General features: G+C 37.8%; 3 protein-coding genes and 1 non-coding gene across 6 annotated transcripts; 2 read left to right on the forward strand and 2 right to left on the reverse strand.

The window, feature by feature from the left end:
* Positions 1 to 9,799: 9,799 nt before the first annotated feature.
* Positions 9,800 to 9,915, reverse strand: LOC122049777. The gene has a single exon (XR_006131034.1). It is a non-coding gene; the product is annotated as a U5 spliceosomal RNA (small nuclear RNA).
* A 503-nt stretch (positions 9,916 to 10,418) lies between these two features.
* LOC122046320 (nodulin homeobox-like) lies at positions 10,419 to 25,945 on the reverse strand. 3 transcript variants are annotated; one of them, XM_042606950.1, is made up of 18 exons: positions 25,649 to 25,945; positions 22,007 to 22,132; positions 21,760 to 21,915; positions 20,200 to 20,283; positions 19,982 to 20,107; positions 18,901 to 19,125; positions 18,407 to 18,538; positions 18,219 to 18,314; positions 17,966 to 18,127; positions 17,573 to 17,888; positions 17,360 to 17,482; positions 17,195 to 17,264; positions 12,590 to 12,650; positions 12,346 to 12,462; positions 11,968 to 12,253; positions 11,699 to 11,871; positions 11,580 to 11,614; positions 10,419 to 11,172 (listed from the first exon to the last, which is right to left on the reverse strand). In XM_042606950.1, exons 2-18 carry the CDS (start codon positions 22,130 to 22,132, stop codon positions 10,599 to 10,601), a joined length of 2,862 nt encoding a protein of 953 aa, XP_042462884.1. In that variant the 5' UTR covers positions 25,649 to 25,945; the 3' UTR covers positions 10,419 to 10,598. The 3 variants fall into 3 exon arrangements, with proteins under 3 accessions (XP_042462884.1, XP_042462882.1, XP_042462883.1); XM_042606948.1 differs by having other exon boundaries at positions 11,699 to 12,253; positions 25,649 to 25,943; XM_042606949.1 differs by having other exon boundaries at positions 11,699 to 12,250; positions 25,649 to 25,941.
* A 5,594-nt stretch (positions 25,946 to 31,539) lies between these two features.
* On the forward strand, positions 31,540 to 32,463 carry LOC122048444 (uncharacterized protein At2g29880-like). Its single transcript, XM_042610009.1, has 2 exons — positions 31,540 to 31,866; positions 31,951 to 32,463. The coding sequence occupies exons 1-2, from the start codon at positions 31,540 to 31,542 to the stop codon at positions 32,461 to 32,463; spliced, it is 840 nt and encodes a 279-aa protein (XP_042465943.1).
* A 796-nt stretch (positions 32,464 to 33,259) lies between these two features.
* LOC122048446 lies at positions 33,260 to 35,932 on the forward strand. The gene is made up of 4 exons (XM_042610010.1): positions 33,260 to 33,338; positions 33,413 to 33,638; positions 34,067 to 34,195; positions 35,904 to 35,932. Exons 1-4 carry the CDS (start codon positions 33,267 to 33,269, stop codon positions 35,930 to 35,932), a joined length of 456 nt encoding a protein of 151 aa, XP_042465944.1. The 5' UTR covers positions 33,260 to 33,266.
* Positions 35,933 to 72,089: the final 36,157 nt, after the last annotated feature.

Genomic DNA, 72,089 nt, shown 5'->3' on the forward strand with positions numbered 1-72,089 from the left:
CCATCTAAGACATGAAGATGGAAGACATTGGACAACTTACAACAATGACACTAACCCAATAAGAGCTAGAGATACTAATAAATGTCCGAGCTGCAAAGATGGTACAGCAGCAACAAGAGATGGCAGTCGACTGCCGAGCGCCGAACGACCTAGCTATATTGGCGACAGGCCAACGAGCTGACCAAAGAGCTCAAGCAGAAGACCCTACTAGCCACAAACTGAACCACCAATAAGCACCGAACACGTCGATCCTGTACTGTAGGGCATTATTCTACACACCCTCGAAAGAGCATGACCAAGCTGAAAGGACGCAGGGGTCATCTTCTGAGAATGCACTCGTTCAGAACACACTAAAAGGCAAAGCACCTCGACTTGACGACTCTCCCGAGCGAATCAACATGCAGTTCTCTCAAGAAATCCTCGACGATTAGTTGTCACCTCACTTTAGGCCTCTAATGATCGGAGAGTACACAGGGTCGATTGACCCTGAAGGCCATCTGCTCAAATTTGATAACATAGTTATACTCCACCAATACATCGACGGAATTAAGTACCGAGTGTTCCTCACCACAATCTCTGAATCTGTGCAGAGGTGGTTCAAGCGCTTGCCAATCGACTCCATCTGCAACTTCAAGGACTTCCGAGCGCCTTTTCTACAGAACTTTGCTAACAGTTGCCGCGACCAAAAGATAAGAGTGAACCTGTTTGCAATTAAACAAGGGCCCAAGGAAGCATTACGGGTCCACATTAAGAGATTCAATCAAGTGGCTATGGGCATACCATCAGCCACCCAGGACATCTTGGTAAGTGCCTTCTCCTAAGGACTTACGAATAACGATTTCTTTTGTTCACTCATCAGGAAGCCTTCGAGAGACTTTGATCATCTTCTCAGATGAGCCACAAAGTACATCAACATTAAAGAGGCCCAGTCAGCTAAAAAAAAAGAAGTGATTCCCGAGTCGATGACTGTCCCATAGCGCTGAGTGGCCCAAATCCATCAACCGCTAAAAGGGCCCCAAGCGGGCACAACGCAGCAACATCAAGAGCCCCGAGCCCATGTAATCGAGCATGTGGAGGTCGAGCGGGCAAAATTCACCGAGCTCTGACAGTGGACCTTGCTCTTCTATTCTTATCACTGCTAGACAACTTATAATATGAAGGATTGTTACCATCTCAACCTAAAGCCGCACTGCGTTTGGCAAGAAGCCCAGCTAAGTCGACGGACTGACCAGATAGTTGGCACGAAGTCCAGATGGGTCGAAGGGCTGACCGGGCGTCTGGCAGGTGGGTGAAGGTAAGTCACTGGAGTTAGTGACTGTGAGGACGTATTCCCGGGAAGGGAACTTAGGCGTCGATATGACTTAGAGCCATTTTGGAACTCTAAGTCGAGATCTTGACTAGATTCCGGTCTTGGTGAAACGGAATCTAATTACTATTCTTTTTTCTGTTCTAACTCTGTTTTACAGGAAACTAACATTTTTATGCAGGGTTAGAACTGACCGGGATCGGTCGACCAAACCCCCAAGCAGCGGCAGGTTAAAGCTCCAGCGGATGGACCGGGTTCGACCAGGGGATCGGTCGACCGGACCTTGGTATCAGTCGACCGAACTAAGGATGATCATCGACTGGAGTGCACCGAGATGATCGAGTCAGAGAAGACTGATCGGTCGACCGAACTTGTTTATCGGTCGACCGAACCTTGGATAGGATTTGACCAGAGCGGAGCGAAGCAAGCGGATCAGATGAGGTGGAGATCATCTGATCGGTCGACCAAACCGGGGATCGGTCGACCAAACCGGGGATCGGTCAACCGATTCGCTTTGGGTCAAAGTTGATCGCGAGGATCAAGGATCTGGATCAGTCTCACAGTTGCTATAAAAGGGACCTCGGGGAGCAGCCTTATTCAATCAATTCGAACAGAACACCTATGCTCTTGTACGTTGCTCCGAACACATCAATTACGCCCAGCTTCTCCGACAACTAACAACTTGTTCTCTTCATCCTTTTTGTATTGTCAATATTTTATTTCACTATTCAACACTTGTACTTTAGAATTGTAATAGATTTTCGGATTGATAGTGATTGCCCACCGAAAGTGGTCAACGACCACGAGCCTTGGAGTAGGAGTCGACCTAGGTTCCGAACCAAGTAAAAATCTTGGTGTCTTTGTCCTTTTTTATTTTCGTTGTTTTAATTTCCGCTGCGTACTCTACGAAAATTTATAAATCGCTATTCACCCCCCTCTAGCGAACACATCGATCCAACAGTACTAACAGTTTCTACCAAAAATATTTTGATAGTTGGTATTCATTAAGCATTGTCCTAGTGGCTTCTTGGAGGGTTCTATTTTTTATTTCTACTATTCTATTTTGTTGAGGTGTATTAAGACACGAGAATTCTTGATGATACTCATTTTCTAAGCAGAATTTAGTAAACCTATGATTTTTAAATTCCCCCGCCATTATCACTCCTAATTCTTTTGATTTGTAAGTCTTTTTTGTTTTCAGTTTGTTTACAAAAATCACTAAATATTTCAAATATTTCATCTTTATTTTTTAAAAAAATTTTACCCAAGTGAATTTTGAGTAATCATCAATTATTACTAAATAGTATAAATTTTCATTAATAGATTTAATCTTATGTGAGTCAAATAAATATAAGTATAATAATTCAAGTGTTGAATTGGTTTAAGCTTGATTAGTTGGTTTGTCGGTTGATTTGGTATGTTTTCCTTATTTACAAGCATTATAAATTGTTGAGTCTAAGTTGGGTAGTTTTGGTAGTCCTCTAATTAGGTCATTTAATTTGGTGAGGTTTCTAAAGTAAGTGTGGGATAGTCTTCTATATCATAGCTAAGTGTCCTCATTTTATGTCAAGTGGCACTTAAGTGAGGAGTTGGCTAGGTTAATTATGTAAATATTATTATTTCTAAATCTTTTTAATTTAATTATGGAGTCTTTCATATGTTTAATTAAATATTCAGTGGATGTAAACCTAACCTTATACTCTGAATCATACAATTGACTAATACTGAGTAAGTTGAATTTAAAATTTTTAATAAGTAGTACTTTATGAATAATGAAATTAGATTCTAGTTCAATGTTACCTATTCCAATTACCTTAAGTTTATCGTTATTTCCAAAGGTAAATATTCCTAGTCTTTTGAATGTTAATTTTGTGAACATTATTTGATCCTCGGTCATGTGTCGGGAGCAACCACTGTCCAATATCCATTTAAATTCCTACAAAAGAGAAGGAGTAACAAGTTTAGCTCAAGTGTTAACTTTGTTTAAGTTGTTTTATTTTGGTTTTAATTTTAACTTAAGTTAAATTTTAATTTGATCTTAATTTTTACGTTAATTTTAGATTTAGGTTTAATTTTAAATTTAATTTAATTTATTTTAGTTTAGTTTAATTTAATTTAATCATTATTCATCTCACTCGATCTATATTTTCAATTAAGGGAATCCTATAATTTTGTGAGATGTATTAAGTTGGATTTGTAGGGGTTGATTTAACTTGCGTTAAATTCTAGTTTAGCCTTGGGTTAATCAAGTAGGCATTCTTTGAATAAATTTCTAGGGTAATCATGTGTTTCGAGATTTTTCAAATAATCCTGCCCAAAGAACTTAGTATAAAACTTTGGTCTAACCAGCTAAGATTAGTAAGGGGTAGCTTCAGTTAGTTCCACTAAGTCAAATGCACCAGGTCAAAGTTATATCTTCTTAGACATGCATAGACAGAGCTTCCCTAACTTACAATCATCCCAAACTTCTCTTGTACTATTTGTTAAGTTAAATTTTGTCTCTAATCGTTCTAGTCCTAATACCCTTAATAGGTAAGGTTTATGTTTTTTAAGTGCCAACTAATTTGGAGTCTCCCTCTCAATCATTGATTTTCCTTTTAAGTTTTTGTTTAGGTTTATAATTATAGTAAACTTGATTATAGTTTTGTTTGTGAATTTTGTAATTTTGATTGGATTTATGTTTTGATTTTGTAAATTTTCTTGATTGATTGAAATTATTTTTGGGGTTTATTTTTAATAATATGAATTTTATCTTTACGTACATAATATTGATTCTGTCCTATATTGTTGGTTAAATAAGTTTTAGGAACTCAAGCTTTAGTTAATTTTTTATTTTCAGTTAGGGTTAGAAATGATTTAAGGGTAGAGTTAGACTTGTATCCGAGTTCGGATTCATTGTACACAGCTCTGTGGAATCCAAGTATCATGTTTAGATACTTGGTTCCCGAGGTAAACATTTTCAACTGATCTTTTAGTTCTTTGACTTGTCTTTTCAAGACAGAGTTTTTTTCCTTAAGTCTTGTAACTTGAGTTGAATTTCTGTCTTGAACTTGATCAATTAAAGAGGTTAAGTTCAATTGTTCCTTAAGGGTGTTATTTTCCTTAAGGAGGAGTTTAGCATGTTCCTCAATTTTTGTTAACTTTTTGTCCAAGAAAGAAATTATTTTGAAAAACTTTGCAGTATAATTAAAATGTACCCCATTTTGTTCGTCTAAATCAAATGTGGATCCGTTGCTTGACTCATATTTGGACTTGTCTTCTTGATATGATTCGCCTTCGATTACCATCAGCGCGAGATAACTTCCTTGCTTTGGTTCATCGACTTCCAATCCGTCCGAGGAGGACTAGTCCCACGTCACTTGAAGCACCTTCTTCTGCTTTGTCTTCTTTGTCTTGTCTTCATTCAAGCATTCATATTTAAAGTGTCCCTTGTTGTAACTATAGCACGTGACGTTCGCCTTTGGGTTGTTGGATGTGGACTTGGACATCTTCTTCATGTCATGCTTGGAGAAGTTTCTCTTGTGTCTAGTGAACATTTTTCTTACCATATTCACTAGCTACTCTTCTTTGTCAGACTCCAAGTCATACTCCGTCTCTGACTCAAGTTTGGCTCGGGTTCGTTCTTTGGCTTCCTTTAAAGTACCTGCAAGAAAAACGATCCCTTTCTCGACCTTTGTGGTGTTAATTTGTTTGTGCAGTTCCAATTCACAAAATAACTTGTGTAACTTTAACTTTGAAAGGTTTCTCGAAACTTTATAGGCATCCAAAATTGATGCCCACAGTGCATTTTGAGAAAACAAATTCAGAACATACCTGATAACGTCTCAGTTCTCAAGTTGATGTCTGATCATGTGTAGGCCGTTGAGGATATCCTTGATCCTCGCGTGTAGTTATCTTGCGATTTCTTCATCCTGTATTTTGATATTAAATAAAGAATTTAGAAGTAGGTCTCGTTTCGTTACCCTTGAGTCAGTCGTTCCCCCGTGTAGTTCGACCAGTTTGTTCCACAACTCCTTTGCATTGTTGAACAGTCTGGCTTGATTCAGCTCTTCCTTGGTCAGCCCACATTGGAGGGTATTTAGCACCTTGTTGTCAATCTGGACCTTCTTCTTCATTTTCGGATTCTAGTCCTCCATGTTGATAGGTGTTTTGGTTGCTTTGTCAATCGATGTCTGGTACCCGTGTCGATTGAGAACCACTGCTCGATGTCAGTCTTCAAGTAGACCTCCAGTCTCTTTTTCTAATATGAAAAATCATTTCCGTTGAAGAGAGGAGGGCGAGCAGTACTGTATCCTTTGATTTGTGCCATTTGAATTATCTAGCAAAAAAAGATTAAAAAAATGTCCCAATATTAGGTTTTGGATTAGTAGAGTTTGAAGAAAAAAATATTGACGACTCGAGTGGTGTCGCACCAACTCGAGAAAAAAAATGAATGAGAAAGAGTTATTTGAAGAGGTAAATTTTACCAATTTAAATAAAATACAAAAAACTAAAATCTAAAAAAATAAAATAATTTTCCTAATTTGATTGTCGATTGCACCAATTCAAAGCAGAACCAAGCTACGATGCCACTTATTGAATCGAGACGCATGTGAGAGAGGGAGGGGTGAATCACGGTGTTTTAAAAAACTTATCTTTTGAAATCAAAAGTAAGCAGTGGAAAACACAGAAATAAAAGCAAAAACACAAGTATGCGAACTTGGTCGGTTTTACTTACTTTGGAGCCTTCGACGACTCCTACTTCAAAACTCAGGTCCCAAGGACCTCTCAACTAATCCACTAAAGACCCGCCGGAAGAGGGGATTGAGTACAATAAAGAATAGGAAAAGTGTAACAAACTACACTTTCCTTTATGTAACAATTAAGTATAAAAATGAAACTTCATTACCCAACACTTGTAATTTTAATGAATTGATCTCGGTATTGGACGGCTTCTCAGCAACAATCGAGCGTAGTAGTGTCATAGCAGAGCAGCATCACAATGTTGGAGCAGTCGGAGCGTCGCATGATTGTGTAAAATCTTGTAAATGAGGTGTGTATTGAGGGCTGGTCGAGATACTCTTTTATTGAATGTTGAAGGCGCCTTCCATAGCACTAAAGGCGCCTTCAACCCCAAAGTTTATCCCGACAAAGCTGCTCCTCATTGTCGATGAAGCCTTCTACTTTATCTGACCGAAGGCGCCTTCCAAGCTTCCGAAGGCGCCTTCCATCTCTCAGCTCAAGGCGCCTTCTGTCGCATAGAAGACCCTCAAGTACTATTCACCCGAGGCAATTTGTGCTCCTTTCACCCTACAAAAAGTGTTAGTCCAACAAAACAAAATATACCCTGCAAGATAAAGTTAATGTAATAAAAATAATATTAATTAGATCATACTCTTTAGACCCGGATCTAGTCATGGTCTCAGTTTAGATTTTCTAAATGGACCTAAACTGAACTGACGCCTACTGTCCCTTCAAAAAAGATACATCTTCACTGAGTCTCTCTCCTCTAGTGACTTCCATCCACTTACCAAATGTCAAGATACCTCCTTAACGTCCAATCTGACCCACCAGGTCTTCCTGTCGGAATCACATATCTGGACTTCGCCAATTGAGAATCAAACATCCTGACCTCCTGTTAGAATCGCACATCCGGACTTCAATCTATCGGGAATCGAACATCCGACCTCCTGCTAGAATCTCACATCTGGACTTTACCAATCAAGAATCACACATCTTGATTGGACTTCCTGCTTGGTGTCTTATCCTCTTGACCAGTCAAGTTGGTCAACCCTGCGCACTCGGTAACAAGGTTAGATCAACAACACATCTAAGTTTAATCCACTTGTCATTCATCAAAACTCAGGTTTGATCATTGGTGTGAAATGCACCAACATCATCAATTGCCCTTTTCAATGTCCAATATCTCCCGACTCGGACATAGCCGTGGATCTTGCTCATATATCCTCCGATCTCAGACTAACAGAATTCATCAACAATTTCTCATTTTAGAGTTCAATCTCTCCTGACTCTAACATAATCGTAGATCGAGCTCATATATCCCCTGGTCTCAGAGTAGCAACGCCCATCATCCCTTTTTAGGATTCAATCTCTCTCAACTCGAACATAATCGTAGATCGAGTTCATATATCACCATGGTCTCAGACTAGTGATATTCATCAGTAATTATCTTTTTCAAGGTCAAATATCTTTCGACTTAAACATAATCGTCAATCAAGCTCGTATATACCCCATCTCAGGCTAGTGGCATCCATCAGCAATTGGCCTTTTTAGGGTTCAATCAATCACGACTCGGATATATTCGTGAATCAAGTTATTCTCTTTCTGAATCCACAAGTATTCAAAAGTCGTGAAATTGAGTATACTATTCTCTCTCTACTTGGACATAATTGAGGATCAAACATTCATTTTCCCTATCCAGACGGTCATTGACATTTCATCTCCTTTACCCCGATAAAGTCCCTATGGCCAAGTCTAATATGCTTATCTTATTTCTAACAAAGTCATATTTCCATTAACAGTGGAAGAGTTCCCCGATCTTCAGCACTAGTAGTCTAGTCAGTCATATTCCCACATTTTTCGATTAGATTTAAGGGGATGTTTGTGATGCAAAGTAAATAAGGGTTCGCGTGGTGGGTCCTTAACTTGGTTAACATAGATTCCACATGACGTGTCAACTACCGAGTTGACTCGATCAGCCGAGTCATTGACCTCTCCCGAGGAGTCTTCCCAACAAAGGTCGACTCCCTCGAGGAGTCTTCCCGACAAGGTCGACTCCCCCGAGGAGTCTTCCTAACGAATGTCGGTTCCTTCAACTCAATCACTCAGCTCAATTATCTCGACCTCGCCAATCTGATAGCTCATGTGTACCCGATTAGGCTCTGTAGATCTGATGCCTCCTACTCAATCGTCTCGGTCTCACCGAATAGACGCCCCCGGCTCACCTAGCTCGACCGCGTCGATCTGACGCCTCATGCGCACTCGGCTCGGTCCCACTGATTGGACTCCTCCGACTCACCCAGCTTGACTAAGCCAATCTGACACCTATTCAACTCTCGGCTTCGCCGACCTGACACCCCTCGACTCAATAGGTCGAAACCTCTAGTCCAACTAGCCTAGCCTACTCAATAATAGTTGGGACACCACACGAGTTGGCATGGCACGTGAGATATCACATGGACGGGTATAACACATGGAACAACATAGTGCGCATGGTGTGTGATGACATGACACAGCATGATCCTCTACATTACATAACATGAGTGGCATGACTATAAATACAAGAATGTGACACTTTTCCTATTGGAGTATGACGTCCTATCAATCAAATACCTAGAGGAGAGAACCTAAACGAGAGAGGTATCATATCTTCATTCTGCAACAGTGATATAAAAGAAGTCCGCTCCTATGATTTGTAGGCAAAAGGTACACATGCACACCCGCACGCGTATACATACGCACAAACCACCATCTTCTCACTTATTGTTCTTTTTCTCTTCCTCTTGTGTCATAAACTTGACTTGAGCGTCGGAATGGTTGAGTCAGAACACCTTCTAGCCTCCATTTTAACTCTCTTTCTCTCAAGCTTCGCAAGCATTCTTGACCGTCTAATCTTTCCTTGGTGTTCGGTAACTTTATCAAACATAGAACAGTTGTCCGATGGTTCATTCGTCGTCAACGATATCAAACAGGAACAAACACTGCCAAATAGCTTAATAAATAAATTAACATGATAATGGATTAATGCTTGCTGTTAGGGACAAGCTAATTTGAGCTTCGAGGGGAATGGAAAGTAAGCCACACACTACTTGTTCAAACACAACGGTTGATACTACGCTGTGTTCTTTTTAATTTGACATAGTATTTGCCTATTGGAAGATTCTGTTACATATAAATATCTTTATTTGTTGTTGGTTCTGCATGAAAAATATAAGTCTCTTATGTCATTAAACATTTTGGAGTAAAATAATGTACAAATAATAACAAAATAAAAAAATACTAGATATTATGGAGGTTTAATGGTGTTTGAACATAGAATTCACGTACGTCCATGGATATTTTTAGTTGACCAACTATTTTGCCTGGTGGTTAAATCATTATTTAGGGATATGTTTAGCGTATTTTTCATATTTCAAAAAGTTGAAGCTTAAATGGTATTCTTTGAAACTCTTAGCGAGCAACAGAAAGGATTTGCCCTTGCATTATCTGCATAAAAATTATAGTACCCATCAAATCAAGGCTTGGGTACCTAATATGATATATTTATCTGCTCTATGCCCACTTATCAATTTATCGGTTCCAATATCTCTTGTAAACAAGCCCAGACAAAAAGTCACTTTAATTTAAAAGTAGCTTTACCCTTAATATAATAATATTTAATTAAAAGATTAGCCATCAAATATCACATTTTAATAGTTAAGTAAAATATTATGTTTTTAGAAATCACAAATAAACAAAACCTACTAAATAAAATTTTAATATTTAATTTACAGGAGTTCTTTTACAAGAAGCCCCTTCAAAAATTAGCGTATGCTGCTTAAAGTGGCGAGCACACGGTATTCTTTAGTAAAAGGCGAAAGAATAATTCGCTTTGTGCTCACCACGCAGCTGCGTGAATTGGCAAGGCAGTATCTCGCACTTATTTATAGCGTTTCTCGCAGGAAGCAGCGTCGACAACGAGCGATGTGGGACTAAAAACTAGCTAAACATTCCTTCTCGTGCTCTTCGCTTGCTCCGATGACGAGCGGGAAGAAGCGATGGATATCATGAAGCGGCTCTTGGAATCGCACTGTTGGGAAACTGTGGGATCTTGCCGAAGAGTGTATAGACAATGGGAAGATGAGCACTATAATTCGTAGCGTCAAGGGAGCACAAACTCTCTTTGATTGTACTGGTTTACCGAGCATTCTAGACTGGTGGTCTTTTGCACCCTTTATCTGTGTGCTCTGCCGTCAGTTTACTGTCGAACAGTCTATGCTTGCAAATAGCTTGATAAATATAATATGATAATGGATTAATGCTTGTTGTTAGGAACAAGCTAGTTTGACCTACGAAGAGAATGAGAAGTATGCCACTACTTGTTCAACTTGAAAAGTTATTGTCGAACCCAAACTTGAAAAGCCAAGCAAAATGGATGGTTGACAAAATACTTGCAGAAAATACATATTAGAATTCGGTTCGACGAGCATTTGCATTTTAGGTAACAGAATCCGATTATCTGAAACAACTTTAATCTAAATCATCAGCTTTGTTATCTTCCTGCGCTTCTATCTTTTGGCAGAGATGTTATATGCTAAGGCAACAGAGCAAGCCTTGCTGCATCCCAGGCCACCCACATAGTGCCGCTGTTTTTCGCCATGGCCTCCTCGAAAGTATGTCCCGCTGCATCGGAAGGGTGTTGCACCTCCTTCCATTTCTCAACTTTGAGCTCTGTAACATCCACAATGCATATGCCACTTTCTTCTAAGCTCTTCCCATGCCATCTACCTTCCACCTGAATGATCTGTCCTTTGCCAACCAAGTTACCTTCGGCATCTTCCATTGAAACCAACTGACCTGGTTCGAACAAATGAGATCTCAAGGGCGCTTGATTTTGCTGAGACCTGTGGACAAAATCAGTTGGTGTACTCATGTCCATATCCTCGCATCTGGCTGATCTTGTTACTATGCTACCTGTTCTGGAAATGGTTTGGTGTGAGATTCCTCTACCGGGGGCAGCATAGTTTTCTTCAGTGGGGCTCTCAGGGGAATCACAAAAATGAGAAGAGCATGGACCGCTCGACTTGTCTGGGTAGGAAATATCCCCTTCGGATGGAGCACGGGCCTCTCTTGCAGCTCGGGCAAGCTTAGCTTTCCTATTGTTTACCCTGCACAAGCAGTTGCTTTGTTAAAGCACGAGAATAACTTGAAGGATAGAGTAATATTAGACAAGAGACTCAAAAGTGGAAATTGTGCATAAAACATAGCCTGATGTCTGCCCAAGAACTATTGTCTATTATTATCAAGAGTCTTACCCATGACCCAAACAAAAACTAGCATTTTTGAGATGTGACGGACTGAAGATTCAAGTAGATCAGTAAAACTCAATAAGTACATGATATGTTTATCCACAAAATACACAAATAAAGTTATCTGTTCAAATCAAGACAAAAACAACTTTGTTGTCTAATAGTTTCTAGTGGAAAAAGAGACAACAACACTGTAGAAACAAAAGGGCCTCAATCAGAGACCTATCATATGTATAAAAAAACAGTACACAAGCGATAGCTCTTACCAATTCTTTAGCTGAGATGCTGTAATTTCTGAGCCCTGAAAAAAATTTTAACTTAAGCTTTTGTTATAGAATTCCTAAGTATCCAAAGAGAGAAAATGATATGAAGATTTATTACATGCCTGCAAACTTAGTTTATCAGACCATGCCTGAAGTGCTACCGGATTTCTTTGCATTTCTGGTTCGTCCAATAGAGCCTTCTCAATCATTAAAATCTGAATCTCATTCATAATATTTCGCTTTCTCTTTCTTGGTTGCTTTTCCTCACCCTGGCCATTTTCTGCTTTTTCATCTTCTGGGAGGCAACTTTCTGTTAGATACTCAGATTGTGGAAAATGCCTATTGTCAGGCATTGAGTCAAAGTCCATCTTGTTCAGGTGAAGTCCTGTACCTTTCAATTCAGACTCAGTGTTCTCTTTCTCTCCACCTCTCATAGACTCAGGTTGATCCATTGAATTCCTTTTTCTTTCATGATTGACCTCAAATTCCTCAAATTGGTCATTGCCTGAATGTCTCATAACCTTTTGCTGCAACAAATCTTGGCACCTTGAGATTTCCCTAATTTTGCCTTTGACATCAACATCATTATAGCTAAGCTTTGGACCATCTTCCCAAGCACTTTCATCTTGTTTTCTTGTAAAAGATGATGAATTCCCTGTAGCATATTCTGTTTCCTGCTAGCAATGTAAGAAACTGTGAGGTTAATCACATCTTGGCTTGATTAATCAGATAATTTGATCTTTCTTTTGCAACAAGGATTTCAAGTTACCTGGTGGCTTCTACTAAAGTTGGAGTTGGAATTCTTCTGCCCACTTAGAGAAGATTGTTGCACAAGACACCCATACTCAGATTTCACATCTTCGTCTTCCGCTTTGACTACGGTTTCCTGAAGATGACTCAAACCAATGAGTTAGATGCTTATCCTTAAAGCAAGACAGTCTTAGCTAAAGAAGAAAGATAAATAAAACCAAGTCACATGAAACCAATAGGAATTTTCTGCCGGCTTATTTTACCTGAAAAAAACTGTCTCCCACTTTAGCACGAGTTAACTTCTGCAGCTCATCAGCATATTTACTGCAGATGAATATTAAGCAACAATAAGTGTAATGAATATAATAAAGTGAAAAACAAATGGCATCCAACACCAAAAGACTTTCTAAAATTATGGAAAGTTCTTGGGTAACATCTATATCTGCTGGATATGACATCAGCTTCATAGAACCAGAGAATTAAATTTAGTTGAAACTGCATAAATGACTAGAGTAATTAAATCCAAGTTCATGAAGCTGCATCTACAGTCCACGTACTTAAACGAGCATATACGGTGATAGACACCTCACAATATTTGTCGTTGCATGCATGGAAGCATAACCTTGCTTAAACTTCGATGTAGCGATCAGTTATACCATAGACATTTGACAAATTGTGAATTGTTGTTTAGCTCTTCCATGGAGATTATAACTTAGTCCTCGGGAATTTGTGTGGTCTACTTGAGAAAATAATACTATGGGGCAAAAGGCGAAAACGCTCGCCCCCAGCGCCCCCTACCAGCCCGCCCCAAGACCAACACGAAGGAGGTAAATTACGGTGACTGAGAAGGCAAGTGGTAGGTGGGATGAGTTTTACACGGGTTGTGGGGATTTACGCTTCGCCAACCTCAAAAATTGACCCCTAGACCTTATGGGGCATCAACCCCGCCAAATAATACTAGCATAGAAACATGGTTGTGATAGAAAGAGGGGAAATGTTGTGATAGAAAGAGGGGAAATGGATAGCAAGACAGATTTAAGCCAAATAAAAAACAAAAATCCTTTCTATTTGTTCACAAATTGGCAAGAAGCATTGGAATTGCAAATTGTTATGTAAACCATTATTTGTAGTTTTGGTTCCATGTTGATTGAGATGAGGGGCAAACATCAGTCTGAGAAACAATTGGCATGAGAACCTTTGTTGTAATAGTGGAGGCAACACGAGTTGGTCCAAATGTAAGACCCTTGTAATCTCATCCTCATGCACCGTAGCCACAATGGATCTGATCAAACAAGGCAGAGCCTTTTGTACCCTGGGGAATTCAGCTTTCCATTCCATCAACCCTTGTCATCACCATTGTCAACCATGCTGATTGAGGCAGGTCTGAGAAGAGATCCATGTTATCAACATCCTTACCTATGTGGCTGCCTCCACTGGGTGCAAGAAATGGGCCTCGCTGCATCATCTCATCCACCTTGCCCTCTTCAAACAATTAAGGGGGATGAGGGAAGAGACACGGGTTTGGAATTGAGTGAGGAGTTGGGGAAAGGGAACAAAAATCCCGTCCAACTAACCACCGAAACCAACGTCAGACCAAACTCTAGAACTTTGATGCAAGTTTTGGGGGGTTAACTGGAAGCTGAATTGGCTAATATTGTGGTTAGGAAAGAATCAATTTAATCTCACTTTAGGTGCAAACCAGACTTGAATGACGTTTAAATTGAAAATTCTATGGCCAAACTAAAGCTGAACCAAATTGAATGCAGGGGTTCACACCCGATGGATGGCTTCAAACATGCTCATTGACTGCTAACTAGATATTTTGAAGTTACTGATGGTGTATTTTACAATTTTGATAGCTAGTGGATATTTATTTTGCAATTTAGTAGATTATGCAAAGGAGAGTGCAGGGTTTCATGCCCTTTGCATTACTATGAAATTTGGGCTCGATTTTGGTGTTGCATTATGATACATGTAATAACTTATAACTTAACTCTTAAATATTAATGCAAATCTTTTTTAATTGGTAATATTTGAAAGTAATTAAGTCTAGAAATCATACCAGTACAACACGGTACTAAATCGTATTATTTTGGTCAAATATTGAAGCTCTAACATGACTTCAGATTTGAAAGCTTAAATTATTTTACTTTATGATAAATATTTTGGGATCAACCAAATGAATTTTATCCCAAGATATGCATGCTTGCTTAATTCCAAGATATTTCTCTCATGTTATTATATCTTGGAATCACACCTAATTGCTCTTAGTTACTAATACTTCTCAAGTGAACTCACCTTCATTTTCATATTCTCATCTCTGCCAAATTCATATTTTAGACTAGTTAATTCCTAATACTAAAAACAGTGTAAATTGGTAGAGTAATCTACATTCATCAATGTTAAATAGTCTTTCATACTAATATCATGTTAAGATGTCAACATACAATTCTGATAACAATATCCAGTTGTACACTTAATCTATATTGTATCAAAGGGAGCCTTGGCGCAACGATAAAATTATTGTAGTGTGATGTGGTGGCATGGAGTGAAATGGTGTTTCGTGTTAAGCAGCACAGGCAGTATTTACCATTTCGCCGCGCAGGTGAAAAAGGCACCCCACACGTTGAAGTTTCACGTGGAATGCGTCACGCGCGATAGCGCTCGTCCGCGATAGCTATCACGATCAATTACTCGTGTAAAAGAAAAAAAACCTATATAAAGGAGGCACTAGTGAGCGATTAGCTGCAACGAGGCGACGGAGAGCAACGGCGAGGCGAAGGGGAGCGGAGCAACCACTCCGGAGATATGATTTCCACTCTTCGCAAATTGCCTGGAAGGCGCCAGAAGCGTCCCATGATGCCTTTGGCGTCGCGAGATGCCTCCACCAACGTCGGAATCATCAGAGGATGCTTCCAGCACCGCTGGATGCACCCCCGCAATCCCCCATGGCGATGATTTTTCACCAAGTAAATTAAAATTTTAATTTAATTAATTTTAACAATTCCCAAGTATGTGTGATATTTCGAATAGACTTTTATAAATCGTATTTAAATTATCTCGATAAAATATTTAAAAATATATTTAAAGCTAAAATTTTTTTAATAAATTTTATTAATTGATATTTTGAAAAATTATTTTTTAATGCTTTAAATTTCATTTAAAAATTCTAAAAATTATAATAATTCAGATTTATATTCTAATATTTTATTATTATTATTTTAAATTTCATTTAAAAAGTTTTTTTTAAAAATCTATTTTTTTAATAAATTAGATTTATATTATGAATTTTTTTATTATTTTATAATTTTTTTACTATTTACTGTTTAAGTGATAACTTTTTACTATTTAAAATATATACTATTTAAATTAATAATTAAATAAAAAATAAATAATTTTCTTTAAAAAACAATATTTAATTGTTTTTCTAATCCTATTAAGTTGTCAAATAATTGAGAATTTATATAAAATCAATAGACAACTTATTTTTAAATTATACATAATAAATATATTTATCTAATAATTACTATATATAAATAAAAAATACCAAAACCGTATCATTCCAATCTGGGACTGAAACCTCGAGACGGGATGAGATTTTAAACCTTGCCTAGTGGTCATGGGTTGAGTCGCGGAAACAAACTCTTGGTATGATAAGACTATTTACAATAAACTCTTCCCCTGAACCCCAAATTAATGTGAGTTTTGTGCATTTTTATAATAGACCCTTCCTAAATGTCTCCCTTATGTGCTAGTCACTATTTCAAAGGCTAGTAGCCGCCCGTGATTTACTTCCTCCGTGTTAGTCCTGGGACGGGTTGGCAGGGGCGCTGGGGGCGAGCGTATTCGCCTTTTGCCACCATGTATTGTTTATTAATTGTAATTACAGAAGAAAGTATCTAAATGCATTTTTACTCATATCTTTCTAATAAAATTACTTCATAAAGGCCACGCTAAAACAGCAAAAGCAGAGTAAGATTACGTATAATAGACAGTTCTCCAGGACCCCGTATTGGCGGTAGTTTTGTGCACCGATCTACTCTTTTTTTTTGTAAAGGCCACATTCTTAGAGGCAAGCACACCTAAGCATTGACTGGGAGAGCCAGGCAAGCTCATAGTTGAGATGGTACTGTGACAATTATGGTGGCAAAAGGTGATTCGCCCGCCCCCAATGCCTCCTCCAATCTATCCCCAAGCCAACACGGAAGAGGTAAATCACGGGTGGCTACTAGCTTTGGGTAGTTGAATAGCGTATGGGGAGGACAGGCACCCAACTACTAGTCGGGATTTGATCCCCAGACCTCATGATGACAACACCACCATTTGTTAGCCAACTGTTAGGTATTGTGGCAATCATAGCAAGGTGAGAGGTTGTGAACGAAGCCACTTAAGGCGTTACAAACTGTCCAGTAAACGCATTCATAACATATTTGGAATAAATGATGAAATTATGGCATTAGCTTCAATGTTAACTATAGATTAGAATCCAGTCTGAACTGTAATTAAAAAGCCTATTTTTTATTCAAGAGCGCATAGAAGATGAATAAAAAATAAATTATATCTATGAAGGCAATTATCATCCTCACTTGGTGAAAGTTCATATTTCTACTATCATCTTGGAGGAAATTATACTACCAGTCGGTCAACTGCATCAAATATCAGGACAATTTGCAAAAGATGAACATGCAAGACATAGTAAGTGCAAACAAGCTAGATATTAAAAATATGTAATTCAGAAGTTCAAAGCCTTTCAAGTCTCAAGCAAAAATTTCAATCATCAGTCAGCCCAAATTATTCATCTGTGATTTTATTGAACAAGATGCGGCACAAAAGTGGAAGTACTCTATGGAAAAGATATTTTCAGTTACCTCAAAAGAAGAACATCCTCGTCAGTTAAACAGTTTGGAGTCAGTGATATAGCATATCGAGAAAGAGAACCTGAGATGGATATGCATTACCGGAAGAATCCAATAAAGTGCACCAGGCCAATAAACCTGTTTCTGAAGGTATGAAATTTAGGAAACAGAACTTACCTAAATTCTTACAGACCCTTGTAGCCTTCTGAATATTAAAACCAGAATGGTGTCCCAATGATTCTGGATTCTCCTGAAGCAGATACTTGTGGAAATTGTTGAGAAAAAGATCTCTTTCTTCTTCTGTTTTTCACAATAAAGGATAAATTATATAAACAAAATGTACTAGCTAAAATATCACAAGAATTTAAGTCAAAATTCTAAAGATACAACCTTCACATATATTGGGAACAAAAACATGGAGATTTGCTATTATTTTGACCAAATATGATATTCTCTGTTGAGCATATGTCGCTAATGGCATGCCACTAAAATTAATAGGGCATGTAGAATCAATTTCTGGAAGGAGAAAGGCTGCCAAGTGGGAATTTTCACTGGCATTATCAAGAGAAATCAATGCCACACCAGCTGCAATAAAGGGATCATATTCTAGAGTTGCATCTTCCTCTACCACTGGTATTTTTAAAGAGCACCAACATAAGGAAAATTCTTCATGAGGAACTGATAAGATATCAGCAAGAACTGGAATCTACAGAGATGATACAGAATTTGTGATGATGAGATAATATGGATAAAAGATAAGAGAGTATAGAAAATCATCTTTACACTGTTGGTCATGAAGAAAGATCGAAAATTTGAATCATCAGAAAATATATCAGCTAAACGCAATGCATTAAGGAGCAGCAGGCCTGTAGGGTTACTCCTGTATTGAGGACCATCAAGTTGCTTTCCTTCACTTCTAAACGTGACCCTCAGTAAATCAAGAAACTAAATCCAACAAATAGTAGCCAATCAGCAGCAGATTGAACCCAAAAGAAAAAAAAAGATCATAATAAAAAATCAGTCTCATGTAATTGACCTCTAATGCAACTGCTTTTGCAAGATGCATGCTTTTTGGAGAGCCAGCAACTTCATCAAGATAAGAGAGACTCTCTGATTCACAAAGCTGCAACAACTGTGGATAGTACAGATGAGAAATAATTTAAAGTCAAGATACATCTAGTAGTGAGACCAGAGTACAAACTTAGGTTGATTTGTTAAACTTACAATAGACAAAATTTTGGACTTTAGCCTAGATATTGCAGCTACAATGTCAAGAGACTTCTCAAGGTTGTGTGGAACATTTAACTTCAGGATCGAATAAGCTAGGGAAAGTATACCACCATGCTTGCATAGCTCCTGCTTTGATTCAAGTTTCATTAAATCTTTGAGAAATAGATTTAAACTTGACAGGTACAGGTAAAAGCTAAAGGAAGATGAATTTTGAAAGAAAAAAAAGCATGGTCACTCCTCTAACTTGATCCAATCAATAAGGAATTTGAGTTCTGTTTGTGACTATGCAATGCAACAAGAAATACTAATTGGAAGATAACCACCAGCCATATCAATTGTCATTACCAAACCCTTGCAGAGGGAGATCAATTGTCAAGTTGGATATTATTAGCATTTAGGATCCTGACATGTAGCTTATGTAGAAGGTAGTGTATAATATTGAAATAGAGGGTGTTTCTTAAACATATGCACCTCATAGAATACACAACCTTGTTCCTTAAGACACGATCCTGGAACAGTTTTTGCTGGCACAGGGACAAAAGAAACTGCAAAGAAGCCTCACATTGCTGACAGATGTAATGAGCTGTTCTTCCAGCTGCAGGGAGTAAGGATATGTTGCCTGACAATTCATTGCTCAATGTCTGTAGCACTGTTCCTAAAATCCTAATGTCCTCATGCACAGCATCAAAAGCTACATCCATAAACAAGTCTGCCTGAAATAAGTAATACTATTAATGGAGCAGAAAGCAAAAGAAGAAATTAACTGAAACTGGGATGGATATATAATGAAAGAAGAGGCTGGAGATAGATGGACAATGGAATCCCAGAAAACGGCTATCTTCTCATATGTATGAAAATGAATTGATTAGACATTAGACAAAATTATGCTCTATTATAATCAACCAAAATGAGTCCATAGAATGTCATACTTCAATAGCTTTCAAATGTTGTTAACTGGAACAACAAAACAAATAAAATAGGTAATCCATTATCAAATATGAACTTTATCAAATCCAATCAATCTAACCAGTAGCAATATCTTTTATTTTGTTCATGTAATGACTTATATGCACATACATTCTATTGGAAGGCACCAGATCTATGTGTTGATCTAATTGCTCATTCATATCTCCTAAAACATATTGATCACTCGCAAGGAACAAACACATTGTGATAATCATAGTGCTGAGACTACCCCTAAGAACCCATGAATTAGATGAATGAACAGGATAACTAGAGTAAATTTTGTCCTCAATCTCCCTTAGTTTTCTTCAAGTACTACTTGGTATCGCTCCAAAAACATATAGTGAACAACTTTATGAATATACTTAACAAATCTCTAGAAAGTAGATAGCAAACCAAAACAGAAAAACCCATGCATGTTTCAAGAGATACTCATTTGCAAGTTAATGATGGGCAATTTTCAGTGAAAGAACTCCAATATTGAAAATGATCTCCAACATGGAATGAATGCATAATTTACAAAAGATACAAGGATAGAGTAAATAATCAACCTAAATGAGTTCAAGCATGGCATTAATCCTACATGGGGATTGTGGCATATTGTACCTTGGGATGTGCAAGAAGGACATGAACAAGATCATGCCACTGAGATGAAAGACAACTTGTCAAAATGTAGAGACTGCAGGCAACAAGGGTTGAGTGCAGAACAGCAGAAGAACCAACACTGTTGTCCTGAATCATTAAGCAAACTATCAGACAAAATAATATTTAATCATGTGAAATAAAGAATTAGCCATAGGAAAAGATGTTTGGAGATGCAGCACCTCTTTGTGACGTGCAAGAATAATTAGCATAAAAAGTACCAGATCCAAAACTTGCTCAGATAGCTTTGTGTCATCAAGTAGAATCTGCAGGAATGAGATCAAGTATTGAAAACTACAATCATCATAAGGAATACAATCTTTTGTATAACTAGTGTATGGAAACAAAAAGTAAGAAAGGGAACATGAGAGCGCAATGACATTATCAGGAAACTACAAGCTAAAAAAAACATTAGTAACCAAGAAGAGGAGTGTGAATTCACTATTCTTCAAGTGAAAAAAGTGGCAAGCTTGACATGTCTTACAGCCTTAATATGTAAGATAAGCTGTAGCTGGATAGAAAGTTTAATACTAGTACAAACTCATCAATCAATGCCTAAAACATAAACTCAACAGTAAGCATCTATTGCAATTAAATATTAATAGAAATGATTTTTTAATTAATATATACTTATATTTAAAAGTAAAAAAGTACCCTAAATGCATTGGCACAGCACAATTAAGTACTGAACTGTTCTGGTTGAAGACCGAAACTCTGTGCTGGTTTGAAATTTTAAACCTTGCTATGAAGTCAACCAAATCAATTAACCGCTTGCAATTATAGTAGTATTGCAACGGGTCTCCACAGGCATAGCCGAATTGGTACTCGGATGATAGATTGCTACAAAAGTTGGGATCGAATCCCCGAGGAACAATTTCTTGGGAAATAAAATCCCACTCACCTAAGGAGGCGTCGCTTGGTCACCGTGATTTACCTCCCTTCCAAATGCCTTGGGGCGGGCGTGGAGAGGCGCCTGGGGTGAGCACATGACTTTTTTGCCATGAGTATCCCAACCAACAGGATGATGAAACTTAGTTTGGCATTATAGGTAGATTGTTACAAGAAAAATTCTGAGAATAAGTATTTGCATGGGTATCAAAAATATAAATATCTATAGTAAGTAGGGTAATATTCTTGTGTAACCGCTTGATATCAACTAATCAAACAAATTTCACATTGGAACTTTACTAGAGTAAACCCGCTAATGTCAGTCCCAAGCCCGGATGAAAAAATGCAAGGGTTGTGCATTAAGTTGCCAGCCAACTTGGACTTTCAGGCAAATGTTCAATGAATGGAACTTTACTATAGTAGTTTTTATACCCATCCCTGGCTTGAGTAAAAAAGTATAATAGAGACTACCAAATAAATGTATAGCCAAAATTTAGAATACCTAAGAATGAAATGAAAACAACCAAAAACACTGTAGCAGGATACTGCTGGTCATACAAATATAAATGTGCTTCTTAATATTTAGTTATGTAAACAATTAAACAAAGTCCATAGAGTAACTCTGGTTGATCTCTAAAATAAAATGTTTCCAAGACTTACAACCTTGGAAACACATAAGAAAAGCCCCCAATTGCAGTCATCCATTGGTCAAGTAGTTGCTATGAAGTAATTAAATTTTCTACTGATTAATCTTTATGAAGCAAAAAAAAAAAAAAATTAAAATGATAAGCATACTGCAGTATTCATCATTTCCTATCTTCCATTGTTTGGTTCTGGATATGTAAATACAAAACCTGCTCAAGCCTAGCATGGCGTGATGCTAGATCAGACAGTGTATGCAAAAGACGAACACCACGGAGCACATGCCCCATTTGCATCTCCCTTTCAGGTGAAAGTAGTGTAGCAATAAGGTGCAAAGGTAGAGAATATGCAAGTTTCTCCATATTGATCTGTGGAAAATATAAATATATAAAAAACAAGAATAAGAAAATGTTATCCATAAGATATTTGAAAGTATAATTGATGACAGAAGCCAATTACTTGCTCAAGGAAGCCTTTGTCTGTCTTGCATTCAACAGTGAAGTTTTCAGAATCTTTCAGCAACTTGTTCAACTCTTGCGAAGAAAGACCATTTAGTTCTCCTATGGCTGAGATGATCTCTATCATCTGCCAAGATGCAAACAAGATTGAAAGTAAAGGCATCAGAATTCAGAAACCAAACAATAAAAAGATCAAGTAAGAAATATAATTTTGAGATCTTAAAAACTAAAAGTGATAAAAAGACATTTCCATTTATTTGATTTCCAGGGTGTAAACCAATTGCAACAAACATATATTTGTTGAACGGCTAATGATTAAACATTCCAGTAACAAATAAGGGTCAATTAACACTAGGCAATCCATTGTAAGTGTTTAAATTGCATGGTGATCAAGCAATATAGATCATTGCACGTATTAATTGCTACTAAAAAAATGTTAAATTGCTTAAGGATCTAACAATTTATATAATTGAATATCCTATTTTCAATTAGTTCATCTCAAATCTGTAGCATGAAATTTTTTGAAATCATCATCACCATAAACCATGTTTATCTCGACTATTTAGGGTTAGCTACATAAATTTTATTGATTACATCACAAGTAACATTCAAACAAGTTATTTGTTGTCACGGTTGTTGTTATCATCATAATCAACAAGTTGTGTTGGAACATTCAATAGAATATTTGTTGGAATACGCAGCAAATCACTTTATTTTGGAAGGTTAATTTATTTCTCCTTTTATTTAGTTTCTTTTCTGATTCTCTTCTAATTATTTATTTCCTTTATGGCCTGATCATTTTCATTTTTTCTTTTGCAAACAATGTTATATATATGTGTGTGTGTGTGTTAAACTAATAGATGTATGAGTATTTTCTTGTAATCAATTTTATGGTATCATTAGGGGTGAGCAAAAGTTCGGTTAAACCAAACAAAAAATTTAAAAAATCAGTTTGGTTATTTTGGAATTCCTATTTTTAAAAAAATAGCTATTTTGGGTTATTCGGTTCGGTTTCGGTTTTAAATTTTCGTATTCAGTTTACAACCACAACAACCAAGCCTTAGCCCACTAGATGGGTCGGCTATATGAGTCCTTTTACGAGCTCTATCTCCTACTATATCATCATCTATACTTAAATAAATTTTATCTTGTTTTATTGTTGCTAACAAAGTCTTTTTTTGTCTTCCTCTTCCTTGTTTGATATGTGTATTTGTCATAGTTTCACATATCCTAACTGGAGCATTTATTGGTCGTCTAAGTACATGCTCGTATCATCATAAAAGTATCTTTCGGAGTTTTCCTTCAATAGATGCAACTCCGAGTTTCTCTCTAATACTCTCATTTCTTTTTTTGTCCATCCTCGTATGTCCACACATCCACCTTAACATCCCCATCTCTGCAACTCTCATCTTCTGCACATGTGCTCGAGTCATATCACAACATTCAGCTCCATATAACATATCAGGTCTAACTATGATTTTATAGAACTTTCCTTTAAGTTTTAGAGATACTACTTTACCATCACATAAAGCATCTGACACTCTCCTTCATTTCAACCATCCTACTTGTATTATATGTAAGACATCTCTCTCAATCCCTCCATTATTTTATAAAAATGATCCTAAATATTTAAAGCTCTCAGCTCCAAACAACTCATCATCTCCTATCTTAACAGTTGTCTCATTATGTCTAATATTGCTAAACTTAAATTCCATATATTCTGTCTTTAATCTACTAAGCCTAAAGTCTTTCCCTTCTAGTGTTTTCCGCCAAGATTATAGTTTAGTATTTACTCCTTCACATGTTTCATCTACCAAAACAATATCATCTGCAAACAACATATACCACGGTACTATGTCTTGAATGTGCAAAGTTCGTCCATAATTAACGTAAAAAGATAGGGACTTAGAGCTGATCCTTGATGTAACCCTATCTTATTAGAAATACTTTAGTTATTCCGCCTGAAATCTTTACTCTGGTTGTTACATCCTCATACATATCCTTAATTGGTTCAATATATGTTATGTTAACACCTCTCTTTTCTAGAATTCTCCATATAATGTCTCGGACTCTATCATAAGCTTTTTTTAGTCAATGAATAGCTTCAATTAATTGACTCAATATATCTTATTTTTACTCCCAATATTTTTCAATTAATTGTCTAAGAAGATGTACAACTTTTATTGTCGACTTTCTAGACATAAACCCAAATTGATTTTCAATCACTGTGGTCTCCTTCCTTAATCGTTTTTCTATTACTTTTTCTCAAAGTTTCATGATATGACTCATTAGTTTAATACCACTATAGTTTGCACGATTTTGTGTATCTCCCTTATTCTTATAAGGAGAACTAAAGTACTTATCCTCTATTGATCAGGCATTTTTTTGTTTTCAATATCATGTTAAATAATTTTGTAAGTCATTCGATGCCTTGTTTCCCTAAGCACTTCCATACCTCTATCGGAATATCATCGGGTCCAACCGCTTTTCCATTGTGCATCCCATTTAAAATTTATTCTACTTCTAAAGTTTGAATTCTACGATAAAAATTTAAATTTCTATGCTCATTTGACCTATTTAAATTATCTAAGTTAAGTTAGTCACCTAAACCTTTAAAGCCCCTAATTTCCTACTTCCTTAAATCCCATCCGCGACTCCTGTGACCGATCCATGACTCACAACTCCCCTCATCTCCTCTCCGCCCATGCCCATGCCCTCCCCTCCCCTCCCACAGTATGGAGTTGACGGCCTCCCAATGCTCTTCCCCTCGCTCCAACAATCCTCCTGGTAGCGCAGCATCGGATTCGACAACTTCGTCATGTCCAACTCTCTTCCTTCCATCTTCCCAAACTCTAATCCCATTCTCCCCTCATGTTATCAATGTGTTTTGTTTGTTATTCATTATATAATTTCCATATGGTATATATATAGCAGTGCCGGATTCGACAGCTTTGTCGTGTCCACCTCTCTTCCTTCCATCTTCCCAAACCCTAATCCCATTCTCCCCTCACGTTATCAATGTGTTTTGTTTGTTATTCATTATATAATTGGCATATACTTTTTGTTATATGGACTTATTAATTACATTTCAATGTGTTGATTGATATATATATATATATATATATATATATATATATATATATAGTTTCAAACGTATCTTTCCAAAAATTTCTTCTTAACTGGATTACGGTTCGTTCCAAAAATTTAATCAACGAGGAAAACACATAGTTTACAGGGACCTGATACAGCTTCATTTATTACTGTGCCAAAAGAAGTCAAAGAATATGCAATGGTTGACATATCAAGTTTACTCTCGGATGTTTTCTTCGTATGCAAGTACAAATTGCTTTTCTTGTGAGTTCCAGTTCACAAGGATTCTTTAGTATGGCATGCGAGAAAACACCTAGCTTACACATCAGTCATAGAAGCAAGCATCTAGTTCTTAAGGTACTCATACCACCATCTCATACAGAAAGTGCACACTCCAGTAAGAAAACACCAAGCATTCAACCCTTTTGAACTAATTAAAATGATGCGCAATGCACAAGATGTCACTCATGTTTAGAAAAATAAACCATTTTTCCTGAATAACCGAAATGTATATCGGAACTGATTCCTTGAATTAACGAGAGGAAATGCTAACCTTGTCGTTTAAAACCCGATGAAGCCGCGCAGTAACAAAGTAATTAATTTTCCATTCGAATCATTCTTCCACTGATAATTACTAAAACAAAGTGAGGGGAGAACCAATCGACGGTGTGGAACGCAGAAAGAAAGTGGGGCTGTGGAGGAGAGTCAAGGCCGACGCAAAGGGGGTCAGGCGATGGACGAGAGCGGAGGAGTTGCTGGTGCTGGGACGAGAGCTTTCGGCTGTTGCGGACACTAGAGAGGAGTGGGATTTGGGGGATCGAGTGGTAACGACGAGGAAACGAGAAGAAGAAACCTAGTTTGTATTTTACAGATACGCCCTTAATTTTGATCATGAAAATCTGAAAATATATATGAGTTTTGACGAATAAAACCATCTTCACGAATGTTTTGAACAACATAAATTTTAAAACCTCGATGTAGCACTGGTGGCGCATGATTTTATGATCAAGAGGTTCAGGTTCGATTTGTATCATTATCTGGGTTAGCTGTGTATAGATATTCAATAAAGTTAATTACCAGATTTATCATATATTATATTTTATTACGTGCAGTGGTTAAAATATAAAGTGTTGTACTTTTTTTATACTAAAAATAATTTTAAAATTTATTAATAATTTTTATTAATTTTTTATATAAAAATATGTACTGTCCTAATTTTTTTTAATCTTATATCTTAGGATTGATAATATGAAGCAGAGAAGTTTCTATAAATATCTAGTCGATGACATTAGAAAGTATACATTTCTCATCCTTTTGGCTAAGATTCAGTATAGCTTATCAACTTAATATATGTTATAAAAGATTAATTTTTTATAAGGAAAAATATATTGAGGTTCTCATAAGTATTCATATATTATATTACACATACAATGCGTGTAGATGACTAATTATTATTATTAATTCAGGTATCTAGAATTTCAGCCCGATTAATCCTAGAGGTGTGTGATTTTCTCATAGTTTTCCAGTGCGATAAATCTAGAAGTGTGCCGATTCCTAACACAACAAACTCATCCCAATAATTCGAGCACCGCGAAGTGTATTTGCCATATATAGGAATTGAAACCTGGATATATAGAAATTCCACCGTACCTCTTACCGTTATACCATGCCCAAGGCAAGGCCATAATACGAGCCCTAAAGTCATTCTGAAATAGAACAGTAAAGGGTATTTCTGTTGGACACAAACAAACTATTACCGGAGATTTATGGGTATTAGTTGAATTTAATCTACATTGAATTAAATTCAACTTACAGTCAAAATGACCTGAGCGGATAATCTCAAGCTGGCAGCAGGGGCTGGTTTCTGTAAAGTGCAGAGCGAAAGACTAAGTCTGTAGAGTGAAAGACCAGCAGAGCGGAAGACCAGGTCAGCAGAGCGGAAGACCAGGTCAGCAGAGCGGAAGACCAGGGCAGGTCTGCAGAACGGCAGACCAGAGCTGCAGTGCGGAAGACCAGAGCGGCAGGGCAGGTCTGCAGAGCGGAAGACTAGGTCTGCAGAACAGAATGACAGGGCTGGTCTGCAGAGCGGAAGACCAGGCCTGCACTTGATCTGGCAAAAGACAGATCGGGCAAGGAGACTGACCGACCGGGAAAACTGACCGAGGACTGTGAGAGTCGCAGTTTCCTTAAAACAGATTCGCCCACCTCTGGCTGTGCTTCGAGGCTTACAAGGATCGTCTGTTTCCCAGGATACAGGTCGTGAATCCGATCAAGCACTGGTGGTCACGGCGAATTGAGTGGCACCCGATTGCTATCACGGGCACTCCGTCGAGCAGGAGGGGAAAAACTAAAACTACCAACCTTTACTGTGTGAGCCTCCTTATATAGGAGCTCGGATTAATGGCCAAAGTTAATGATCATTCGTGTGCGCAGGTCGCGCTCGCACACGAGTCAACTTGGTTCAATGCAAATTCGGGCCCTGGATTTGCACCCCCCCCTACGCACCCACATGTGAGAGAGAGTCTCTCCCCATGTATTTGTTCACAACTTCAATGTATGTGAATCAATATAAACCAATAAAAGTGTCTTGAAACTTCTAATGTGGGACTAAAGTCTCATTCACAATGGAGCATCTTTCCTATTCCATTTCTTCTCCATTCACTTATTCAACAATTTCACGTATTAAATTATGAGCCATCATAAGCAGAGTCGGCCCTGAGACATATCACCGGGGGGTGCTGGCCAAGGACCCCCGATTTTTAGGGGTCCCAAATTTGACATGCATATATAATATATGTTATATATATTTAGATTGTTTTAATAAAAACTAAAAAAAATATTTGATTGGATTATTTTATAGATATATATATATATATATATATATATATATATATATATATATATATATATATATATATATATATATATATATATATATATATATATTCTATTATCATTTAAGTAAAAAATATAAAAAAATAAAAGAAATAAAAAATAAGAAAAATAAATGATCCTTTTTTTCTCTTTCAAATATTTTATTTTTATATCATTCTTTCTTCATTAATTTGGTTACAGTAATCATAAGATTCTAAAGAGTAAAATATGAATCTTGAATGCTAATTTCCTCCCTTCTTCTCCTTTGAATCTCTTCTAATTAAATTATAAAAAATTATTAATTTTAGTTTCATCAACATCACCATTCATCAATATATAAACTTACAACGTAAGCTACCTACTTATCTATATTTTTTTCTTATTGTCAATATTCAATATTGATTTTTAATATTATATTGAACTCAATATTTTATGATTTTTCTTATAGATTTAAAAGAGTTTAAATAAATCATCCTAATTTTAATCATTATAAAATAAGTTATATTGATTGCTTCAAGCACAAACCAGACTTTATTGTTCTTTGACTATTATTTTCACTGTTTGTGTTTATTTTATTGTTAGCTTTGTTACTGATTTTGTGTGTTTTATTTTTACACTTGAAATTTATAATACAAACATGTTTCTTAAAAAAATATCAATCTTGGAGTTAGAAAAGAAACAAAAGAAAAAGAGTGGAACAGATTATTAAAACTCGCAAAGGTGTTCTTCGTAAGTTTTTTAAAGCTAGCTCTTCAATTGAAAATTCAGTTGATGAATTGTAAGAAGAAAGTCAAGAAGAACTAAATGATCTTTAACAAATGAGCAGCAATTGAGTAATCAAGAATAATTAAATAATCATGCAATCAATAAGCAGGAAGAATTGAGAAAAAATGATGATCATAATCATACAATGAATGAGCAGGAAGAATTGAGAGAAAATGATGATAATGATTTGAATGTAAATGGCTTGACAATTTTATGTATCGAAAATGAGGTGTTAGAAAATTTTGATTTTGAAGACCTTATTGATGATTTTACTTCTCAAAATGCTTGAAGATATAGATTTTTTCAATGATTATTTCATACATTTTTTTATTTGTAGGTATTATACTTTTTGAAGAAATTTAGGAAACATATTTTGTATGGTGTTGTACTTTTTGAAGAATTTTGAGAAATAAATTTTGTATGGAGTCTACCATATTTTTAAATGAAATATATTGATTTTCAAATTTTCTATTAAACTATATTCAAATTGTACGTTAGTAAATTTTTTTCCTATAGAAGTCACTTTTCTCTTTTCGCCCAAGGGCCTCCAAAAATCAGGGTCGACCCTGATCATAAGGTAACCTATTGAAAGATATGACAGATCACTTCTTTTGATAATCTATACATCTAAAAAAAATGATTAATCAGGTTGGATAACGTCGAGCCTGGGGTGATCGGCCCGGTTCCACGGAAGTTTCCCACCGATCACTAGGATAAATCGAGAAGCGCTCGCAGCGGGTAACCCAGGAGCCTAGTATCCTTTAGTTGCGTGTCCTATTTAGAAAACAAATTTCTACAAATTCACCATAGCCGAGGCTCGATAATCCATACATCTAGAGCCTTTCAAAGATGGATAACCAAAGGTGTCTAACCCAAATTTATTGATCAAGTCAAAGCTCATTTAATCAATTATAATTCATTGGGTAACTTGGCTCAATTTAATCAAATTTAACTCATTAGAATAAGGGGGGTGTATTAAAACTAGACTTTTAATGACTTTTAATGACTCTTCTAAAATTTAAAAGTCTAGAGGTATTGAAATTAGACTTTTATAAATTCTTTACAAATTTAGTGGTATTCAAAATAGATTTTCAAAGAGTTATAAAAAATCATGTGGTATTCAAACTTGACTTTTAAAGACTCCGTAAAAATTTAAAGGTATCCAAAATTGTAATAGATTTCCAAGGATTCTTAGAAAATTCTTTAGTATATATTTAAATGCCTTAGGTATTACCATAAAAAGTAAAAAATTGTCTTCCATTTTACCTAGAGATTTTGACAGATTTTAATCGCACTAAACTCTCTCAAGACGTCTCGGGTTGTCTCCTCTCACGATAAAAAAAAACCTCCTCTCACGACCAAAAAATTCTCCTTCAAAGGTATGATTGTTATTGTTTCGATTGTTCGTCTACAATTTTTCCCTTATTTCATAACGATTGGTACTGTTTCAATTGTTCGTGTATATATCTATAATTTTTCCCATCTCGATTGGTACCATAAACCTATATATTTGTCTACCGTCTCTAACACAATCTCTAACGATTAGTATATACTTTTTTCAACTCTATGGGTCAATGTAAGTAAATATTGAATTATTATACGAATAGTGGAGCAAAATTTTTTATTTTATTTCATTTTTTAATGGGTGTTGGATTTTATTTTTTCTTTTACAAAGCACAATTTGTATATGCAGTACAAAGCACAATTTTTAATAACGATTTGTAGAATTTATTATATAGTATATTCACAATTTGTATACGATTTGTATACACAATTTGTATGAATAGTATACAATTATATGAATAGTGGGTCAACGTAAACACAAATTGATATACGATTCGTATACACATCAAATTGATAACGATTGTATGAATAGTGGGTCACAATTGTATGAATATTAAATCAAATTGATACTATATTCGTACATTATTCGTAAATTATATGAATAGATATCAATTTGTGTATACAATTTGTTTAAATGTTCTGCTCCACTATACACAATTTGTATACGATATACTTTTTTCAACTCTATGGGTCAACATAAGTAAATATTGAATTATTATACGAATAGTGGAGCAAAATTTTTTGTTTGATTTCATTTTTTTAATGGGTGTTTGATTTTATTTTTTCTTTTACAAAGCACAATTTGTAATAGTAGAATTTATTATATCTCTAACTATTACTATTATATGAATAGTGGAGCAGAATTTTTTATTTGATTTCATTTTTTAGTGGGTGTTTGATTTTATTTTTATTTTATGGAGCACAATTTGTGTATAGAAAATTAATCGTAGAAACTTCGTGTAAAATATTTTTCTTTTGTGGTTCATAGGTGGTTATTTTTGCATCATTCTAACTCAAAATCGACTTTGAAATGTTGCTGATTTTGGATTTATATAATTTGGGAAAAATGGAGCAGCTGCTCTATGTTCTGTAATTTCCAATATTCATTTTAGCAAAGAACAAAGGATCAAAGAAAATATCAATTATTTATCAATTTTTATACATGATGGCTTGCTTTTATAAACATGTGCAAATATGTAACCGAGAATGTATGAACTTTGAGGCATTAGGGAGAGCATATAAATAACATAGTATTTTATTTTCATTGAAGGAGTCAATGAAAATCTCATATAGTTTAATAGTGAAATTAATAAATTAAAAAGCATTTGATCGTTGAAATTTTCTTTTTCTGTTTAATTGGTTGCATAAGCCAAACTTTTATTATAAAACAGCAAAGAATATTGTTATATATGTGCTCATCCACCATTTTTCTATCTTATGCATGCTAAAGAAGTACTATCAATGGGAGATTTACAAGCAAAATATAATATATGGACTGCGGAGGAGAGCAATGAATTATTAAGACTTATGGTTGATGCTGCAATGCGAGGATGGCGTGATAGGAATGGTGTGTTGAACAAAAGAACAGTGGAAATAAAAATACTTCCCACTCTTAATGCAAAACTTGGGTGTGAAAAGACTTTTGCACAGTATCAAAGCCGTTTGAAGTGGTTCAAACAACGATATAACAACTACTGTAAGCTTATGCGTCATAGTTCTGGGTTTGGATGGGATTCTATGACAAAGAAATTCACAGCTAGTGATGAAGTATGGGAGGATTATTTTAAGGTTAGAATAATAAATTGTATATTTACAAACTGTATATTTACAATTAGAATTTGAATTACACTTATGATTTTTGTTCTTTGGCAGTCTCACCCTAAACATGAACATTATCGGACTGATACTTTTGAGGATTATGAAGACTTAAGACTTGTAGTTGGGAATGGAACTGCTACAGGAAAATATGTAATTGGACTTGGAGATGACACTGATGCGAGAACCTTTGAAACAGAAGAAAATGGGGGTACTAACTTATTAGATGATTACGTGTTTGATCACAACAGTGGTGAATTCATACAAAGCAATAGGCAAGAATCTTCATATCAGCCTCTATTTTCTGAGGACCTTGCTTCACCATTACCATCTCAACCTATGAGTTCTGAGGTTCCACAAGCAACTAGAAAACGAGATAGGAGCGAATTTGAAGCAAAATCAAGCACTTCAAAGAATATAGACCCAGATGTTTTAAATAGGCTCTCTTACACCATTGAGAAAGCATCTTCTAAGATTGAATTAGTTGGCGTTGCAGATGATAACTGTTGGGATGCTATAAAACAAGTCCCAAACTTGGATAATCGTACTCGTTACAAGGCGCTTGACTAGCTCAATACTAGAGCAAAGAAGGTGGCTTTCTTGAAAATGACAATTGAAGAGCGTTTGGAGTGGATAGATTTTAAAATGAGTGAATGAGTAGTTTTTGGGGGCATAAATTAGTAATTAATGTTAGAATTTTTATTTATAGTATTTTGAATTGGTTTCTAATTATTGAACTAGTAGCGAATTATTAGCTCTTGAATGTTTTCTAGTTCTACAAGTTTTGGATTGTTTATTGAACACATCTTTATTTTGGTTATGCATGGTATGTTTTTTTTATGATTTCGTAGATGTTCTTTCATTTTAATTGCTTGGTAATGTCAAGCATTTAAATGGCAAATATCAATATGCATGAAGTAGATGAACAAATGGAAGAAGAAGAATTGCAAGAAGAGTTGCATGAAACCATCGAGTCTTTGTTGATGGAAATTTCCAAGACCCTCTATGTGTTATATCAATATATAGCAAACATACAAGACAAATATGTTCATCGTCCCTTAAATAGACAACCAATAAGTACAAGTGGATATAATTATATTCATATAATATTAAAAGAGAATCCAATAAACTTTCGAGAAATTTATAGAATGTACCCAGACATATTTTTAAAATTATGCAAGATCCTTAGAGAAAGAACCTCCTTACAAGATACAAGACACATCTGCGTCGAAGAAATGCTTGCCATGTTTTTACTTGTTGTTGGTCATAATACTCGGTATTGCTTGATTCGTAAAACATTTGGCCGATCACATTACAATACTAGCCAAAACTTCAACAAGGTGTTGAAAGCATTGAAGAGCATTGCAGTAGATATGATGGTCAAACCTGGATCTGCAGTGCCAGAAAAAATAAGAGAGAGCACAAGATTTTACCCTTACTTTAAAGTAAGTATGAAATTCTTTTATTATTATTATTATTATTAGTGATGACGATGATGGTTATGTTATTGTTGTTGTAGGATTGCATTGGAGCTATTGATGACACTCACATTCCAGCTATGGTGTCTGGGCAAGATATTAACAGTTATCGTAACCGTCATGGAGAAATTTCTCAAAATATTTTAGCAGCTTGTAACTTTGATTTAGAATTTATATATGTACTCAGTGGGTGGGAGGGGTCTGCCCATGATTCACTTGTGTTGACAGATGCTTTATCAAGAAATAATGGGCTTAAAATGCCTGGAGGTATTTGTTTGTTCTATATGTTTCTTAACTATTTATATTTTTATAATTTTAAAGAATATATATGTTACTCATTGATTATTTGATACTACATATATATGGTTTGACAGGTAAATATTTTTTAGTGGATGGCGGGTATCCAAATCGACGTCAATTCTTGGCTCCTTTTCGAGGTGTACGTTATCATCTTCAAGAATTCACTGGTCAGGGTCGTCACCCTGAAAATGCAAAAGAGTTGTTCAATCTTCGTCATGCTTCTTTAAGGAACGCTATTGAGAGGATATTTGGTATATTTAAATCGCGGTTCAAAATATTCAAAACAGCTCCGTCATTTCCATATACAACACAAGCAGAGCTTATATTGGCTTGTGCCGGATTGCATAATTTTCTTCGCAGGGAGTGTCATTCTGATGAATTTTCAATCGAACTAGATAATGAAGTCCCATTATCTTCATCAGAACAAGTTTATGAAGATGACAACTTTGATCAATTATTTTCTCAAGAACAACAACGAGCAAATGCTAACTCATGGAGAGAGAGTATAGCCAATCAAATGTGGAGTGATATTGATCATGTTGTCAATAACAATTAGGTTTTTTCCATACAAGACTATCTTGGTATGTATTATTAAAAACTATTGATTAATGAATTATATACGTTGAATTGACTTGAAGAATTTAAATTTGATTTGAATAAATTGAATAGTGATTTATTCATCATTTTTTTAAAACTAAAGTTAATTTGATTTTAAGCTAAGAAGAATTCACTTATACAAATAAATAATAAAAAGTTGAAAATGCTATCGTTCATTTACTAGTTAAAAGAAATCAATAAAAAAAAATGACATAATTATACAAGTTACAAAATCCATGAAAATCCAGAACTCTATGAAAAATATTATGAATGTCTATAAAAATCTTGCAAAAAAAGTCAATAAGAGTCTATGAAATTCTGTTTATAAAAGTCTGTGGAATTCTATTAAAGTCAATAGAAATCTATCAACTCTATAAAAATCTATTATTTTAAAAACTCATTAAAAGTCATTAGAAGTCTAGAATGAATACACCCCCCTAAATCTAGTGTACTTGATCAAATTTAAAAAGATCCAACTCAATTAGATTCAATCTGATATGATTAAATTAAATTAATCTTATTAAATTAACTAATGATTTAAATAAGCAAGATCTATACTTCAAATGAACCTAACCGGTTCAGTGAAGTGAGAGAGTTTCTCACGTTTTTATTGAAAAAGTTTTAATATATATATAACGTTTTCTTTTACAGGATTGCACGTGCGACATGATCGTCGTCACCGGCGCACGACGTGATCGCCAGCACGTTTCATGGCCATCGGTTCTCACCGCCATCATAAGTCGTTCGTCGACGTAAAAGGAAATCACCGACATGAAGTTACGATTTCCCTACGATGGCTATTGTTGGTTCTGAAAAATATATAGAAAATAAAATCTGTAAAACTTATAGTAACTTGCAAATAATCTTGTGTGAACCTCATGCTGTCGGAAGAGCAATCAAGAATGAATTGAAAAGTTCTTCAAGGTTTCATGAATCAAATAGCTTATACACCACGGAGGTTTTTCTTCTTCGCAAGACACATAGATAAGGTAGAATTCTTATAGCACTTTCATTGTGCTTCGATCTCCACTACGTACATAACACATCAACCTTTTCTTAATACTTGTACTCCTCTCCATCAATTGTCTTGGATGTTCTTTTTATAGAGGAAGATGACTCTTCCTCTACCTCCATTAATGGAGAAAGGTGAAATGATTGGAAGATGAAGGGGAAAAGATGTCCTTTCACCTTCTTAACATCAACATTTATGAGTTTGGAATGAGAAATGAAAAAAGAAAAAATTATATTGATGATCATATATTAGCTAATATATTTTTAAAGAAAAGTATTCAACACTTGGTAAGCTAATATATTTTTAAAGAAAAGTATTCAACACTTGGTAACATTTAAAAGTGAGAATAATAAATTATAATTTGATTTTCTTATTGTTAGGAAGAGAGATAGAAAGATTTATAAAAATTGTAAGGTTATCCCTAGTGAAAGTTTAACTACCCAATATAAATTAGTAGTGTTAAATATATGTCTCAAGCATATATCAATAGAAGAAAAATATATACAACTCCTAAAATTAAGTGGCAGAAGTTAAAGGATGGGAAACAAAATATATTTAAGAAAAAGGTAGAAGTACAAGCATTATGTGAAATATAAGATGACTTTAATATTACATGGGATAAGATGATATCAACGTTGAAAATAGTAACTAAAAGTGTACTTGATGAGTTAAAAGGATATGCACCACCAAGTAAGGAATATTGGTGATGGAATGAGAAAGTACGAGAACAAGTGAAGAAAAAAATAAAAAACTTATAAAAATATATATATATATTTTTAAATGAGAAATTTTTTAAAAAATATACCATAGTCAAGAAAAGGATAAGAAGGTAGTGATGAAGTAAAAAATAAAATTATTAAATGATTCTATCTAAAATCGGATAAAAAAAGGGAAAGAAACATTTATAGAATAATTAAAGTAAAAAATGACAAAAAAATCTTATCCAAATAAAATGTATTAAAACGATGGAGAAATAAAAGAGCGATGGGAATGCTATTTAATTTCATCAACTTTTTAATGAAAGTTTAGATGACCAATTTAACTTAGGTACTTTAAGTAGGTTAAATAAATATAGAAATTTAAATTTTTATCATAAAATCCGAACTTTAAATGAGATGTACAATGGAAAAATCGTTGAACTAGATGATATTTGATAAAGGTATGAAAGTGTCTAAAAAACAAAGTATTAAATGACTTATAAAATTATTTATTATGATATTAAAAATAAAAAAAATATTTCATCAATGGCAAGTAAGTACTTTCATGCTCTTATATAAGGACAAGAAAGACGTATAAAATTATGTAAATTATAGAGGTATTAAACTAATAAGTTATACCATGAAACTTTGGGAAAGAGTAATAGAAAAAGATTAAGGAGACCACGATGATAGAAAATCAATTTCGGTTCAAACCTGGAAGATTAACAATAGAAGTTATACATCTTCTCAGATAACTAATTGAAAAGTTTCAGGAGCAAAAATAAGATCTACACATCTACACATGTTACTATTGACTTAGAAAAAACTTATAATAGAATATCAAGAGAAATTATATGGAAAATTCTAGAAAAAAATGTATTAGCATAACATATATTGAACTAATATAAGGATATATATAAGGATATAACGACCAGAGTGAAAATTTTAGGAGGATTAACTAAAGTATTTCCAATAAAGATAGGATTATATTGAGGATGAACTCTAAGTCCTTATTTTTTTACACTAATTATGGATGAACTTACTGAATATATTCAAGGTGGCAAAAGGTGATTTGCTCACCCCCAGCGCATTAGCTAGTCAGTTTTCAAACCAACACAGAAGAGGTAAATCACAAATAGCTACTAACCTTGGGCAGTTGAATAGCGCATGGGAGGGGATAGACAACCCGCTATTAGCCTGGATTTGATTCATAGACCTTATGGTGGCAATACCACCACGCGATTGCCAACTATCTGTCCTAAGGGGATCATTAGACACATTCAAGATACAGTACTGATCCTGTTTGAAAACTATCAAGATAGCTAGCTGGGGATGTGGCACAGCAGTTGACTGCGTGAAGACTCTGCTTTGTAAAACTAAGAATGTTAGTGTCGGGCCAGGGAAGGGGTCCCTGACATTAGCCCATCGACGCTCAAGTCAGTCACCAGAATAGTAGAAAGACTACAAAGAGAGTTGTAGCAACAGCAGGAGCCTAATCATAAATAATGCATACCTCCGTCGGTGCATGGACCCCCCTTTATATAGTAATCCAATAGTGGACATGCACGCTTCTCAAGACACATGCATATTTTTTCAACTATCCTATGAAAAAAAATAAGTCAAAAAAGTATCCCTAACATCTTTCCTTAATAAGGTGTGCAAATCCCTGATGTGATAGTTGAAAGCTTCCGCCGTACGATTTGCCGACTGACCATGCTCTATTGTTAGCAGTACTGACTCCTAGAATGATATAATGAGCTAAGAAAGGGGTCCCACTATTTGGCCAAGCGGGGGAGCCACTCAGCCTAAATTCCTTGCCCGGTCACTCGAGGCTATTCCTCTCGCGATCGCTCAGCTTAGTAGATTATTCCTCGTCCAGCCGGATAGGAGGTCCGGTCAGACTGACTCTCAATTGGTGGTCACCATCGCACACATATGTTCTCCTCTCTTTGGCCATCTGGCTATCAGGGTGTTGCTAATGCCCAGCCGGAAGACCGATCTGGTAGGGATGAGTAGGCCTCTCGTTCGCTCGACCAACCTTGGTGACCCAGCGATTTCCTACCTTTGACCACCTTGACTTTAATCTCCACGTGGGCTATTGTTCCCGCCTTTGACTCATACTTGGTGGGCTCCCTTTACCACTACATCACAAGTCTTCCCGATAAGTCTAGTTAAAGGAGGCTGTAAGTCTGACTGACTGGATGAGCAGTGTCTTCGGTGACCTCCATGACCGATCAGACATTCTCAGTTTTAGAGCAGCCACTTGGCTATAGTGAATATTGTGGGTGCTTTATGCATGCGTTAGAGTTGCTGCTTGGCTACCGCTCTCTGCCATAGCTTTAGAGTCGTCGCTCGGCTGTCACTTTCTGCCATGGGTTTAGAGTCGCCACTCGACTTTGCGTTCCACCAATCAAGAGTTTAAAGTCACCACTCGACTTTACTAGGATTTAGAACTGTCGCTTAGCTGTAGGGAATACTACAGTCGCTTTCTGCCATGAGTTTAGAATTGTTGCTTGGTTATCGCTCTCTACCATAGGTTTAGAGTCACCGCTCAACTATCTCTCAATCTGCACCAGTCATTCAGGATGCTAGGGGACAACGGTTACCAAAATTTTCAAACTTCGCCACTTCCATCAGCGATTGAGTGCCTCTTAATGATTGTTGATGTTATCCCAATTTCTTGAAGATTGTGAAAATCTCTGGTCATTAATACTGAGCATGTCGTCCATGCCCTTTAATTAAACCTCATTAATGTCTCCCTGTTGTCAAGCGCCATGTGTCCCACTTTCTACCATCGTAGGTTTGATGTGATAAGTGGATATCCGTGATTGATGTGACAAGCATTGTTTCGAATTCAATGGTCAGATCTGGGCTTTGTTTTCCGTAGCTCTCAATCGGAGGGCTAGAGCAGCCGTCCCCAGGGTTTATAAACCCTTTTCGTAGTTCTTCTCCTACTTCACCGCATCTTCTTCCTCACGCACTCTCTTTGTCGATTCTCTCCTCCATCATTCGTCGCCGACAATATTTCTCAGTAAGCTTTTTTTCCCTTTGTTCGTCTATTCCTTGATTTTCATCGACATTTTCGCCTTTAGTTTTCGTTGTTTTTCCATGGCCTGCTCTCCTCCTCCTCCTCCTTCCATCGTTGGACTGTGGTATACATTCACTAGGTCTGATTTTAACGGCAATGAAATAATGCAGATACAAATGTCTTACAATATTCTTGATGACTACAAAATAATCATTCCCACTGTATATGCACACCCACATATGTCGTTGGACTACTGCCTTACTTTTATCAAAGATCACTTTTTGGTCGGTTTGTGCTTCTCGATCCACCCCTTCTTCTCTGAAGTATGTAGATACTTTCATATTCATTTATCCCAGTTAGTGCCGAACTCTTTTAGGCTTCTGTGTGGGGGTGATAATCTTATTATGCCTGTACGACATCTCGTTCGTGTTGGAGCAATCCCAATGGTCCGTGCGATCATGTGTTTTGGTGTTTGGGCAAAGGGTTTAAGTTAGGTTCACCCTTGTATTTGATATGTGTATATGAGTGTGCAGGTTTACAGGATACACATATGACTCAGCTTAATAGCTTTAGGTCCGGTGAAGGATGAAGCATCCGAGGGACTGTGGACAAGGCAGCAAGGATAAGGGCCGAGGGAAGCGACTTCGAGGCAGACGTGAAAGATGACATTGGGGACGAGCCGCGGGCTTGGATGCATCCGAGGGACGAGAGCCAAAGGAAGTAGGCTTGAAGGCTAGAGCTCAAGACTACAATGAAGGGTCAAGTGAGTCGTGAGGGTACGAGTGCATGAGAGATTGTACTCTGAGTAAAATTCTAGGTTTAGGGTTTTACTGTAGCAGACACTGCAGCAGTACTGTAGTAATACTGTAGCAGCTACTATAGCAGTCGATTGGTGTTTTCATCAGTTGACTGGTGTAGTCGACTAGGCAGTCGACTGGGAGCGAACAAAATACTTCTGTTCGCTTGATCAGTGTGGAGTAGTCGACTGGTACTTTTACCAGTCGATTGGTATCGAGTCGTTGGGATGTAACAATCGAATCTCCACAGAGGGTAGTCGACTAATGGTTTTGGCAGTCGACTGGTAGGCGGGATTTTCCAACCATGTCCTATATAACCAAGGCTTGGGAGCTTGCTTGAGGTTGACGAAATAGAGGTGGTTAACCCCTATTAGTAGTCTACCAGTGCCCTAGCTTCTCAAGAGTCCTTGGTGAGAGTTGTGGTGAGGTTTCTCCACCCACAAGGAGCTATGTGAGCTAGCCGGAGGTCTTCCGGGGAGTAATCCACCAACGGATAAGGATCGTCCACCTTACGGATAGCTGTGGAGTAGTAGTCTTATCTTCGAACCACGTAAATCGGCGTATATTGGTTTGCTTGCTTTGCTTTCTTATTCTTGTCTTTAGTTTTCATATTTGTAGTTAGTATTAGATTTTCACTGCGCATACTAATATACGTAGGAAGCTATCGATTTGGGGGCGCTGTCTATCCAACCCCCCTTCTAGCCGACCACCGATCTCCTACAGTTCGTCCCTCATATTTTCCTTTATTTTTACTATCTGAGGCGGGAACATTTCTGATACAGGTCCGAGTGGGCTCTATATTCTTTGATAAAATATCTTCCTCTAACAAGTTCTGAAGGAGCGTTACTTTTTTGTTCACCTTCTCAAGTGACCATCATTTTCGATCGACTGACAAATGGAGTTGATGAAGCCTCCCGCTTTGTGCAAGTATCGTTGGGAGCCTACCTACCTCGAGGCGGTCACTCATCTTGCCAGTCAAAAGTACCATATACATAAGTTGCTGCACAAAGGCATTCTATATGTTATTGGACTAAGTCCCTTCCACTCACGACTGCTCGACTCATCAGGTAAACTATTTCTTCCTATGTCTCTTTAGAATCTAACTGATTTCACTTTCATTTTTACAGCCGAAGTCATGTTGAAGTCCCTGTTGAGCGGCAAGAGCAAGCTCTCTGCCGCTAAGATCAATGCTCGCAGAGCTACTGAGCTACCGAGCTGGAGAATCATAGGCTTGTGCCAATTAGAAGTTCAGCTGATCAGATTGGTGAGGAGAGATGAGCGGCAAAGAGTAGTGCAACCGCTACCACTGGTGAGTTTCCTCCCGTGTGGCCTACTATGATCCCGGTGGCTATTCTGTTAGAGTCATTACAAACTGATTCAGTAGGTTCAGGCGAGCCACTAATTCATCACCAACAGAGAAAGAGGCTACGCTCAGAGGGGACCTCCTGCTCAGGAACCTCAACACCTTAGCCCATGGAAGTGCCTACTTCCTCACCCTCATTCGAGCAGGGTGAGAGCTTGACTTCTGTAGTCCCCAAGAGGATGGCTATTTTACAACGCCCCTTCATCCGATCAGACTCCATCATTGCTCGAACTACCGATCGACGAGCTTTTGGCGCAGCCGATTTCTTTCTTTCCATCGTCGACCGATCTGGGGGCCTTAGTCTCCACCATTTGCTCCTCAAAATCTAGATCAAAGGGTCAGGTGACTTCAGAGCCCTCCGATCCGGTCAACCGTAGACGTATCTTTGCTCTAATTCACCTACCCACTGACGCCTGACGCTCCCCTGATGATGACACACTTCGATCGCCCAAGCATACGATCCACATTCAGGGTCCTCTGGCTCAAACCTGGGTGGACGCCAAGAGCATGGCAATGACCATTCCATCCGGGGAGTTGATTGACGGCTTCACTCAGAAATCCACTATGATACGTTCCCCAAGAGTCATTATTCGCCTTTGTTGCGTCGTTCTAACTCATACTTTTTGTAGTTCTGGGTGGAGAGTTTAATGATGTGTCAGAGGTTGACCTTCCTCGAGCATGAAAATAAGCAACTGCGAGCCCCGATCGGCAAAGCAAGTGCATCCCAAGTTGTTGTCGAAGTGCTTACCATTGAGGTTGCTCAGCTGAAGGAGGATCTAGAAAAGACTTCCAAATAGCTAGTGGATTTCGAGCAGACACTATCAATGGAAAAGAATAAGAGCCAGGAGCAGGCTCAGTAGCTCGAGCGACTCAACAAGCAAGCCCGGGACTTTGACACCAAGGTTAGATTGGTGAACACCTGAAAACTTTGCGCCATAGAGGACCTGGAGAAGAAAAACCTAGAGGCTTGGGCCTTGGACAAGAAGCTTAAGGAAACTGGACATCTTTGGCGCAAGAGCAATCGAGTCGATTGGCGAAACAATAGAAAATTGTCGATCAAGATGCCGAGCTGAAGTCTCTAAAAGCCAAACTGGAAGCGTCTCAGGCCTAACTGCTAAGTTTCAAGAGGATGAGCCTGCTCGGCTCGAGGACTTTTGAGTTAAGTATCTTCGCTCGAAAGGCTTCAACCAGCTCTTCTCTGATCGGATCCTATGACTCTTCGATCTAGGCATAGCCAGCACCGTTTGACAGCTGAAGGAGGGCAACCACTTATCTGTCGATGTCTCCATTTTATCCTTTCGGAAGGATGAGCTCATGGCCTTGCTCCCCAAGGAAGCTATGGTGAATCTAGAGAAGATTTTCTGTTTAAGTTCCTTGTCAGTTTTTTTTAGTACTCCCTTAGTTTTTTTGTAAAAGTTTCTAACTATGAATCAATGCACTTCCGTCCAGCTCGTAGAGTACTTTACCCTCGAAGCCCTCTGAATGTGAACTGATGTCCTCCTATTTGGTTTCATATAATGCTTCATCCTTGATTCTAAGTGTGAATCCCTACACTCCTGCTCGGTGCTATTAAGTTTTTGGCCATGATGGCCTACTTAACTCACCGCTCGGGTCAACAGTTGTCTGTACTCAGTGTGAGAGCATTGATCGGTAGTCTCACAGATGAGCGAATCGTGAGTCATACAAACACCTGCTGTGGATACTATGACTATTAATCCTCAAGCGTGAGAACAAAGCTCGCTTATTACCCGTTTGTTTAGGTTGAGAATGTTTAACACTTGCGCTTTTATTCGACGCCCGTTAGAGTTTATAGTGATTTCCGTGTTTTTAGTCGTCACTTGGCTTTAGTTTTCTTCAGCTCCAGGGCTTATAGCCGCCGCTCAGCTTTAGTTCAATTTGTGATGAGAGTTTATAGTCACTGCTCGATCGTTTATCTCTATTGTACTCGAGTTTATAGTCATCTCTCGGTTGTTATTTTCGTTGACTCTCGGGTTTATAGTCACGGCTCGGTTATAATTTATATTGCCCAAGAGTTTATAGTCATCGATAGACTTTTGTATTAATTATTAGTCCAAGGTTTATAGTCGTCGCTCAACTTATAATAATTTTGTAGTGAGAGTTTATAGCCGCCGCTCAGCTTTAGATTTTGTCGACTTCCGGGTTTATAGCCATCGGTCGGCTTTAGTTATCGTCGACTCCTAAGTTTATAGTCGCCACTCAGTTGGTGATTATTACTAATTCTAGTGTTTATAGTCACCGCTCAACTCTCGATTACTAACAGGCTAGAGTTTATAGTCTTCGTTCGGCTGTTTGTTTTACGTTGGTCCTTAGTTTATAGTCATCACTTGACTTTTAATAATTTTAAAATGAGAGTTTATAGTCATCACTCAGCTTATAGTAATTTCATAATGAGAATTTATAGTTATCGCTTGACTTACAGTAATTTTGTAACGAGAGTTTATAGCTGTCACTCGGCTTTAAGCATCACTGCTAAAGGGTTTATAGTCGCTGCTCGACTGCTGATATTAACTTTCTCAGGGTTTATAGCCGATGCTCAGCTATTGACTTCTATATTTGACGTGAAGATTCCACTTGCTTATAACATAGCCGGATGGCTCAAGATTCTGGGACACTTGGTGAATTTTCATTCAGATCCTCCCGCACTCATAGAACAAACATTTCTACAAGCATATCTGAATTTAATTACGCACCTCTCACTCGACCCTATATGGCTGGAGATGGTTTGCGCTCTAGGGTCGCTTGAGATTTCTCCCATTTTCATCTTGTAAATAGTAAGATTCCGAACGAAACTTCTGAATGACTTTATATGGTCCTCCCACGAAGCTTCCAGCTTGGTGATGTCATCGACTAGCTTCACTCTTTTCTATACCAAGTCACCGACCTAGAATGATCTCGAGATCACCCTTCGATTGTAGCTTTGCTTTATGCATTGTCGATATGTCGTGAGTCGGACGGTGGCCTTGTCTCGCACTTCATCCACCAAGTCAAGCTCCACGATCTTCCGATCGGTGTTTCCCTCGTCATAGAACTACACCCAGTCGGACTCTACTCTTACTTTGACTAGCACCACTGCCTCACCCCCGTACACCAGAAGGAACGGGTTATGTCGGTCGCCTCTCTAGGTGTGGTGCGATAAGATCACAATACGTTTGGGAGTTCGTCTACCTAGTTGCCTCCGACATGGTCAAGCCGAGCCCAGAGCCCTTTGAGGATTTCCCTATTGTTGACTTCCACTTGGCTGTTGCTCTACGGATAAGCCACTGAAGTGAACGCCTGTAAGATACCATAGCCATCACACTACACTTTGAACTTCTGCCCAGAGAACTGTCTTCTGTTGTCTGAGATGAGCTTGCGAGGGATGCCGAATCGATATAATACATTTTGTCATATGAATTTGATAACCATATGCTCGATTATCTTGGCGAGAGACTCAGCCTCCACCCATTTCAAAAAATAGTTGACTACCACCAGTAAAAATCTTCTTTGCCCCGGTCGCAATGGGGAACAACCCCACTATGTCTATGCCTCACTGGTCGAACTATCATGACACAGTGGATACTTTCAACTCTTCGGTAGGTCAGTGCATGATGTTCTGGTATTTTTGGTAGGATAGACGAGTGGCCACCATCCAAGTGGCGTCACCTTCCAATGTAGGCCAGAAATATCCAGCCAGCAAGATCTTGCGAGCCAGTGATCGATCGCCCAGATGACTACCACAGGACCTTGGTGAACTTCTTCTTGTAGGATGTACTCAATATCATCCGATCTGATGCACTTAAGCAGCGATCTCGAGAAAGCTCTCTATATAAATAACCTCCAATTAGTGAGAACCGGATGCCCCTCCTTTGTTAACAACCTAGCTTCCTTCCTATCGGCTGGTGTGACACTCAATCGGAGAAACTCTATCAGTGGCGTCCTCCAATCGCTCGGGAAGCACATTCCAGCCGTCCTGTTGATATATGTGTTAGTTAGAGTCCTAGAGCCAATCATTTGATGATTGTTGTATAGACTCATTGTATCATATTTTTGTATATAAATAAAGGCATTTATTTTTGGTTATTATACTTACTTGTATTGGTGCCAAATAACTAAGTATAATAGCGTCCTTGAGTAGAAGGTTCTTACCTATATCAATCGATTAGTTGAATCGATAGTGAGATGATATAGGGAACACTACTCTTAATCATTTCTAGTCGAGTATTAACATTCAGGGAAAATGTTAATGCGATGAGACTAGCATGTAGGTCAACTCGATGACTTGATCTCACAAGTCATGTATATAGAGATATCAAGTTGGCACATGGGTATGCATTGGAGAATGTATACTGAATGACCCACCATGAGAAAGTATCATGGATCGTTATATGAGTGTCATATACTTTCTCATGTGGCTATTTGTATGACTACTAGTCCTTGAACCTGAAATCACCATGGTTCCCTACATAAGGAGTTATGTACTTTGGCTTCGTCAAACGTCACCCATAACTGGGTGGACTATAAAGGCGATTACTGGGTATATAACAAATTATGCGGAGGGATGTGAGTGATATAGATGAGATCTATCCCTCCTATATGACAGGAGAGACATCGATATTCTTGATAGAGTGAGACCACTAAGTGCATGACTATGCCCAAATGAGTCAATATGAGATGTTGAGCTCATTTGATTAAGTGAGTCTACTTGAGATTCAAGATTTAGATTGATTAGAGGATGACACGGTCTATGTCTCACATTGATCAATCTAGATGTTAAGGATAGAAGGACATTTGTCATATATTGTGAGGAGTCACAATTAGTAGTCACAAGGTGATGTTGGATCTCAACATTCTTGTAATTTGGGTAGTAATGATGTGTTGCTAGATATCGCTCATTACTTATGCTTCTAAATGGGTTTAAGATCATTGCCAACGTTACAAGAACCTATAGGGTCACACACAAAGGGCAATTAGATGGAGATTAGGTTCATTTGATGAACCTAAAGGATTAGGTTCATGTGATGAACCAAATTGGATTAAGAGTAATCTAAATTGAGCTAATTGAGTTGGACTCAATTTGGTTCATGTGTTAAGTGAGTCTAATTTGGACTTAGACTCATTTAATTAATTTAATTTAATGAATAGAGATTCATTAAATTAAAATTGACTTGAACCAATGGTTAGATTAGATCAACCAAGGGAGAGAAGTGGTCAAGTTTGACTTGACTTGAGAGGAAGATGAAGGGCCAAGTTTGACTTGACCATTTGTCATCTCATTGGTGAGTTGACAAAGAGTGGGCCAATGATGATGCTCCACATCATCAAGACCACTTCATGATGTGCCACCTCATGAGGGAGATCAAGAGTTTTTTACTCTTGAAATTCCATGGAGTATATAACCTTTCACTTGAAGGTGGCCGACCACTTTTTGAGAGTTACTAGTGAGAATTAATTCTCATTCACTCCTTCTTCTTCCTCTCTAGATTTCTTCTCTCCCTCTCCTCCTCTTTGGCTGAATCTTTCAAAGGTACTAGCACACCTTTTGTTAGGTTTCTCCATCTCTTGCTCGTGTGGATACACATAGAGGAGTGTCTACTTTGATACTCTCGAGATCCGACAAATCTTGGACGAGCGGGATACGCGAAGGGCTACGCTTCAAAGGTATACCCTCTGATCTTGTAGATCTAGTGTAGATCTAGGAGTAGAAAACATGTATATGAAATTTTAATACTTCGCACGGATCCGGTGGCATGGGGTTTTGGGGTTTCCGCAACACAAAAATGATTTTTGCAGCCCGAAAAACCCAACAATATGCCACCAATAAAACCTGCTTGACTGGTTTATCTATAATGACTGAAGATAAAGAACTTGCTAACTTGGCTAGCTCGTCAACATACTGGTTGTCATAATTATTTCTTGGAAACTCATCTTCAATTTCTCAAAAGCTTTGGCATATAACTTGAGCTGAGCATTATTTATCTCGAATACCCTCAATAGTTACTGAGCTGTCAGCTGAGAATCCGAATGGATGAGGTCTCTTGTGGCTCTCACATGTCGGACTGCTTGCAGGTCAGCTATCAAGGCCTCATATTCTACCTAGTTATTTGCAGCCCGATAATTCAGTCGTATGAACAACTGCATCCTATCCTTGCGCGGTGATATTAAGAGAATGCTGATTCCACTATCGTGCCAAGTGGATAAGCGGTCCATATATATCTTCCAAGTCGTGTCCGGCTCGGTGTTCTGTACCTAAGTGATGAAATCAGCTAAGCCTTAGACCTTGATCGTCGTTCGAGGTTGATACTATATATTAAACTCACTCAATTCAGTGGTTCATTTGATCAGCTATCCGAATGTCTTTGGGTTAATGAGGACTCTTCCCAACTCGCTGTTAGTCAACAACCCTGATCGGATATGAGAGAAAGTATGGATGAAGCCTTTGAGCGATGAGTAGTATCCTGTACGCCAATTTTTTGAGACAGGTGTAGCAAGATTCTACATCTTTCAATATATGACTTAAGAAATACACTAATTGTTATTCAGAGTCGTTCTGCCGTACCAATGCTGAGCCAACTACATGCTCTGTGGATGACAAATATATCCACAGCGGCTCGCCGACGATGGCGTTTGCCAATACAGGTAGGGAGATAAAGTATATCTTAAGTTCTTCTAGTGCCTTATCGCATTTCGCGTCCCACTGGAATTTTGTCGCATGGTGCAGGATTTTAAAGAACGGGTGACATCGATTGGATGATTTAGAGATGAATCTTGATAACATGGTGATCTATTTGGTCAATCGTTGATGTTGAGACACTTCGGAGCTAGAGGGTGATGAATAGCTTCTCACGTTTCGTCGATGATGATGTTGCAGCGGATAAAACTAGATGTAAAAGCTCCCCAATGCAACAAGAGGATTTACTTAGTATTCACCTCAAGAAGAGGTGATTAATCCAAGGATTCAGCCCTCACTCACACATCCATTAAGAATACACTCCTTATTGGAAATACTCCGGAGGTGGAGAAACCTCGTACAAGACTCTCAATACAACAAGAAGAAGAAAGAAGCAAATACAAAGAATATCTTACAAGATTTACACACATGAAACCCTAGCTAACTTCTTCTTGTTTAAGAATGTCTATTGACCTTGGAAGTGTAGCAACACTTGTCTCTAAGAAGCTTCAAGAACTGGCAAGCTCAGTGAAGAGAGTGGAGAAGAAAACCTATAAGCGGTCTCTCAGAATAGTGCACACGAAATCCTTTTATTGGGCGTACAACGACTAGTTTTTCAATTGTAATTGATTACTCTAATCGATTACGCATGCCTGATCGACTAGCCTAATTGATTAGGCATGCTTCTGTTCACGTGAGAATAGCTTGTAAGCGATTCGCTGCTTAATTGCTTATCAAACTCTCTGTGCATTAGCGAAATCTAGGCTCAATCGATTGCCGTAATCGATTAAGCAGTCGTAATTGATTGACCTAATCAATTACGAACCTCTCTATGCATTTCGCGAAACCTGCTTAATCAATTATCTTAATTGATTCAGCTTCGGTAATCAACTAACCTAGTTGAATACCAAGCCTTAACTTTCAAATCTAAGTCTAGGGATCCTTTACCCAATATCCGGTCAACTGTAACCTGTCGAGACTCCTCATTGCCTAGAATTCGATCAACCTTGACCTACTGGGATTTTTTCACCAAGTGTCCAGTCAAACCTTTTGTTGGACCGTGATCGTTCGATAGAGGGGGGGGCTGAATATCGATTTTAAAAAAACTTTCGAAAATAGTTAAGTGCAGCGGAAAATATAAGCGAATAGAGACAAGGCTAACACAGATTCGTTTTTACTTGGTTCGGAGCCTGTGTCACTTCTACTCTAAGGCTCGTACTCGTTGAGTACTTTCGTTGGGCAATTCACTATCAATTCGAATATTGAATACAAATTGAGTACACGAATGCTAATAAAAAAAATAATAATACAGACAAAAGGAAAAGAAAATAGTGCGTAGTCGGAGTAGCTTCGCAGCGTCGCAAGAGCACAAGAGAGCAGTCTAAGAGTTTTGAGTTGTTATTGAAGCTCCACCCTCGACCCTTCTTTTATAGGAAGCTCGGGGTGCCCGGATCCCTTCCGAGCGCCCTGGTGTGACGTAGCAGGCCCAACCAGAGAGCTCCACGTGTTGATGATGCGATGGGGATAAAACTTGCCTCCGGGTGCCCGGATCCCCTCCGGGCGTCCGGACCACCTTTCTCTAGAACTTCCTTCTCCTGCAAGACAAGGTTAGTCCGAGGCAAATATATAATGTATATCCTGCAAAACAAAGTATTAGCACAGTTTATAATTTTAAATTTAAAGAGTATGACTTAGACTCCGTCTTTCCGAGACCGGAATCTAGTCACGATCTCAACTTAGATTTTCGAAATAGATCTAAGTTGGATCGACGCCTAAGTTCCCTTCCCGGGAACGCGTCCTCACAGTCACCCCCCTCCAGTGACTTACTTTTACTTACTTGCCAGACGTCCGGTCAGCCCTTCGACCCGTCTAGACTTCTCGTCAACTATTCGGTCAACCCGTCGACCTAGCTGGACTTCGTGCCAAACGTCCGGTCAGCCCGTCGACCCATTTGGACTTCGTGCCAGCTATCCGGTCGGCCCGTCGACCTAGCTGGGTTTCGTGCCAGACATCCGGTCAGTCCGTCGACCTATCTGGACTTCGCCTGCACACTCGGTCAGAGTGTTAGACAACGACAAGCTTAACTTAACCTAATTTGTCATTCATCAAAACCTGAGTTAGACCGTTAGTGCTAACCGCACCAACAATCTCCCCCTTTTTGATGGAATGACAACCTGGTTAAGTTAGTGAAAAAATATGCAATGCAAGTAAAAACAAACATTTATAGGGTTTTTTTTAAGTTAGATTTTAAATTTGATATTTTGTTGCACTAACTTAACAATCTATCCCTCCCCCTTTGACATTCATCAAATGTAAACATGGATCATAGAAAAAAAATGCAAATCAAAGAATACAGCCAACATTACATGAAATAAGGTCAAGTTGACTTGGGGGAGTTTAAATTTTAAAACATAGTCAATTTAACTTTTGTAAAAAGACTAAGTTTTGAAAGATAGCTAATTTAGCAACATAACTTAGTATTAATTAATTTTCAAAAGATAATTTTTACAACATAACCAAGTTTTAAAATTTCAAACTTTCAAAACATAAGTATATAAGTTCCAAATTTCAAGATCAAGTTTTAAATTTTCAAAATAAGTTTCAACTTTGAAACACTTTTCAAACATAAGTTTTCAAAACCAAAATTTCAGACTATTATCAAATTAAATTTTAAAAAATAATTTTATTTTCCAAAGATCATATTTTGGAAAAAAAAATTAAGAAAAGACATTACTTTTAAAGCGGAGAAAATAATTTTGGTACTAAGTATGAAAATAAGTTGATTTAATCCTCCCCCTAATCCTGACATTTAAAACAACTGTCTAACCAATTAGGTACTTACTAACTATCAGAAGATAGTAGCTTTCACTTGGTTAGTCAAGTTAAGTGCATTGTAATCAGTTAGTGTTTGACTAAACTGAATAGCTTAACTTGATCAATGTCTGTTTTGTATTTAACGCCCAGACTTATATCGATGAACTGACATAAACATCTTAAGTCCAGGCAATTGCCTATGCAACTCACCCATTTCTATGTTTGTCAATCACAAGCAAGGTAAACCTAGGGTGTTGGTGAGATGCTCAAGTACTAGTCCTAGGGGAACATGATTTCTAAGGGAAATTTTCTAATCTAAGGCTAAAATGGTTTTGAAATTCTAAAGAAGTAGGAACGTTTTGAAAAATAAAATGGTTTAACCTAGAATTTAGAGCAATCATTTTTTAAAATAGTTTTGAATTTTGAAAATCCTAGTCTATTAAACACATCCCTAATTTTCTATGTAGATTGCTAAATTCATTTTCAGGGAGTGATTTTATGAATATGTAAGCTAAATTTGACTTAGACTCAATGTATTTGAGTTCAATATCACCTTTAGTAACATGATTCCTGATAAAGTGATGCCTAATTTCAATGTGTTTAGTTTTGGAATGATGCATTGGATTCTTTGTTAAGTTCATTGAACTAATATTATCAATTAAAACTTTTACATTTGTAAGGTTCAAGTTAAAATCTTTTAGGGTATGCATCATCCATAATAGTTGTGCAACACACTCTCCTATAGCTATATATTCTGACTCAATTGTGGATAAAGCAACACAGTGTTGCTTTCTACTAAACCAGTTGACATGTGATGGACCCAGTAGTTGACATCCACCACTTGTGCTTTTTGCAGTCTAATTTGCACCCGGCATAATCTGAGTCAGAATACCCTATCAATTCAAAGTTATTGGTTCTGAGATACCAAATTCCTACATTTGTTGTTCCTTTAAGGTATCTAAAGATTCTTTAGCATAGGTTTGGTATCTAGCACATATACTAACTGCAACTAAAATATCTGGTCGACTTGCAGTTAAGTATAGTAGGCTACCTATGACACTCCTATAGTATTTTAAATCAACTGGTTTTCCATTGGGGTCATCATCTAAGATTGTGTTCACTGTCATGGGTGTTTTTATCTCTTTAGTATTTTCCATTCCAAATTTCTTAAGTAACTCCTTAGTATATTTTTGCTGATAAATGTAATTTCCTTCATTCATTTTTTTGATTTGTAATCCTAAAAAATAGGTTAATTTACCTACTAAACTCATTTCAAACTCGTGTTCCATTAGGCTTATAAATTCATCTAAAAATTCTGAATTTGTTGAACCAAAGATTATATCATCTACATAGATTTGGGCTATAAAAATATCTTCTTTTATTAACTTAACGAATAAGGTTGGGTCAATTTGACCTTGGTTGAACCCTTTAGAGATTAGGTACGAATTAGTCTTTCATACCATGACCTAGGTGCTTGCTTAAGTCCATATAAAGCTTTTTTTAATTTATAGACATGGTCAGGGTGTTCTAGATTTTCAAACCCAGGTGGTTATCCTACGTAGACTTCTTCTTTTATTAGTCCATTTAGGAACGCAGATTTAACGTCCATCTGATATAATCCGAACTCTTTGTGGGCTGCATAACTAAGTAACATTCTAATGGACTCTAATCTGGCTACTGGGGCATAAGTCTTATCATAGTCAAGTCCTTCTACTTGACTAAACCGTTTAGCAACTAGCATGGCTTTATTTCTAGTAATTTCCCCAGTTTCACTTAATTTGTTTCTAAATACTCATTTTGTTTCTATTACTTTCTTGTTTTTTGGTGGTGGTACTAGGTCCCAAACTTCATTACGCTCAAATTAAGCTAGTTCTTCTTGCATAGCTATGACCCAGTCTGGGTCAAGTAGGGATTCAGCTATGGTTTTGGGTTCAATTTTTGAGATTAAAAATATTTGACTTAGATTTCTAAAAGATGACATAGTTTGAACCCTTAGGTCTGGGTCACCAATTGTTTGATCAGTTGGATGATTAGGGTTGACTCTTATAGTTCTAGGAGGTTGACTCTCTTGAGGTTGTTCTTCTTCTTCATGACTTAGGGGTTGGTTGGTTCCTTCAGAATTATTGTTTTCTTGAACAAATTCAATTGGTTGTAGTTGAGTTTGTTCTAAGTTTTGTTTGGATTCTTCAAATTTCACATTGATAGTCTCTTCAATTCTTAAGGTAACCTTATTATAAATTCTGTAGCCCCTACTATTTAGGGAGTAGCCTACAAAAATTCCATTTTCTACTTTAGAAGTGAATTTTCCTAAATGTTCTCTTGTGTTTAGGATGAAGATTGGGCACCCAAATACTCTAAAATATCTTATATTGGGTTGTTTATTATAGTAAATTTCAAAAAGGGTTTTATTGTGTGTTTTCTTTAGTGTTGTTCTATTTTACACATAGCAGACTGTACTAACATCTTCTGCCCAAAAATACTTAGGTAGATTATACTCATTTAGCATAGTTCTGGAAGCTTCAAGTAGGGTTCTATTTTTTCTTTCTACAATTCCATTTTGTTGGGGATATCCGTTTTCAAGACAAAATTTACTAAAATTATGATTTTTAAATTCTCCCCCATTATCGCTTCTAATTCTTTTAATTTTAATATCTTTTTCATTCTCAATTTGTTTACAAAAATTTATAAATATTTCAAAGGTTTCATCTTTATTTTTTAAGAATTTAACCCAAGTGAACCTATAATAGTCATCTATTATTACTAGACAATATAAACTTTCATTTATTGATTTGACTCCATGGGAGTCAAATAGGTCTAAGTGTAAAAGTTCTAATATTGAGTTGGTTTGTGATTGATTAGTTGGTTTATGGGTAGATTTTGTCTGTTTACCTTGTTGACAAGCATTACATATGGTTGAATCTAAGTTAGGTAATTTTGGTAGTCCTCTAACTAATCCATTTAGTTTGCTTATATTTCTGAAATTTGTGTGTGACATTCTTTTATGTCATAACCAAGTTTCTTCTTTTTGTGTTAAGTAACACTTAATTGAAGAAGTGGTTAAGTTGATTGCATAGATATTGTCTTTTCTAAACCCTTTTAGGCTTATGTTAGGGTTGTCTAGGTGTTTGATTAAGCATTCTGTAGATAAAAACCTAACCTTATATCTAGTATCACACAATTGACTGATACTTAGGAGATTATACTTGAAATTTTCAACAAGTAAAACATTTGTAATGATGAAATCTATTTTTAATTCAATGTTACCTATACCGATTACCTTGAGTTTGCCATTATTTCCAAAGGCAACTGTTTCTAGACTCTTGAAGGTAAGTTGGGTGAACTTGGTGTGGTCTTCAGTCATATGCTTACAGCAACCACTGTCCAAAATTCACCTGATTTTCTACAATAAGTAGGAGTTAAAGTTAGTCTAATTTTATTCTTTTAAAATCATTTTTAAGGTTGATCATTTTATATGAGAGTGTGAGTTAACGCACACAGAAGTTAAATAAATTTTTAAGTAAAATAAATTTTTAAGTAAAAAACATTTAAGCTTAATTTTTTTTTAAAAAAATTTAAGCTTATTTTTTTTAAAAAAAAATTTAAGTTAATTTTAAAATAAATTTTTAAGTTAAAAAAATAAAGTTGATTTTTAAAATAAATTTTTAAGAAAAAAATTTAAGTTAAAATAAATTTATAAGTTAAAAAAGATTTAAGTTTAATTTTTAAAATAAATTTTTAAGAGAAAAAATTTAAGTTAGTTTTTAAAATAAATTTTTAAAAAAATTTAAGTTAATTTTTAAAATAAATTTTTAAGAAAAAAATTTTAAGTTAAATTTTTAAAGTAATTTTTTAAGTTAAAAAAGATTTTAAGTTTATTTTTTAAAGTAAATTTTTTAAGAAAAAAATTTAAGTTAAATTTTTAAGTTAAACAAAATTTAAGTTTAAGTTAATTTTTAAAATATTTTTTTTAAAAAAAAAATTAAGTTAAAATTTTAAAGTAAAATAAATTTTTAAGTTAAAAAAACATTTAAGTTTAATTTTTTAAAATAAATTTTTAAGTTAAAAAAAAATTAAGTTTAAGTTCATTTTTAAAATAAATTTTTAAGAAAAAAATTTAAGTTAAATTTTTAAAGTAAAATAAAATTTTAAGTTAAAAAAACATTTAAGTTTAATTTTTTAAAATAAATTTTTAAGTTAAAAAAAAATTAAGTTTAAGTTAATTTTTCAAATAAATTTTTAAGAAAATAATTTAAGTTAAATTTTTAAAGTAAAATAAATTTTTAAGAAAAAAATTTAAGTTAATTTTTAAAATAAATTTTTAAGTTAAAAAAATTGAAGTTAATTTTAAAATAAATTTTTATGTTAAAAAAAATTTAAGTTAATTTTAAAATAAAATTTTAAGTTAAAAAAAATTAAGTTAATTTTTAAAATAAAATTTTAAGTTAAAAAAATTAAATTAATTTTAAAATAATTTTTTAAGTTAAAAAAATTTAAGTTAATTTTAAAATAAATTTTTATGTTAAAAATAATTAAGTTAATTTCTAAAGTAAATTTTTAAGTTAAAAAAATTTAAGTTTATTTTTAAAATAAATTTTTAAGTTAAAAAAAATTAAGTTAATTTTAAAATAAATTTTTAAGTTAAAAAAAATTTAAGTGAAAAAGAATTTAAGTTTAAAAATAGAATTAAATTTAATTTAATTTTCCTTAATTTAAATTTAATTAAATTTTGATTTAATTTAATTCTCATTTAATTTATTTAGTTTAATTTAATTTAAATTTAAATTTAATTCAATTTAATTTAATTTTCATTTAAATTAATTTATTTAATTTATTTTAATTTAAATTAATTAATTTAATTTATTTATATTTATATTTAATTTTACTTGAGTCCTTAGTCATCTCACCCGATCTATGTTTTCAATCAGGGAATCTTATAATTTTGTGAGATGAATTATGTTTAGTTTTAGGATTTGGTTTTAACTTGTGTTAGATTCAGGTTTTTTTTTGGGTTCAACATATAGACGTTCTCTGGATAAACTTCTGGGTTATGGTGAGTCACTTGGACATCATTAGAGTAACCATGCCTTTGAGGGTTTCCAAATAGTCTTATCCATTGGACTTAGTACAAAACCTTGGTCTAACTGGTTAAGATCCGTAAGGGGTAGCTTCGGCTAGTTCCACTTAGGCAAATGCACCAGGTCGAAGCCATATCTTCCTAGACATGCATAGACTAAGCTTCCCTAACGTACTATCATCCAAAACTTCACCAATACCATAGGTCAAGTTAAACTTTTTGTCCCTTTTTAACTAGTCCTAATTATCCTGTCGGGTAGGTTGGTTAGGGTTACCCTGTCGGGTAGGTTAGTTTTGGAGGTGCCAGCTATTCTGGAGCCTCCCCCTGAATTATTGGCTGTTAATTTAATTTTTAGGTCTAGGTTTATGTCTATTTCTTTTATAGTTATAATTTACTTGGTGATATTCTAAGTTTTAGTGAGTTTTAAAATATTTAGATTTTGAACTTTTTGGTTTAGGTTTGGTTTTTGGTTTTTGATTTGGTTTATTCGAATTTATATAATATATTTTTTCTTTAGGTATATAGTATTGGTTAACTCCTACTTGCGTGATCAAACACACTTTCGGAACCCAGGCTTTACTCATTGGTTTGTGTTGGGTTATTAATGATTTAAAAGTTTTATTTGAGTTTGACTTATATCCAAGTCCGGTTTTGTTATAACATGACTTTTGATTATTTAAAATTAGATCTAAGTTTTTTGATCTTGTTGTAAATTTTTCTAACATTTCTTTTAAATTATTAATTTCTGATTTTAGTGATAGATTCTCCTCCTCAAGTGTTAGATCTTGAGTTGGATTATTATTTACAATTTGTTCCTTGAAGTTTTGATTCTCCTCAAGGAGTAACTTGTTTTCACTTTCTAATTTAACTAATTTACTATTAAGCAAGAAATAATTTTAAAAAACTTTTGATTTAAAGTTAGGTATACCTCTTCGGAACCTTCGGAAACGAGTACGGACTCGTGGCTCGATTCGGGTTCGGACTCGTCTTCCGATTCTTCTTCCGACTCTGATTCGCGAGCCATCAGTGTGAGGTGGCTCTGGTGCTTCTGATCTTCGGCCTCCGATTCATCCGAGGAGGAGTCGTCCCACGTCGCTTTGAGGGCCTTCTTTTTGGTCGGCTTTGTTTTGTCGATCTTCAATCTCGGACACTCGTTCTTGTAGTGTCTCTTCTTGTTGCGTTCGAAGCATGTCACGTACTTTGATTCTGTTGGAGAATTGATCTTCTGAAGGTCCTTCTTGCTGAAGCTCCTTTTCTTCCTGGTGAACATCTTCCTTACCAGGTTCACCAGGTGCTCTTCATCTTCGGAGTTTTGGTCAGAATCTTCTTCAGGTTCAGGTTTGTTCTTCTTTTCCTTGAAGGAACCTACAAGCAAAGCTATACCTTTCTCGGATCCAACATTAGTTTGTTCGTGTAGTTTTAATTCACAAAATAATTCATCTAATTTAAGTTTAGATAAATTCTTAGAAATTTTGTAGGCATCCACGATAGATGCCCACAAATTGTTGCGTGGAAACGCGTTTAATGCATACCTGATTAGATCTCTGTTTTCCATCTGGTGCCCTATCGCGTGGAGCCCGTTGAAGATATCCTTGATCCTCGCGTGCAGCTGACTCGCCATTTCTCCTTCCTGCATTTTTATATTAAATATTTTATTTAACAACAAATCCCTTTTTGTTACCTTAGCGTCGCTAGTTCCTTCGTGCAACTCGATCAATTTATCCCATAACTCTTTCGCGTTCTGATGCGGTCCGACCCGGTTCAGTTCATCCCTTGTCAATCCGCATTGTAACGTGTTGATCGCCTTGTTTTCCGTCGACGCTTTCTTCTTCAAGTCCAAAGTCCACTGTTCCGGGTCTAGTGGAATTCCAGAGTTGTCAACGGGTGTTTTGTAGGCTTTTGTGATGCTGAGCCACTGGGCGAAATCCATCTTGAGATACACCTCCATCCACTTCTTCTAGTACGGAAAATTATCCCCGTTGAACAGAGGAGGTCGCACTGTGCTGAAGCCCTCAAGTTGCGACATGTTAATCTGTACACAGGAAAATAAACAAGAGAGGTTCCAAGACTTGGTCTTGGATTAGTAGTGCGGGAAGAAATAAAAAAAATAACTAAATTGGTGTTGCACCAATTTAAGTTTAATTACAATGGAAAGAAATTTCCAAAAAGGTAATAATACCAGTTTGGAATTATACGAAAAACTGAAAGCCGAAAGAAGAAGAAAAAAAAATTAAAACAGATTACTCCCTTGTCTGATCGGTGGTTGCATCAAATCAGAGTGGTACCTGCTCTGATACCACTTGTTGGACCGTGATCGTTCGATAGGGGGGGTGAATATTGATTTAAAAAAAACTTTCGAAAAGAGTTAAGCGCAGCGAAAAATATAAGCGAATAGAGATAAGGCTAACACAGATTCATTTTTATTTGGTTCGGAACCTGTGTCGACTCCTACTCCAAGGCTCGTACTCGTTGAGTACTTTCGTTGGGCAATTCATAGCAATTCGAATATTGAATACAAATTGAGTACACAAATGCTAATAAAAAAAAATAATAATACCGACAAAAGGAAAAGAAAACAGTGCGTAGTCGCAGTAGCTTCGCAGCGTCGCAAGAGCACAAGAGAGTAGTCTGAGAGTTCTGAGTTGTTATTGAAGCTCCACTATTGACCCTTCTTTTATAGGAAGCTCGGGGCGCCCGGATCCCTTCCGAATGCCCTGGTGTGATGTAGCAGGCCCAACCAGAGAGCTCCACGTGTCAACGGCGCGATGGGGATAAAACTTGCCTCTGGGCGCCCGAACCACCTTTCTCTAGAATCTCCTTCTCCTGCAAGACAAGGTTAGTCCGAGGCAAATATATAATGTATATCCTGCAAAACAAAGTATTAGCACAGTTTATAATTTTAACATAAAGAGTATGACTTAGATTTCGTCTTTCCGAGACCGGAATCTAGTCACGATCTCAACTTAGATTTTTGAAATGGATCTAAGTTGGATCGACGCCTAAGTTCCCTTCCCGAGAACGCGTCCTCACAGTCACTCCCCTCCAGTGACTTACCTTTACTTACCTGCCAGAAGTCCGGTCAGCCCTTCGACCCGTCTGGACTTCTCGCCAGCTATCCGGTCAACCCGTCGACATAGCTAGACTTCATGCCAAACATCCGGTCAGCCCGTCGACCTGTTTGGACTTTGTGCCAACTATCCGGTCGACCCGTCGACCTAGCTGGGCTTCGTGCCAGACATCCGGTCAACCCGTCGACCTGTCTGGACTTCGCCTGCACACTCGGTCAGAGTGTTAGACAATGACAAGCCTAACTTAACCTAATTTGTCATTCATCAAAATCTGAGTTAAACCGTTAGTGCTAACCGCACCAACACCTTTGACCTACTTAGACTTCCAATCACCAGGTGTCCAGTCAACCTTGACCCACCTGGATTTCCACTGCTTGGGTTCACTCACCAGGACTTCCTCATTGCCTAGCTTCACTCACTAGGGTTTTTCACCTGGCTTCACTCACTAGGATTTTCCTTCTGCCTATCTTCACTCACTAGGGGTTTCCACTTGGCTTCACTCATTAGGATTTTTCTTCTACCTAGCTTCACTCACTAGGGCTCTAACTTCACTTACTAGGATTTTTCACACCAAGTATCCGATCAACACTAACCCACTTAGATTTTCTGTTGTGGATCTTATATGACCGGCTAGAAGGGGTTGGATAGATGGTGCCCCCAAATTGATTGCTCCCTACGTATTTGTTAGTACAGCGGAATACAATGAATACAAATACGAATACGAGAGCTAAGCTAAAGACAATAAGAAAGAATAAGCAAATCGTTATACGTCGATTTATGTGGTTCGGAGATTAGGGCTCCTACTCTATGATTGTTCTTAAGGTGGATAATCCCTATCCATCAGTGGATTAGCCCCCGACAAACTCCGGCTATCTAAAATCTCCTTGTGGGTGGAGAAACCTCATCACAACTCTTACCAAGATCTCTTAGAACACAATGAGCACTTAAAACTTTGGTGACTACTAATTAGGTTTTAACCAAGTCTAATTTCTGTTGGTTGCTACTTGGAAAACCTAGAGGTTCCACTGTACAAAAATTTTGTACAAAGGTCTGAACCTTTTCCTAGCTACCATGTGTTCTTTTAAATTAAATTTTGGATCGCCTGCGGAACTTAACACGTTTGATCCAAAACTTAATCTATTTGTTCTTTTAGGTTTAGACTTGGATCTCCTGCGGAACTTAACACGTTCGATCCAAATCACCTAAGTTATTAATTCCATTAAATATTAATTTCCATAATTGGTTCCCAGTACTGACGTGGCGAGACACATGACCTTCTTGGATATGGGAGCAACCACCACCGACTAGACAAAACCTTTTAAGGAAAGCTAATATTTAATTTCCTAAAATAACTTTAGGTTAACCGAAAGGAACAATCAAATCACAAGGAAAAGAAAAAACAAAGAACACAACATCGAAAACAAATTCGAAATACTAGAATCGCATGCCTCTTGTATTTGGTATTATTTCCAAAAATAACTAGTATGATGCGGAAAAGAAAAATACTAGTTATACCTTTTAGAAAGACCTCTTGATCTTCTACCATATTCCTCTTCTAACCTCAGACGTTGTGTGGGCAACGATCTTCCGAGATGAGAACCACCAAGCACCTTCTTCTTCCTTGCAAGTTTCGGCCATCAAAACTTCTCCTAGGATGAAGAGATTCGGCCACCACCACCATGCTCCAAGGGAGGCTAGAAACAAAGCTTTCTTTCTCTCCTTCTTCTTCTTCTTCTCTAAACTTGATCCGGCCACCATATGAATCTCCACAAGAAGGATGAGGTTCGGCCATCAAAGAGAAGAGAGGAGGAGAGGATGGCCGGCCACACCAAGGAAGAAAAAGAGGGAGAAAATAGAATAGAGTTATTGGCATGAAGGCACCTCTACCCCCTCTTTTATAATCCTTGGTCTTGGCAAATAAGGAAATTTAAATAAAAAACTTCCTTAATTCTTTTGCCATAAAAAGGAAAATTTATTTAATTAAAAATAATTTTCTCTTCTCCATAACAATGGCCGGCCACCTCAAGCCTCAAATCAAGGAAAGTTTTAATTAAAACAAGAATTAAAACTTCCTAATTTGTTTCTGGAAATTTATAAAAATTTCTCAATAATTTAATCCCTTCATGATTGGTTTATAAAAAGGAAATTTAATAAATTAAAATCTTTCTTTTAAACATGTGAATAAAAAGAAAGTTATCTCTAAAAATTAAAATCTCTTTTAATCTACAAATAAGGAAAGATATCAAATCTTTTCTTAATCTTTTGTAGAAACTAATAAAAGAGAATTATTAATTTTTAAACTTTCTTTTAAATCATGAACATGGTTAAAAAAGAAAGTTTTTACCAAAATTAAAATCAACCTTTCAATCTACAAATAAGGAAAGAGATTTAGCTCTTCTCTTAATCTTTTGTAGAATCTTATAAAAGGAAAGATTTAAATTTTAAACTCTCTTTTAAATCATGTTATCCACATAAGAAAAATTTTAAAAATAAAAATCCTTTTATTTTAATTTGGGCCGGCCACACCAAGCTTGAACCCAAGCTAGGGCAGGCCACCTTGAAGCACCCATGAACTAAACTTTGGCTGGCCCTAGCTTGGTCTCCAAGCTAGCTTGGCCGGCCCCTATGGGATGGGTAAGAAGGTGAGTATGTGGTGGGTATAAATCTCTATATACAAGAGGCTACGATAGGGACCAAGAGGAGGAATTGGTTTTGGTCTCCTGATAAAATTAAGCATCCCGTGCTCGCCCCGAACACACAACTTAATTTTATCAATAATAATTCATTCTACTAGAGAACTATTATTGAACTACCGCACCAATCCCAAATTACATTTTTGGGCTCCTTCTTATTATGAGTGTGTTAGTCTCCCTGTGTTTAAGATGTCGAATGCCCACTAATTAAGTGAGTTACTGACAACTCATTTAATTAATATCTTAGTCCAAGAGTAGTACCACTCAACCTTATCGTCATGTCGGACTAAGTCCACCTGCAGGGTTTAACATGATAATCCTTATGAGCTCCTCTTGAGGGCATTCTCAACCTAGATTACTAGAACACAGTTTCCTTCTATAATCAACAACACACACTATAAGTGATATCATTTCCCAATTTATCGGGCTTATTGATTTATCGAACTAAATCTCACCCATTGATAAATTAAAGAAATAAATATCAAATATATGTGCTTGTTATTATATCAGGATTAAGAGCACACACTTCCATAATAGCTGAGGTCTTTGTTCCTTCATAAAGTCAGTATAAAAGGAATAACCTCAAATGGTCCTACTCAATACACTCTAAGTGTACTAGTGTAATTATATAGTTAAGATAAATTAATACCTAATTACACTACGACCTTCCAATGGTTTGTTCCTTTCCATCTTGGTCGTGAGCTATTGTTTATAATTTATAAGGAACCGATAACATGATCTTCTGTGTGTGACACCACACACCATGTTATCTACAATATAAATTAATTGAGCAACTACATTTATCATAAATGTAGACATTTGACCAATGTGATTCTTATTTCTAGATAAATGTTTATACCAAAAGCTAGGCTTTTAGTATACATCCTAACAATTTCATCACCTTAGCTAATTATCCCAAGCTCCATTTTATAGAGCTTGGGGAGAAACAACAAGGTTGTTTATCATTACCAGTCGACTGGTCCTTGCACCAATCGATTGGTGCCTGACCAACAACTCTCTCAACGACTCTTTACCAGTCCACTGTGTCAACACTAGTCGACTGATCCCTGCCGCTCGAGCACATAACCTGTCTATGCTCACCCCCAGTCGACTGACACAACCATAAACTTAGGGTTTCCCTTCCCGAGTACATTTCTCTTACACTCGGACTCTCACGACTCACTTGACTCTTCTTCACAGCCTTGACCTTTTGCCTTCAAGCCAACTTCTTTTGGCTCTCGTTCCTCGGATGCATTCAAGCCTGCGGCTTGTCCCCAATGTTATCCTTCGCGTATGCCTCGAAGTCGCTTCCCTCGGCCCTTGTCCTTGTTGCCTTGTCCACGGTCCCTCTGATGCTCCATCCTTCACCAGACCTAAAGTCTTCAAGCTGAGTCATATGTGTATCCTGCAAATCTGCACACTCATATACACATATCAAAAATAAAGGTGAACCTAACTTAAACCCTTTGCCGAAACACCAAAACACATGGTCGCATGGACCATTGGGATTGCTTCAACAATCTCCCCCATTTTGATGTTTGGCGATACGTTTAAGTTAGGGAAAACATAATAGTAAATAAACAATGCTAATAACGAATGGACTTATGTTTCTAAGGCTACATACTTGGACTTACACCGCCGAATGGATTTACGTTGCTAAGGTTACATACTTAGACTTACACCGCCGAATGGACTTATGTTGCCAAGGCTACATAACTTGAACTTACACCACCGAATGGAAAATTTAAACAAGTATTGGAACCTATCCCAAGACTCTCCCTACACCTAAGCTCCCCATTAAGCTAGGAATTTTACCACAAGGATATTTAAAAACCTATCACAAGGCTCCCCTTACACAAAGATACTTAAGGTTTTTCCAACTAAACCCTACTTCTCCCCCTTTGCCTAACATTAAAAATCTTCCAACAATATCCCAATTGTCGAAAATTTGATCATCAAACTGACCATAAACTCATGTATTTATCTCTCATGAATCTCATACACCTAAACGAGCTGACCCAGTCAAAACAAATGCTAAAAAATAGTTTTAGACTGGTATCAGTCGACTGCCTCAAATATCAGTCAACTGTCCTCTTCGACATAACCTCATAGAAACATTCTGTGGTCAAAAAATACTGTTACTAGTTGACTGGTAACTGCACTAGTTGACTGATACCCCTTTTCAGCCCAAACTACATTCTGAACCTGATTTCAGAAATGCACTAATAATTCCATAATATCCAAAAATCCTCAAATTTTGTGGAGAGGTCTGCTTTACCCATGTATACTTGAGAAAAATATATTTAAAAATATATATATATCTCAGATTCTAAGATTGACACAAAATTCAAAACTATCTAAATGGTTTAATTGAACCTTGACCTAAAGTCCTATTTTTGGCTTCCTCTTAATGTATTTGTTCATATCAGCTCACAATACATCCCTAGCATTGGTTTATATGACATCTATACATCCAAAACCATTATGCAATATGACCTTAATGTCATATTTCTTTGCATGAAACACAAACCATGTGTGTCAATTTCTTAGGTTTGAGATTCAAGTCTATCTCCAAAACCTCTTGGCACATTCCATAACCCATCTAGAAACCTAAGCAATACCCACCTGAGATCCATTGGTCATGAGTCCTAAATTGACTCTTTGAGTTCTCCCTATAGCTCTTAACCTTAGCCACCTCCCTAGGTGACTCATCCACAATTGCTAGGTCACATCGGTGCACCTCTGGTGACACTTGACCTACAAACTTAACCTTTTTAACCTTAGACACTTTGTCCTTGGTTAAATTATCCTTACCTTTAAATGGCTTCCCCTTGCCATTTTTTGACTTCTCCTCGCTATAGTCATATGCAACCCTAGCATAAGACTTTCCCTTAGCCTTGGAGACCTTAGATCGATATCCCAAACCCGATCTACTATTGTTGGGTCTTTGACTACCCAACACAATATCTAACCCCTTAGATCCAATATTGAATCTCTTTAGGATTTTTTCCAAATGATCAAGCTTTGCCTTCAAAGCTTGATTTCCCTTTCTAGATTCTTAAACCTAGAATCAACATGTCCATCTTGGGAATTCCTAGATCTACCCATTCTAGGCATGTGTCTCCCCTTCTTGAGATTAATGTCTTGGTTTTCCTTAGTGTTAGGACACTTTGGAGCTAGAAGGGGGGGGGGGAGGGGTGAATAGCTTGTTGTACTCGTTCGCTTGCTTCGTAGATAATGTGTAACTGAATAAAACTCGAAGCCAAGCTCTCCAATGCTAATAAATAGATTTATTTGGTATCCACCTCAAGAAGAGGTAACTAATCCAAGGACCCACACACGACACTCTCTTCACTATGAAAAATACTCTTTCTCGATAACTACCGGAGGTAGAGAATGTTAGTATTAACCCTAGTACCAATTATGAGATGATTGTAAAAGACTCATTTTGTATCATATATCATTATTAATAAAAGGAAAAGTTGGTTATTATATTTATTTCAGTACAGTGCCAATTAAATAAGTATAATAATGTCCTTGGGTAGTAGGTTCTTATCTACAACAAATCAATTGGTTGAATTGATAGAGAGATATTGTAGATATACATGGAACACTACTCTTAACTATTCCTAGTCAAGTATTAATATGCAAGGACAATATTAATGCGTTGAGACTAGCATGTATGTCAATAGATGACTTAATCTCATAAGTCATAGATATAAGATATCAGGTTGACACATGGGTATATATTAGAAAATGTATACTGAATAACCTGCCATGAGAATGTTTCATAGATCGTTATATGAGTGTCATAAACATTCTTATGTGACTATTGGTATGAATAGTCTTTAGACCTGAAGTTACTACAGTTCCCTACATAAGGAGTTGTGTACTTTGGTATCGGCAAACGTCACCTATAACAAGGTGGACAATAAAGTCGATCACTAGATATGCAATGAATTATGCGGAGGGATGTGAGTGATGTAAATGGGATCTATCCCTTCCATATGACGGAAGCGATCTCTGTGGGCGTCTTGATTAGTAGGACACAAGAATGCATGACCATGCTCAAATGAGTTAATATGCGATATTGAGTTTATTTGATTGAGTGTGTCTACTTAGAGATCAAAAAATACAAAGATTGATAAGAGGATGACATGTTCTATGCCTCATTGATCAATCTAGATATCAAGGATAGAAGGATTGAGTCATACAAGATAATAGACACGGAAAGGTTAGGTTGGATCTCGACATTCTCGTCACTTGGGTAGCAATGATGCATTGCTAGATGTCACTCATTGCTTATGTTTCTAAAATGGTTTTAGATACATTGCCAACGTTATGAGAGCCTATTGGGTCACACACAAAGAACATGTTGATTTGGAGATGGATTATGGGGTTAAGTTTAATTCGAATTATACACATTGAGTTAGACTCGAATGAATTCGGATTAGACTTATTAAGTAATGGGTTAGACTCATTGGTTTATTGGGTTAATGACTTATTGGGTTAATGGTTAATCCAATATTCTAAATCCAACCTGATCCTGTCCAAACGCTGAATCAACGAACGCTGGGCATGTGGGGCTCTCCGAACTGATGACGTGGATCTCCGGCCTGTCGTAGGGCTCTCCAGTGAACCTACAAAGAAGTCGGGCCGGGAAGGGGTTCCCGGCGACGACCCTCCGACGCTCAAGTCAGGCAAGAGGAAACTAGGAGGTGGCTTCAAATATCCGAGAAAAGCGTACCTCCGGCGAAGTGTGAGGACCCTTATATAGGGTTGTGAAGAAGCTTATGCACACATACCGAGGCGAATACGTGTCCTCTTACCATACCTCGGTATGGGCTTGTCAGAGGAGCTTGCCTGACACCATACTGCTACAGTCCGAGTACCTCTCTGATGGGACAGTAGAACCTTCCGTCATAGACTTCTGCATATGGGTTAGTCGTCGAACACGCTTGTTGTCAGAAGATGTCTCCCGATGTGTCCTTGTCTCTTCTGTTCCCGCGCCGAGCGTCTGGCTGCTTGGCAGTCCCATCTCGTTCGACCGGACGTAGGTACTGATCTGCTCGGGAGATTCCAAGTCGTGTGCTCGGATGAAACTGTTCACAGCATTACTGCTTTATGCCTCGGCCGAGCGGGCTACCCGCTCGGCCCGGCGACCCTGTTCACCATGAGCGTCTGAGACCCGACTCCCCGTCGGATTGTCTTTGCTTCCGCTTATACCCCGTTCGGCCGGTCGGTCCCCCTTTTCCGATCGGCTATTTGACATTTGACCTCCACGTGGCGTTGACTCCCCTCAAAGAGGGTCCCCGTTCTTCCTGCAGGATCACTTGCCTCCCCCTCAAGTCCAGTCGAAGGAGGCGATTAGTCCGACTGACTGGACCGCCAGTCGCTCCGAGCTGAGTTTCCATGCAACTACCCTCCGCTCGGCTACACGGGGGTAGCCGTAACGTCGATCAACACCAACATTCCTCGGATCTTCTGGAAATATGTGCTAATCTTCGACATTAAGGGCGAGCACGCGCTTATTAAATGTGGCCTATGTCGCGGCGCCACCTGGCACCCCTGGTGCCGTCAGCGTACGACGGCGGCGTTACCTTCGATGGGACCGCCTTAGTTTGAAATGGACGGCCAGATGCAGGCTTCGATTCCCGTGACCTACAATCGACGGCTGAGGCCGCTCGGGCTTAACCCTATAAAGCCTTCCTCTTCTTCCACCGCCACACCTTTGCTCTCGCGTGCTCCGCAATTCTTCTCTCTCAGTGCTCCGGCAATCCTGCTCTTCTGCTCTCCGACGATCACCGACGTTCTTCCTTCGATCCCCCTCTTCGTTGTAAGGCTCTCCCACTTTCTCTCTTTAGTTCTTGTGTCGTCTTTGCATTTCTTTTCCGAGTTTTGGTCCTCGGGGCGCCGTTTCGTTTGTCATCCTCTTTCTTCTATCCTCCACCTTTCTTCGCCTTTTTTGGTTTCGTCCGTTCGGACAATGACTAGTTCCTCTCAGCCTCAAGACCAAGCCCTCGGCCCGTGGTACACTACCATGGAGTCGCGCTTCGATCGGTGCGACGCCGACATTCTGATAAATAATTTTGACATCCCTTCCAACCTTGAAATTATCTTACCCACTCCCTCCGCTCGGCCACACAAACCGCCGCGCGGAGCCTTTTGTATTTTCCGCGACCAGTTCACAGCCGGTCTGCGACTTCCAATTCATCCCTTCATCATTGACGTTTGTAATTTTTTCGGCATTCCGCTCGGAAGCCTAGTTCCCAACACTTTCCGCCTTCTATGCGGCGTTGTCGTCCTATTCAAAATCCACAACATTCCCCTCCGACTGGAGGTCTTTTACTATTTCTACTACCCTAAACAGTCTGAGCTGGGCACTTACATGTTCCAGGCTCGGCCTGGTTTAGTTTTCTTTAATAAACTGCCCTCTTCCAATAAACATTGGAAAGAGTTCTACTTCTATATCCGTCTTCCCGAGCGGGCCCCCTTCCGAACCCAGTGGCAGGTCGGACCGCCACTCTCCCCAGAGCTCAGAAGGTTCAAGATCTGACTGGAATATCTTCATGCCGCCAACATGCTAGCCGGTCTGAAGTTTGACATCACTAAGTTCCTACCAGAAGGGGTGATGTACATATTCGGCCTGAGTCCGATCAGGACCCCCCTCCCCGAGTGACTTCGGTAAGAATCTTACTTGTACATTTGCCTTGATTGCTAACTGATTTTCTTCTTTTTCCTTTGCAGCGAACATTATCATGGAGTCGGTGATGGCTAGAATTTTGAAGAGGAAGGCGGCGGCGCTCGAGGCCGCGGCTGCCAAAGAGATGGAGGCGGGACTCAACAGGAGTCGGCCGCTCAAGCTTCTCTCCCGGAGCCGGCGGTGGGAGCAACTGTTAGTCAAGAGCCCTCCGTCTGGGAGGAAGTCTCCGCTCAGGAAGAAGAGCGACCTCTCCGACAAAAGAGGCGCCGAGTGGAGACTCCCCTTCGATCGGCCATGTCCGCGGTCCAGCCGTCCGAACGGGTCACCGCAGCTACTCGCGGAAAAGCTCCACAGGTCGAGGCGATTTCATCCGATCGGACCCCCTCCCAGCTGGATGCCTCTGCGGACCCTCTTGAGGCTATTCCAGTAAGCGCCCTTCCGCCCGCTCCCCGCCGAGTAGAGCGTTCGACAATCTTGTCCCAGTTCTCTGCGCCGGCCTCCGATCCGTCCTCGGCTTCCGCTCATACTACTCCCGGTCGGCGCCGCACCGTCAGGGTCTCTCTGCATCTCCCAACCGAAGAGCTGATGCCCGAATCCGATCGGCCAACTGTGCCCGATCACACCATCATGATGAAGGGGCCCTTAGCCGAAATGTGGGCCGACACTCGGGCACGCGTCGCTATGATCCCACTCAGCAACTTGGCCAATAGCCACATGCAGCAGGCTACTGGGGTAAGCGTATTTTCTAATGTCCTTTACGCATTCTTTTCGATCGGCCATTAACAATCTTGCTCATGACAGAGGTGGGTGGAGGAGATCGCCGTCAGCAACCGTCTGGCCTTGGTGGATGAAGAATTAAAAAGGCTAAAGGCTGCAGGCGGTCCGTCCGGCTCTCAAGGCCCTTCATACGCCGATCTGCAGAAGGAGCTAAAGAAGACCCAGGATTTGTTGGAGGCCGAACGGAAGAGGACGGCCGACCAGGCTCACACTCTGGCCGAGCTCGAACGCCAGAACAAATCACTGGATCGCAAGATAAGCCTGGCCACAGAGCGAAAGAAAACGGCTATCTCCGACCTAGAGAAGAAGAATGTCGAGGCTCGGGACCTGGAGCAAAAAGTCAAGGAGCTGATAGACCAGCTAGCCGTCGAGAAGGCGGCCCGATTGGACATGGTGACTAAACTTGAGGCTGCCCTGCAAGAACACCAGGCCACTGCCGACGCCTCCCGAGCGGCTCTCAAAGAATATCAAGATGCCGAGCCGGGCCGGGTCGCCGCCTTGAGGCAGAAGTACATCCGCTCGGTCGAATTCTCCGAAAAAGTATGCGAGCGGATGTATACTGCTTTTGAGCTCGCTATGACGGCCACCACAACCTATTTGAAGTCCACGGGTCAGGTTCCCGACTCCTTCCTCATCCCGGCCCAAGACCAGGCGACGCTCCTCGGCAACATCCCAAAAGACCTTTATGACTTCCTTGAATAGAAGCTTTTTATGTAAACCGACCGCTCGGCCAAAGACTAGCCTTTTTTGTAATTCGGGCGCTTGGCCTTAATGTCTTAAATGCTATTCTTTTGCTTACTTTTTCATTTGTTAATCAATATGAGTACTGTCCGCTCGGCTTGCCAACTACCGTTATTCCATGTTCCTCCACTTCTCCTCGTTATTCGCCTCTCATCCCACCTTTCTTGTATTTGAAAGGGTTTTTTTTTATGAAGTATTTTACGTAGCTAGTCCGCTCGGAGGAATATATCCTGTTTCGCAAACGGGATTTTCTCCAGATGTTCACGAAGTACTTTTGGTTAATCGGACGATCGGCCAAACGACTTAAGAGTCGACCTCTTTATTGTCTTCTTCCGGCCGGAGGGTTTATAGTCGCCGGTCCGACTCAATATTTAACGTCGGAGTTCGACGGTCTTCCGGCCGGAGGGTTTATAGTCGCCGGTCCGACTCTCGATATTTAACGTCGGAGCTCGACGGTCTTCCGGCCGGAGGGTTTATAGTCGCCGGTACGACTCTCGATATTTAACGTCGGAGCTCGACGGTCTTCCGGCCGGAGGGTTTATAGTCGCCGGTCCGACTCTCGATATTTAACATCGGAGCTCGACGGTCTTCCGGCCGGAGGGTTTATAGTCACCGGCACGACTCTCGATATTTAACGTCGGAGCTCAATGGTCTTCCTGTCACGCCCCAGAGGAGTCCCTGTCCGAGAAAATTTCGGCAGCATCTCCCCTGTACGGTGGACAATCTGAAACTTTTCTACATCTCACAAATACCTCAGCCACAGGCGGCTGGACTAATAACAACAAAATAAAACATCACCACGCAGTTATATATAATCTATTCAGCCTCTGGCTGTCACAACCACGCAGTTAAGATAATTAAACAGTAAAAATAATACTCTGACTCGAAATCCACCCTACTTCACTACACTCGTAAAGTTCACCTCTTCTGCCCTCCAGGCAGGCATGTAGTAGAATAAAAACCAAATCCAAATCCATCGATATAATAAAATCTATACCATGTCCATAAGTAAATAAATCCAGAACATAACAAGTTCAAACAGTCTAGAACAAAAAAGGAAACCAAACGAAAACCAATCACATCCTCGAGGTCTGCAGGGACCAGCAACGGAAACTCTCTCCTGACAGCATCAACCTGAAAATATCAACAATGGAGGCGGGGTGAGTCCAACACTCAGCAGGTACAATTGATATGCAAAGTAAAGAAATAACACCTAGCACTAATCATGCGTACAGTCTCCTGATAAAGATAAAGGTAAATGCAAACCGAAGAAGACAGGAGAGAATCTGACTAACAGACCCGGTATAAGGACAAACCGTCCGGAAGGTATAGAAGACTTGTATGCATGTCAAACAAGGTATCCAAGCAATGCAGGATATAAGTGCAACAAACACAATCACAACAATAAATGCATCATGCATATGATGCCAATGTCATGGTCACCCCGACGCGACTACCAACTCACAACAAAAGTGGGACCAAGTGGGTAGGGTTATGACAACCGTGCACTCGAACACTACTCCCGATGAGTGATCGAGTGGACGGATGCTGTCGGAGTACATATCATCCTACCCCAAATCATAAATGGGGAGCGAATGCTCTCATCTCCGTACACTATGACGGGAGGAATCTCTAACGTACACGCAAGGCCACACTACCCCCGAGGCGGATCAACGAGCACCTGAAGAGTCAAACTGACGTATATCACGCCGTGTCCCGCTACCCACGAAGGCCACAACAGAGCACCAGCAATGGATGAAACGGCAAAGTGCTCGACAATAAAGGAGCAATCAATCACTCAAAGATGCAATCATGCGAATGATGCATGTCACTAAACATATACTAAACCAATCTCTGGACATATCATAATGTGAACCAAAGCGAATGAATCATATCAAGGTATCTGATCATATAAGGTATCAAACCTAGGTCCTGACATGGTAAAATATGGTTATATCACTACCCATGAGCATGTGGAATCAGGTACATATCCATACAAGATGTAAACAAACAATCAATCAACGGGTAGCATGTATTGGGCAGTGATTAACCGAAACAAGTATGAAACACAATTAATGCAACATATTATTTTCATTACTAAGCATATCAAAGACAAATAGTCAAAAGTACCCGCCTCCGATAAGAAAAGTCCAAATCTGACTCCGAGATACTCGTCTCGCGTCACAGTCCTGTGTCACCAATACATATACGATTATTTAGCTAAATGCTTATAAATAGCTAAATAAATTCTTTAACCCTAAATTAAATCTAACAATTGACTAGGGTTAATTGTCTTAACCCTCGTTCCATTTTAAACCAAACCAATCTACATCAAGGATCCATTACCCATAAACAATTATAAGATCCAAATCTAGATAACCAAATA

This window comes from Zingiber officinale, chromosome 2B, assembly GCF_018446385.1.
Source record: "Zingiber officinale cultivar Zhangliang chromosome 2B, Zo_v1.1, whole genome shotgun sequence".
NCBI classification, from domain to species: Eukaryota; Viridiplantae; Streptophyta; class Magnoliopsida; order Zingiberales; family Zingiberaceae; genus Zingiber; species Zingiber officinale.

What these genes read in the sequence shown, in the direction of transcription:
- LOC122048444 (XM_042610009.1), top strand. Translation starts at nt 31,540, where the DNA reads ATGGGAGATTTACAAGCAAAATATAATATATGGACTGCGGAGGAGAGC. An exon ending in TATGGGAGGATTATTTTAAG is followed by an intron (nt 31,867 to 31,950) that starts GTTAGAATAATA and finishes GTTCTTTGGCAG; the next exon opens with TCTCACCCTAAACATGAACA.
- LOC122048446 (XM_042610010.1), top strand. Translation starts at nt 33,267, where the DNA reads ATGATGGTCAAACCTGGATCTGCAGTGCCAGAAAAAATAAGAGAGAGC. An exon ending in GATTTTACCCTTACTTTAAA is followed by an intron (nt 33,339 to 33,412) that starts GTAAGTATGAAA and finishes TTGTTGTTGTAG; the next exon opens with GATTGCATTGGAGCTATTGA. An exon ending in TGGGCTTAAAATGCCTGGAG is followed by an intron (nt 33,639 to 34,066) that starts GTATTTGTTTGT and finishes CAATCGAACTAG; the next exon opens with ATAATGAAGTCCCATTATCT.
- LOC122046320 (XM_042606948.1), bottom strand. Translation starts at nt 22,132, where the DNA reads ATGATAGAGATCATCTCAGCCATAGGAGAACTAAATGGTCTTTCTTCG. An exon ending in TTCTTGCACGTCACAAAGAG is followed by an intron (nt 20,108 to 20,199) that starts GTGCTGCATCTC and finishes TTAATGATTCAG; the next exon opens with GACAACAGTGTTGGTTCTTC. An exon ending in ACTTTAGTAGAAGCCACCAG is followed by an intron (nt 12,254 to 12,345) that starts GTAACTTGAAAT and finishes TTACATTGCTAG; the next exon opens with CAGGAAACAGAATATGCTAC.